Below are 72,089 nucleotides of genomic sequence, written 5' to 3'. Positions count from 1 at the left end.
GTCTTGCTAGCTAGGCATGATGGGAGTTGTAGTCCAAAAAAGCTGGAGACCCAAGTTTGAGAAACCCTGGCGTAGACAATACTGAGATGGATGGGCCAATGATCTGACTCAGCATAAGACAGCACCCCAGGTTCCATATGTATTTGCTCTAAAAATTAAATAAATGTAACGTATAATCTTTGAAACTGCTTTTATTTTAAGTGCAATGTACTATAATATTTAATTATATTATAATTAACAATCTTCCTCATAAATGCTCATGAATTCATATATCCAGTCATGAACATAAGAGGGGATATGATGAAAAAAGACAGGTTCTTTAAGGGCTGTACTGAGGTTAATGCCACTATACCAGCGGAAGTAGTCTGTAAAAAGGAAAAGGAAAAGGAAAAGGAAAGAGAACCAGTGGTTTGCAATATTTCAGAGTACATAATGACTGAATTGTTCTAAGTACCCTGAGGGAAGCGGGTGCCCAAGATCTCATTAACATTTGAAGTGGGCTTCCCAGCTCCCTAAGGACCTTTAGAACAAGCTAGCAGATGTAAAAACAAAACATTGGGGAAATGGAAATAGCAACTTCAACTTCTGAAAGGGGTAAACAACAGACTGGAACATATTGTGTGAGAGAGTGATAATAGTCCATGTCATTTGGCATGATGATGCTTTTGAATTATGGTGCTGGAGGAGACTCTTGAGAGTCCCATGGACTGCAAGAAGATCAAACCTCTCCATTCTTAAGGAAATCAGCCCTGGGTGCTCACTGGAAGGACAGATCGTGAAGCTGAGGCTCCAATACTTTGGCCACCTCATGAGAAGAGAAGACTCCCTGGAAAAGACCCTGATGTTGGGAAAAGACTGAGGGCACAAGGAGAAGGGGACGACAGAGGACGAGATGGCTGGACAGTGTTCTCGAAGCTACCAGCATGCGTTTGACCAAGCTGCGGGAGGCAGTGGAAGACAGGAGTGCCTGGTGTGCTCTGGTCCATGGGGTCACAAAGAGTTGGACACGACTAAATGACTACACAACAACAACAATGGTTTCATTTGTTCTGGAGACCCATGAAGAGCGCACCTTGGAAGCTTGGAAGTTGGCTTTCTTGACGTCATGTCATTAAATGATGTCACCAGAACTCACCTGAGAGACTTGGAACATTTCCTTCGACCTGCAACACACTGACATAACTTGGAGAGTCAAAGAGTTGGCCATTTGGGCAGTTCAGAGGGAAATTCCAAGTTGGAAACGAAGCCAGGTAAGTGGAAGATGGAGCCCGGAGGACATCCATCTGACCACGACCCTGAAGCCAAGCTTGATCAATGGAAAGGCCATGGCAGGTGGACCAGAAGGAGAACTGATTCTGACAGACTCTGCTTTCACAAATGCTTTCGGTATCCTTGCCTGGAAATATTGAACGCTCCTTTCAATTTTTTATTTTTTTTAATGGCCCTACCTGGTTTTCAGATGGTACCAATCAGGAAGAGCAGAAAAAGGAGCTGAAGAAGGCAAACCACAGTCGAAGCCAGCTCAGCAGGAGCTGCTAGCGAATGTTCGATGTTGCTTGATGCTGTGTATGAAAACGACAGGGATGACGTTTAAAATTTTAATCTCTCGGTCGTTTCCCTCTCCCTGCTTTCCACGTCGCCCTCTGCATCTCCTCTCCAAGGAGGTTAAGGGTTGCTATATATTTTAACACACAAGAATATTTTATTCATACGCCAGTGGTTCCAACTGCAAGCTCCTCTGCTGACATGAATATGGAGAGAGTTGCTGAAGAATAGAGGAGAAAACTCAGCAAACTTCACCAACGCTCCTTACCTTGAGAGACTGGATAAAGCAGAATGTGACATAATATTTCATTATTAGAATGCATGCCATATAAAGCAATCCTGCTCCCCCTCAAAATGGTCTTGGGGATATCCATAATCTTCAGAGAAAAACAGCTGCACTGTTAGCGAAGATTTGCAATGAAATGGAATTATATAGTTGACACACAGGGCCAATTCGTGTGTAAGCTTTTTGTTGTTCTTGTTCTTGTCCAAAGGCATATCTTACAATGTATAAGAAGAGAAAACTGCCACGTCGTTCTGAGGAATATTGTTTGCATTGCTCTGCAGTCAGTATGCTTGCCTCAGCTATTTAGATATTCTTATCTGCTATTTGACACGTTGAAATTGAGAAATAAGGCTCAGCCCTTTGCTCACATGCTAAAGATTGAAGGCAGCAATATTTTCTTAATGCTGCTGCTTTTATACCTTCATTGTACGTAGAATCATAGAATTGTAGAGTTGGGAGGGATATCAAGGGTTGTCTAGCCCAACCCCCTGCACTGCAGGGACCCCCTGACAGGTGGCCATCAAACCTTTACATGAAAACCTCCAATGAAGGGGAGTCCATCACCTTCTGAGGTAGTCCATTCCTCTGACCAACTGCTCTTGCCATCAGAAAGTTCTTCCTAATGTTTAGCAGGAATCTCATTCCTTGTAATTTGAAGCCATGGGTTTGGGCCCTATCATCTGGAGCAGCAGGAAAAACCCCCCCATGATTTAGAAAGACGGCAGGTCCCTGTTTTGAGGGGCTTACAATCGCTAGTTCAACACAAGGGAGACAGTGAAAGAAAGAGAATTGAATGGAGACAGGTATAAATGTAAGGAAAGTTGTGCTGAATTCAGATACTTGTGATCACTGGATTGGGCTGCATGGGTTTACGGAAACTTAGATTTTACAGTGTTATACAGTGTTCAGGGAAGTTTTTAATGTGTGAGATTTCAATGTATTTTTAATCTTTGTTGGAAGCCACCCAGAGTGGCTGGGGAAACCCAGCCAAGATGGTGGGGTACAAATAAATTATTATTATTATTATTATTATTATTATTATTATTATTATTATTATTAGGCAGGGAGTTGCTTAGAGCCATCATCATCATCATCATCATCATCAAGTTCACAGAAGGTAGGTTAGCAATAATTTCCAGACATCCTGCAGCAACCAGTAGCCCCAATAAGCTTCTCCAGCTGGTTGGGCTGCTCACTGGAGAAATGTGGGGTTGGGTGCAGAGATCAGCTGAGAAGAAAGACAATTGCCCCAGGTACAGGGAGGCTCACCAATTTTTTTCCTTCCACAGTAACTTCCTGCACCCTAACGTTGTTCGAGAAACTTCACAATCCACATTTTGGGAGCCCAGAGGAAAGGATGGTACTTTTTCCACTCCATAAACTTCCTTTAGTGAGCTAATTTAGGATATAAGAATGTGCTTCAGTGTTTCTCCTGAAATTACATCAGCAGGCAGGACACTGTTGTAATGACACTGGCCTAGGCTGCTCTAGTCACCGTGACAGCCATTCATCAAGATCTAAGTTCCTGTGATGAAAGAGCTGTTCAGTCCTCATTTTATTTCTGGCTTGCATCCATGTACTTGCTCCTTCCTTCCTTCCTTCCTTCCTTCCTTCCTTCCTTCCTTCCTTCCTTCCGTCTGCTGATCTCCTCTTTAATGGATGGGGGACACTAGAATTCATATACAGGGACTTGCTTGATCCCAGAGAATCTCCCTGAGTGCTAAGTGTCCATTCCAGTGCATTTTTCCACTCACTCGCCATGCTAGTTTGTTAGGCAAGATTACTCCTAAGGATGACAATGGATTAGACAGATCACGAGTGCTGCTCCCAAACATTGTCGGGTGAGATCCGGGGTTAGCCATGCCCAGAGCTGACCCACTTGCGTATTTATTCTCTCTTTCCCTTTCTCCCAAAGGAGCCCAGGGAGCAACAAAGCAGTAAGAACAATACAATTAACATAAAAGGTAAAGGTACCCCTGCCCGTACGGGCCAGTCTTGACAGACTCTAGGGTTGTGCGCCCATCTCACTCAAGAGGCCGGGAGCCAGCGCTGTCCGCAGACACTTCCGGGTCATGTGGCCAGCGTGACAAGCTGCATCTGGCGAGCCAGCGCAGCACACGGAACGCCATTTACCTTCCCGCTGGTAAGCGGTCCCTATTTATCTACTTGCACCCGGGGGTGCTTTCGAACTGCTAGGTTGGCAGGCGCTGGGACCGAACGATGGGAGCGCACCCCGCCGCGGGGATTTGAACCGCCGACCTTTCGATCGGCAAGCCCTAGGCGCTGAGGTTTTACCCACAACGCCACCCGCGTCCACAATTAACATAAAAAGATGCAAATAACCCTTCTGGACCAGGCCAGTGGCCCATCTTGTCCAGCATCCTGTTCTCACAGTGGCCACCCAGATGCCCATGGAAAGCCTGCAAGCAGGAACTGAGAGCATCATTACTCTTCCCTCCTGCAGCAACTGGTATTCAAATGCATTATTATTTTATTTCATTTATTATTTTCAGTTTTATACATTTCAATAATTTTACAATCATTTTAACATTTCAAAACTTGACTTCCTTCCCCCTCTGTCTGCGGTTCCTTAAATTTATTTTTTAAATATTTTCTGCATAGCCAAATTAACTAAATTTGCTCATTTATTCATCTACTTTAAATATATACTCTTATCAAACTGCAGGTTATTACAATAATCCTGCCAATGTTCTTATCTGTTTGCAATTTGTCTGTAAATACTCCATAAACAATTTCCATTTTTTAAATAATAATAATAATAATAATAATAATAATAATAATAATAATAATAATAATTTTTATTTATATCCTGCCCTCCCCAGCCAAAGCCGGGCTCAGGGCGGCTAACAACAATAAAATAGTACAACATTCTAAAATCATTTCATTATAAAAATTAATTCAAATCAAATTGATGGCAGCCATTGGGCTAGAGTTCTGTGAAGATTGCCAAAGGAGGGAGTCAGGCTGTGCCCTGACCAAAGGCCTGGTGGAACAGCTCTGTCTTGCAGGCCCTGCAGAAAGAGGTCAAGTCCCCCAGGGCCCTAGTCTCTTGTGACAGAGCGTTCCACCAGATTGGAGCCACAGCCGAAAAAGCCCTGGCTCTAGTTGAGGCCAGCCTAACCTCTCTGTGGCCTGGGACCTTCAAGCTGTTTTTGTTTGAAGACTGTAAGCTCCTCTGTGGGACATACCAGGAGAGGCGGTCCCATAGGTACAAGGGTCCTAGGCCCTAAGTTTGTTATCTTGATTTCTTATTTTTCCGGTAAGTTTCGCCATTAAATGCATATTTATTTAAAATATGTTTTTAAATAAAACAAAATATAAAGAATTAACAGCATTAAAAATCCAACACTTTTCTACAGGTACATATAAAACATACTATATTTTTTTTTTTAAAGTAGGTGTGTATTTGTCAAAAGTAATACATGTAGATGTGACATATGCATGTTTGAAAACATGCATTCTATAAATATGCATGCCATAGTTATGCATTATATTGATAGGTATGTGTACAGGGCAGATATAGATTCGCCATCATGTTGTCTTTAAGTAATGCTGAGAATACTACAGAAGAACATGGGCCACTGCGCTGTGGAAATGGATCTTAACATTATGTTCTTTGTTTATAGGCAAATATGTGTCTATTTTGGGGACATGGGTGGCGTTGTGGGTTAAACCACAGAGCCTAGGACTTGCCGATCAGAAGGTCGGCGGTTCGAATCCCCGCGACGGGGTGAGCTCCCGTTGCTCGGTCCTTGCTCCTGCCAACCTAGCAGTTTGAAAGCATGTCAAAGTGCAAGTAGATAAATAGGTACTGCTCCAGTGGGAAGGTAAACGGCGTTTCCATGCGCTGCTCTGGTTCGCCAGAAAGTGGCTTAGTCATGCTGGCCACATGACCCAGAAGCTGTATGCCGGCTCCCTCGGCCAATAAAGCGAGATGAGCGCCGCAACCCCAGAGTCGGTCACGAGTGGACCTAATGGTCAGGGGTCCCTTTACCTTTACCTTTATATGTCTATTTACACAAGTTTTTGGTTCTTTTTCTCACAGTGGCCACCCAGATCCCTGTGACAGACCTACCAGCAGGACCCGAGCACAAGAATACTCTCTCCTCCTGTGGTTTCCAGCAACTGGGGTTCAGAAGCAATACTGCCTCGAACGGTGGAGGCAAGCATAGCAATTATGGCTAGAAGCTATCCGTAACCCTCACTGCCATACATTTGTCTAATCTTCTTTTAAAGCCATCTACAGTCTCCATTCCATTCCTTATTGCCTACAGCTATTTTCATTCTCAGCCATTTTTAAATAGATACAGTGCTTTTTTTCTTTTAAAAAAATGTTTCGGGGTACTCTCATTTTGACTCAAGAAAATCACCATTTTATATTAAAAATCGGGAAAAATAAATAAAGTAAATGGACAAAAGTACAAAGAACATGCATTACCTCATATTGAAATACTGCCCCTCAATGAGGCCAAACACCACACATGCACATTCCACACTGCTTCACACATTAAACACTTGCTTCCGTCTGAGACTCAGGAAACACTATGACCAGAAATAAGGCCGCCATCAGGGGTAGCAACGGAAGTGATGATTCACTGTGCTAGAGAAGAAACTATTTTTAAAACTTTTTTTAGTTTCGTCTCCCGTTAGATGCACAAAATGTTTAGGGATATGCGTACCCGTGTACCCCCAGAAAAAAGCACTGTGTATGTGTGTGTGTATGTGTGTGTGTGTGTGTGTGTGTCTATCTATCATCTATCTATCATCTATCTATCTATCTATCTATCTATCTATCTATCTATCATCTACCTACCTACCTACCTACCTACCTACCTATACAGGGTGAGTCTTTTAAAAGAGGCCCCATGGAACATATCTACTTTGTATCCATGGGGCCTCTTTCAAAGGACTCACCCTGTATAGATGATAGATAGACAGACAGACAGACAGATAGATAGATAGATAGATACACACACACACACACACACACACACACACACACACACACAAAGTGCTTTTTTCTGGGGGTACACGGGTATACGTTGTTGTTGTTTAGTCATTTAGTCATTTAGTCGTGTCTGACTCTTCATGACCCCATGGACCAGAGCACGCCAGGCACTCCTGTCTTCCACTGCTTCCAGCAGTTTGGTCAAACTCATGCTGGTAGCTTCGAGAACACTGTCCAGCCATCTCGTCCTCTGTCGTCCCCTTCTCCTTGTGCCCTCCATCTTTCCCAACATCAGGGTCTTTTCCAGGGAGTCTTCTCTTCTCATGAGGTGGCCAAAGTATTGGAGCCTCAGCTTCAGGATCTGTCCTTCCAGTGAGCACTCAGGGCTGATTTCCATTAGAATGGATAGGTTTTATCTTCTTGCAGTCCATGGGACTCTCAAGAGTCTCCTCCAGCAGCATAATTCAAAAGCATCAATTGTTCGGCAATCAGCTTTCTTTATGGTCCAGCTCTCACTTCCATACATCCCTACTGGGAAAACCATAGCTTTAACTATACAGACCTTTGTCGGCAAGGTGATGTCTCTGATATCTATATATCTATATAGAAAACTAACACTGCTCTAAGGGTGAAAGCACCAGTCAGAGCGAATGTCTGGCAGTTGGCTACACGCCATCCCCACAGAGCCAGGAGCTTTCAGAGCAAATGGTTCATTGGTTCGATGGACAGCACAGTCAGAGAAAGTATCCAGAACATGCAATGTAAGTATCTCACACTGTATACACAGCTGGTTTTGTAAAACGTCTTTGCCACCCGGTATAAACCAGCTATGACCGTTCTTACCCCTGCCCTACAAGACTGAAACCCTTTGCCCACGGCTCTATATATTGGTGCTGTATTATGCAGTTGTGCTTGCAAAGTGTTGAGGGGTGTGTGTGTGTGTGTGTGTGTGTATGTATGTATGTGTGTGTCGGAATCACATTAGTGCATGGAATACTAGCTAGTGCCCTGATAAATGTTTATTTGGCACCGTGCTCATACTGTTATGCACAAGTGGCTAGAATTAAAATAATAATTTCGAGTTGATTTCATGCTTCTGTAGCTTAATGGTCTCTGATGTTTTTAGCAGATCCATTATACATATTTAAATATAAAAAAGATGTACTGCAGAAAAGCAGCTTCTGAATAAACTAGTGGCCAAATTTACTTCAGGATGAAATTGAAAAGAAAATTGGAAATATGACTTTTAGAAGGCTTTACTACCATATCTTTTTCTGGGTAATTTGACACCAGCATATTCATAATAATCAGTGATGTACTGAGGACAATTTTCTGCTTGTCTCTACACTAACCTGACACCTCCAGCTTCCCTTTTAAGTGCAGTCAAATGTAATTAGAAAACAGCTTGAGGCTTGATTAAAATGTCATATTTTATGAATTTGTGGTATTCTCTGCCCCTTTGTTCCAGTCTTAGCCACTAGCTCCACTTGATCTGTCAAAGTATAATGTTTTTATTAGAAATGTAGGGGGAAATATAGTTTGATTTGTGTGCTTCCCCCTCCCCCCTCCCCCACTTGCTGCTTGGAAGCAACTAAAATGTTTTCGCACAACAAGGGGTGGTGGTGTCGACACTTTTATGCTTATAGCTCTGGATAGGGGGGGGGGGAACCCTGACAAATTTTGAGTGCTGTTCTTAAAAGCATGTTCCTTTCACAAGTGACATGGTGATGTTATGAAGAGGTGACTGGCTGTCAATGACAGGGAGGCAGCCTCGGTGGAAAGGCTTCTGACCAGAACTCAACAGGAACTTCCCTGTTATGGAAAGACAAGCAAGGATGTCTGACAGAAGCAAGCTCGGCTAAGGCTGTCTGTTGCATCGCTGCTGTTTACGACTCCATTTTCATTGCCCTCTGGATTTTATAGAGGTTCTTCTCTAAATGTTTGTTCATTATTTTATTAGGGATTCAGGCTAAGGTTGTAAAGCAAGAAGCTGTGTTTCAGTGGTTTCATCTTCTATTAGAGTCATCCGGGAGCTGCGTGATTGTAAACTTACACAGTTTTGTGGGAATGTAATATCAGTTTCAGGACCTTATCAGCCAAATGTTGGGAAACAACAACTCTGAGTTCTGTCTGTTTCCGGGAAGATGGTGCAGCCATTTTCTCAGTAAAGTGGAATCATTTCTCCCCATAGCCTTACAACTTCATTGACTGGTTGATTTTGTTCCTTTATTTATTTATTCAATTTCCACCCCACCCTCCCTCCCAAAGGAGACCAGAGCGGCAAACAACAAGCGATTAAAACATATTAAAAGCAATTCCATTGCAGAAAGGGAGAGATCTCACCTTAAAAGGCTTGTTGGATGAGGAAGTCGGTGCTGAAAAGGCAATGGACATGACATCTATGTAACAGAATTCCAAGGTGCCACAACCCTAAAGACCTGATTCCTACATAATGCAGAACAGAACTTCTGATAAAATGGTACATTGCAGAGTGCAATGACCGATAGGGTATATAAAGGATGAGATTATCTTTCAGGAATCCTTGTCCCAAGCTGTATAGGGTCTTCATACACCAAAACCAGCAGTTTGAACTTATCTCAGTAGCCAATTGGCAGCCAATGCAATTCTTTCAACAGTGGAGTAATGTGTTGGCAAACTACTTCAGGATCAGATTTAGCGTGGCACATAGGCTCCGTGAGAGTGAGCAGGCATCCCAGAAGGATTAATGGAAATGGGATACTGTGGTGTGTTTTTTTGGAAGTTATGATATCTCTAACCTTGGAGGTTACCATGCACTGCTGGGGTCATTATGATAGATTTTATGCAGTGCTTTCCCCCCTCTAAAAATATGTTTAGGGGTACTCTCACTTTAACTCAAGAAAATCACCATTTTATAGTTCAAATCAGGAAAAATAGATACAGTAAGTGGACAAAAGTACAAAGATTGACAAAATATTTAGGGGTGTGCCTGGCGTCCCCCCCCCGAAAAGAACACTGATTTTATGTATCTCAGTGATGTTGTCTCTGCACTTCTTGGTGTACAAAATTATTCTGCATTCATTTACAGTAATGTGGATGTGTACATACAATAATTCTACATACAGTTACATCTCTTGTTTTATTCTAAAATGAAACTTCCACCCTTTTAACCCTTCCTTTCCTTATCTCAGTTGCTCTTTCCTGTACATTTTCCAGCTCTTTCAGGGAGAAAAATCCTGCATGCGTTCTCAAACAGATGGGCAGCCCCAACCACCTATTTGGTGCCTGGCACTCACTCACCCGCAATATGTGATCAGAGCTATTAAAGTTGAGAGTGCTGACTGTCTGTTTTGTACATGGATTCTCATGAGCAGCAGCAAGTGACCAGCCATTTACTAGACATGAAAACTCCAGGGATAAGAGTTCTCAAGCATCACTCAGATCAAAGCTGAAGCAATTGAGGAAGCTTTAGATTAAAGCTGGTTTGCCTGTTCAGGAGCTGTTTCCTCTGTTGGCTAAAACACAGGTGCAAACAGTGACACCACCAGGCAGGACTATGGGGCAGTGTTGTGGGGCCTCATTCAGTAAAATAAACTAGAGAGCACCCAAACACATCAGGGATGGCTTGCTAGATTTTGAAGTAAGTGATTATAAGTGTCATTCATTGCTGACTGTGGCAGATGGGAGCTAGAAGTCCAAAATATCTGGAGGGCACCAAGTTGGGGAAGCCTGCTCCAGAGGCATATGGATATAGATATGAATTGATATCTAGAGGTATAAATAAAATATTATTGAAGAATAGGTGGGAATTTGCCAAAGTACGATGACCTTCTCTGTGAATGTCGACCTGTGAGGCATTTTTCCTACTTCCATAAGTGGTTCCATCACATTACCATTCCTTCCCCCCCTTTTACCAGTGGGCTTTGAGGTTATTTTTCTGTTCAACTTTCCTTGGTAATTTTGGGCTGGGTTTGCATGAAGCTTTGCAGTCAGTTATGAGTTCAAAAGTTCAACCCTTAAAATCCTGCCCTAAAATACTATTTAGAACAAGCGGCGAAGCATGTTCAGTTATTTTCCAAATGACTTGTCACTCTCCTGTTATCTTCCCTCACGTCACTAAGACATAACTTTCATCCATGTGCAAGGACAGCAGCAACTGGGGAAGCAACACACTTAAATGGATAGTTTTTTTCTTGGCAGATTTTGGTGCTGGTTTTTTTTTTTTTTTTTGCTTTTTATTTAAAAAAATCATTTTTAAGGCACTCATTGCTTGTGCTACATTTTCTTCTCTTGGCAAAGAATCCTCGCTGAACCATCTCCTGCATATTTTGCACAAAAGTATCTGCTCATCTCTTGGGATCATTCTTTTAGTTCTTTAGCTTGGGATTTCTGCACAACCTGTTGATTTGTTTTATGAAGCTAGCATGGGTGTTTCAATGCTTTTTTATATATAAAATATAGTACCACCATTTATTATTTTATTCATTCCTATACCACATATAAAAATACATCTATGCGGTGTGCAAAATCTCAAGTAAAAGCAAAAAAAATGTAATAATGAAATCAAAGCAAAATACATGCATAAAGAAGAAGTAGCAGAATGGGTCATCTGAGAAGAAAGGGCTGTGGGGGATATAAATTTGCTCAAAAGCCAGAGAGTGGGGCCCTCATTCTGTAGAGACAAAATGGAATGTGAACCTTTTGCAAAGACAATTGGTTGCGTAATCTGCTGAATGTCTTCTGTTTGTTCTTTACCTAGGTGTTTGGTTGAGCTGGAAAGTTTAATTTATGTCGTTGTAGCTTTGCTTGTTTCCACGTATGACATAATTGCTAATTTGTTGTTTATTGGGCCTGTTTATACGATCTTGCAATTTTTTTAATATATTGCTGTTTTTCTCTGTTTATTTTTATTACCGTGTTCCTCACTCTGGGACTGAAAATATTCAGCGAGGAGTAAACAAACTAACAAATAAATGCCGTAAATCATTTTCCTCGGAAGCCTTGCTGAAATAACCGTCTTAAGTCATTAGAGATGGTGCCAGCTTGATTTCATTAGGTGGCGAGTTCTGTAACCCAGATGCTACCACACTGAAAACCACATGTTCTATTTGAAGACACTCTGACACTGCTAAGCACCACCAGATTGTAATGAATGGGCAGAGGTATAAGGAATAAACTTATGGGACCAACTCTAAATAATAAAATGGTCTTTCTTTTCTTTGCTTTTTTTCATACTAATGGAATCAACCAACAGAACAGCATTTAGAAATGCCATGCTGGATCTGACCAGAAGTCCATCAAACCCAGCATCCTGTTCTCAAAGTGGCCAACCAGATGTCTAGAGGGAGCCAGTAAGCTAGTAGTTATGGACAGGTTTATTCTCCATTAATTTGTAATGACTTTTAAAGCCATTGGATTTGATGGTCATCATTGAATCTTGCACTGGTGAAGTTCATCACTGTGAACTACGAGGAAGTGCCTCCTTTTGCCTGCCCTGATTCTGCCAGTATTCAGCTTTATTGGATGGCCCCAGATTCTTGTATTATGAGTATTGAATTGATATTTTTTTAAAAAAGAACTGGTCCCCTCTCCATTGCTGCTTTTAAATTGTTACATTTTAGGGTTGTTTTAAATTTGGTATGTTAAGGCAGGCTAGAAATCCATTATTATTAATGATGATGATCATCATCATCTTTGAAATCCCTTAACTGGAGATGCCAGGAATTGAACTGGGGACTTTCTGCATGTAAAGCAGGTACTCTATGATCTCTCCTGTAATGCTACTATTGGCATTGCAAATAGCATCTAACTGCCATTTAGCACTCAGTAAAACTGGAATGACAGATCGTGAAGCTGAGGCTCCAGTACTTTGGCCACCTCATGAGAAGAGAAGACTCCCTGGAAAAGACCCTGATGTTGGGGAAGATGGAGGGCACAAGGAGAAGGAGGCGACAGGGGATGAGATGGTGTTCTCGAAGCTACCAGCATGAGTTTGACCAAACTGCGGGAGGCAGTGGAAGACAGGAGTGCCTGGTGTGCTCTGGTCCATGGGGTCATGAAGAGTCGGACATGACTAAATGACTAAACAACAACAAAACAAAGAACAAAAGGCCATTCCTCTCTGCGGGCCCTGTTCTACAACAATCTACGATGTGTCCATTTCCGAAAACAAAACAAAATGCCTTGGGAATGTGCAGGGATCATGGGTTGGCTGCATCCATGTGGTGTGCCTTTGGTGAGAATCAGCCCTTTCACATTGGGGCTGTAATATACAGCTGCTGAGTATCCCATGATTCCCCATCCAACTCCAGCTGCCATGATGCTGCAGATCTTAGGAGTCATAGTGTGGAAATGTTCAGGAAGGCAGGAGAGGATATATTGCTTAATTATATCCCTCCTAACTTGCGTTAGCAAGTTCTATATCTTAGCAGAGTAACATTCCCCTTTAAACGCACAGCGGTTTGCTTGTTGCAGGCTCCTCTGAACCTCTCAAAATAAGATTCCTGGTAAGATCCCTTCTTGTCCCTCTTAAAAAGGATAGACATGACAGTCTTATTAAAGTCAATGGAAAAGTAGTTTACTCACCATCATTCAGTTCACAGTTGGATCCCTGAAGGCAGACTTCAGTTACAAAACTATAAAGGCATGTGGAACTATCCCATAAAGGAGTTAGTTCCTAAGTGACTGCAGACAGGCAGTCACTTCTCCTCACGCATGGAAAAGCAAAATGGAGAAGAGAACAAAGGAAGGACCTGTGCTCCCTTGCCCAGTTTAAGCCTCTCACACACATGCCTCAAGTAACATGCAGAGGAAGTTTGTCAGAGCTCAGGAGGACTGCATACAAAGTATCCACTAGCATGTCCATTCTAAGAATGTTGTATTTGACTGCTATGTGTTTCACATCCCACACATATGTGCATCTTCCACATGGTGGCAATCATTTATACCATCATGTCAAACCAACGGTGGTCCCGTGCATCCTATACATTGGCACAGGGCAGCCATAGGCAAACTCAGCCCTCCAGATGTTTGGGAACTACAACTTCCATCTTCCCTGACCACTGGTCCTGTTAGCTAGGGATGATGGAAGTTGTAGTCCCAAAACATCTGGAGGGCCGAGTTTGCCTATGCCTGGCATAGGGGTCCTTGGTTGTCAAGTGGGGAAAGGCTCAGGGAGCCGTAAGGAAAGAGAGTCTTGCATACCTTGAAACAGATGCCTTTCTTAACTTGAGGCATTTCTCTTTACATGCAACAAGAAGTCACCGTTTTGATGGGAAGGAAGAAACAGCACTCTGATTTATTTTCTAAATTACTATCTGTATGGGTAATGCAATAATGCAGTGCCTAGAGAGGGAAGACAGACTGTGGTATGCAATCGCATCCTGATCTTTGCAAAGTATTCATAGTTCCAGCACCCAAGAGACTGAGAGTGTGAGGTTTATTTTACTAAATCAAGCAGCGACAGCATCAGAGCCCTCCCACACAGAAGCTGATAGAGTGACAAATTTATGTTGGATTGACGACGGAAGAATACTTCCCAAACAATGAATGCTGTAGCCAAGATAAAAGGAAAGGGCTGCAGTGAAAATACACCCACCTGTGAAAAATACTGATAAGAAAACCCCAGGTCTTGGACGTTTTCAGATGGCCAGGAAAGCTTGTAGTTAAAAAAAACACCACACACATCACAACCCACACATGTAAGAGAAAAACAGAAGGAGTCCACTGAAAGTTAGTCACCATATGGGGCTGTTCAATTGAATAAATAGCGAGAAACCAGCAGGTCTTCCGTTTCAGTTCTGCCGTGGATTTATGGGACATTACCAGTTTGTTCTGCAAGTCATTGGACAGATTGCAGTAAATCTCTCATAATCAATTGCTAGTTAAGGAATAAGAGGAAGTTCAAGGGCAATGGAGAAACTCTTTCTCAAACCAGGAGGAACACAGGAAGAAGCCATTGGCCTATCTAGCTCAGCATTGTCTACATTGACGGGCAGTGGGTCTCCTGGGTTTTAGAAGCCGGGTTCTCTCCCAGCCCTTACCTTTATCTGGTGATGCACAGGGTTGAACCTGGGACCTTCTGCAGGTAGGCAGATGTTCGACCACTGAGCTACAGCTCTCCTCTTAAGAGCATAGGAAGCATGGGACCAAGTCAGTATGGAGCAATTCTGTTTATACTTTGTTTTCTGCAAACCAGCGTGAACCACATTGGTTTTTAAAAATATTTTTCATGAGTAAAATACGTTGATATTTTTCAGTAGCTCTTTCTTTTGGATCTCCTTTCAGCTTGTTGTTCATCTTATGTTCATCTTGTTTACAACTGCATCTTCTATTTAGAAATCGGAGAGGGCAGACTACATGTTTTGCACACAGAAGTATCCCTATTCACTCCAGTTCAATGAGAGAGATCTGGGGAACTACTGCCGGGCAATACTTTTCAAGACAAACAAAGTCTGAAGCCTTTTTGTATGAAGGCAACTGAATTCAACAGGTTTCCTGATATTTTAATTTCCTGTAATCATCTTTAGTTTATGGGGAAAGAATATTACAGAAAGGCAATGTATGGAACATATACCCATGGCATGGAATGCTCCATATAGATCCATGGCTCAGTGGTAGAGTATCTGCTTTGCATGTAAGCAGGTCCTAGGTTCAAATCCTGGCATCTCAAGATAGGGCTGGGAACATGAAGTGACTGAAACCCTGGAAAGCTGCCAGGCAGTATAGAAAATACTGAGCTAGATGGAACAATGGATAGACTCACTATAAGAGGACTTGCTACATTATTTACATTGCACTCCCTACATTTTACTCCTTCCTCTCAAAACAAGATAGGAAAGCTTGGAATCAATACCCCATAATAATTCTGCAGGATCGGCATCTATCATTTTTTGGACAAGAGAGGCAAAGGTGATCCTCTAAGTTAAAACAAAATTGTTTGTTAGTCCATACATGCAGTGACTTATCTGTCTTTGGATTGCAGCAGAGGAAACTGGCAAACAAGTAGTAGAAGAAGAGGAGTTTGGACTTGATATCCCTTTATCATTACCCTAAGGAGTCTCAAAGTGGCTCACAATCTCCTTTCCCTTCCTCCCCCACAACAAACACTCTGTGAGGTGAGTGAGGCTGAGAGACTTCAAAGAAGTGTGACTAGCCCAAGGTCACCCAGCAGCTGCATGTGAGGAGCAGGGAATCAAACCCGGTTCACCAGATTACAAGTCCACTGCTCTTAACCACTACACCACACCGTAGAAGAAACAACAAAACCTCTGAGAGTCTTTCTGGTACCCCAGGTCCAGGCTAACCCAGCTGCCATGAGTAAGTTCCCACTTACGTTGTCTAAGGGACAGTATTTTGAATGCACCTGCTCTGTGCCACAGCTAAGCACCTCTCAGTGTTCTAGATAGGGAAAACAGAATACTAGGTCTCTGTCCTAAAATTGAGAGATTTTTAAAAATTAATTTTTGCAATTGTCAAATGCAGTTTGCCGGTGTTTTTCAGGTTAGTTCATGAACACATGCCCACATATTGATTTGAAACACTGGGCAACTGAAATATTGAGGCAGTCATGTCAGGAATCTTTTCAGAACTTTGTTTTTCAGTGCACACAGTTTCACATATGCAGTGGCTTGTTGGGGGCATCAGAAACCTGGAGGAGGAACAGCAGTTCACTAATTCATCAGAGCTGCCCTGGGAGAAATCCAGATGAGATTTCGTGAATTGTGTAAATTTACTTAGAGAAAACATACACATCTGATGTCTGCACCCCAAGTGCATGACACTCTCATAAACTTGTCACAAACCTATAGCCCATGTTTCCTCTTGGCTTAATGCTTGTGGTTCCGCAAAGACAAACCATAAGTCAGCCTTAAGTTTAGATATTATGCTAAGTCAAACCATTGTGGTGCAGCAGGGCTGGGGGAGGCTGCAATCTTAACTGTGAGCACCTATTTCACTTAGCTATGGATTGGCTCGGTGTTACCTGCAAACTGGTGTGTTTACTTTTCCTATTTCCTTGTCTGGAAAGGGCTGGAGGGGTGCACAGTGCTATGACACCAGACCCCATGCACATTGTGGTCGAATGGGAGGGAAGATGAAATAAACTGTTGACATTTTTGTTCATGTATTTAATAGAGTGTGTTGTTCCAGCCTTATTCTCCCTTGCTATATCCTCCTTTGTTCTATGAGTTAACTATATGCTGGCAAACAATTAAAATTTATTACAGGCCAAGTCTAGCAATCACTAAAATCAGCACCGTTCCTTCAGAGTGGCAGATGGATGGAATACCACCTGTTGTTAAAGAAATAAGTCCCAAGGAGCTTGGAGTTCGGATCTAAGTGACCCCCCCCCCTTTCCAATTCTACAGTTAAAATAAAAGGCACTCTTGCCAATAGCTTTGCTCCTAGAACATATCTAATTAGAAGTGAGTGGGAAACATGAATCCCAGCTTGCTCCTTTTGCATATGGACATTGGAGCGCTGTTCAATTTGATGCCCCCCTTTTGACTTTGGCAGGTAAATTAAGAATATTGGCATAAACAACGGCTGCAATCTGAAACACAGCTACCAGAGAGTTATCCCCATGGAGCACAGTGGACTTATTTCCCAGTAAATATGCCTACAATTTTCCTCTAAGAAAGATGCATGCTGGGTTTCAGAAAATGGTCATTGTTAACAGAGTGAGTCTACAATCTTTGGCACGCTTACCTGGGAGCAGGGATGGAAGGATCTGTCAATTTTGGTTCTCTCAGTTTCTCAATCTGAAATTCAGTTCACATTTGTGCAGCAATCTATGGATTTTTTAAATCCCTATGAAAACTCTTCAGTATTATAGAGTGAATTTCTCATAATAAACAGTTTTTTTGTATGCACTTTTGACTAGTGTACAGTTTTTTTGCAAGTGATATCTCCTAAAGCAATGCATTTTGTATGTTATTTTCACTGTTATATTCATTTTAATGCGTACTTTCCCCTAATATATGCATTTTTGTAAACATTGGTTGGTTGAAGGAGTGAATCATAAAATATGTAACACAAAGCCTAAATGAATATATAACATGTGAGATAAATCACTAATGGTGATTTTCATATTTGTTTATTATTTATTACCTTCTTTTATTTTGCCAATAGAGCTTGGTTATCCTCATCAGAAAAATGAGGACTTTTGTTTTTTTAGAAGCTAAAGTTCACACTTTATGTAGAAGTGAAGCACACTTTTAAAAACCAATCTGTATACTTTATCTCCTGCATATTTCTCCTGCATTAATAGGCTAGATTGTAAGTAGTTGTCATAGAAACCAGAAGTAGACTGTTTTTTTCAGAAAAAGGGACTATGTAATTAATAAATCCTTTAATTGAGTTTATTGCTAGAACATGCATATAGTGCAGGAACTCCAGACCTAATTCAATAACTTCCTCTTAAATAATCTCTTTTTGAAATGTTAATTGGAAGAAGATATTTCAACTTACTCGGGGAAACATACCATAGATTTTTGGGAAGGGGCATTTTCCAACTCTTATTCTTTCTACCCTTTCATACCTTGGGACTCACACCCAAAAGCCAATTATTGAAATACAACACAAGCATATATGTGTGCTAGAAGAGACACTGAGCTTTAGAGAAATGCAGAATGATTCAGTCAGCTCAAAAATGCTTTAATAATAAATGAAAATTTGCTGAATTTAAAATGTAATTTTGCTTTGTCAGTTTGACCCCCATAATCGACTCTTTGGTGGGGCTAGGATGGAGTAGAGATGCCTCTCTGCCAGCAAGGAGGGGGGGCATGTCCAATGCAGAGATACCTGATGTGCCCATGGAGGGCCATTCCCTCCCCAGGAAGCTAACCTGGCTAGTCTAGGAATTGAATCGTGCTGGATCCAGAATTAGAAGTGAGGCTCAGGCATACAGCCAATGGCCTGCTGGCCACAAACTCACATCACTGCTTCCCTCGAAGAACCAGACACGAGTCTCCCGATGTACAAATGAACAACAGAATAACAGCATCCCTGTGGGAAAATACCAGAGAAGTTAATAAAGTCACATCATCAAAAACAGATAGCCAAACATAGTTGCACTTTTAACCCAACACTAGTACAGTAACAGCTTATTCCTTTCAAGCAAGTTTCGAGTCCATAATGATCTTTGTGGTGTCTTTATGATATATGGTTTATTTACACAAATATACAACCTAAGTCTAAGATGCAGTGGTTCTCAGCATGAACATCCCATAACCACAGCTTTTGATTCCAGAAGAAATCAGGCATGGTTCTGTCTCCCAGCTGCCCAGCCTGCAGCCTTGCTACTAGCTTCTAGCTCATGTAACTCAAGTCTCTACTCTGGCCTTTGTCTTTCTAACTACCAACAAGTTGAGGGACAGAGCCCATCCAAGATGGAGCCCACCCATTTGTCATCTGGCACAGAGCCACTTCCCTTAGTGGCCCATATTTACAGGGCCATTTCCTCACCAGGAAGCTAGCCTGACTATTCAAGCAATTTGATCTGTGCTGGAACCAGGAATCAGAAGGGTTTTCAGGCATACAACCTACCCCACCCCCCATAACTCAACAATATGTTTTGTACTTTTCTCTTTGCCTTTAAGATGAGTCTGTATAACCCAACGACAATGAGGAGTGAGTCATGGGAGGAGTGATTTTACCTTTGAAGAAAAGAAGGAGGAAAATCAGAAAAAGTCCTTGGACCACCTCAGCCTACTGTAAACCAGCTAGTGTCCTCTTCAGTTGCCACTCCCCTCTTCCACATCTTTTGGAACAGTTTTTGGGTCTCTTCCCTCATAACCTACCAAATGTTTGGCTTTAGGAACATTAATCTCTGCCCTTTAAGTTGGCCATTACTGATGCAATGCTATTGGGACTGTGCGTATTGAACACTTCTCATCAGTTTTAAAACAGCTGTCATTGTATTCTACTCTGTTTCTGAGATCCACAGCTTAGCACTCGGCCACTTTAAGAACTGCCTTCCATATGAACCTACCTGGTTATTCAGACTGCAATTAGAATACCTTCCTTGGTTTCTCCTGTGTGCTGGAGTAAGGGCCTTTTCAGTCACAGCACCGTGATTCTGGAATGTTCTCCCCAAGAAGGCTCATCTGGTACTGAAACTGATGTCCTTTTATCCTTTTTTTCTTTGCTGCCAGTGAAAACCTTTCTATTTGCCAAGGCTTTCAAATAAGGATTGCTATATTGTTTTAATCTGATGTTGGTGTTTATCACTTGCTCCCTCTGTCTTATGTCTTTTGAAGTTTTCCTTTTCTATTACGCTGGATTGCACTGGTTCTGGTTTGAACTCTGAGCCACCCTGAAAGCACTTACGTGCAGAATATTAAATAAATTAATCACGCCAGTGCTTATTTGCGTAAAGATGGGCCAGGGTTGTGTCATAATAAAATACTGTAAGGAACAGTTTAGAACTGCTAAAAATAAATTAGCAAACTCTTTCCCTCTCTCACCCATCCACTCCATGGAACAGTACTGTCTCCTATATTCATATATTTTTTATTAAAGACTAATTGCAAATGGAACTGCACTATTTTTTCCTTTCCAACTCAGCGTCACATATGGTATTATGAAATATTAAGTTCTTTAGAGCTCCTTCTTACAGTAATACAACCATAAGCACAATTAAGTATTAAACACCCAAAGTCTGCCTTTTCATGTTTGAAGATGCTTGGTTCTCACAAAAAGTGAGAGTAGAAGGTGCTTTTCAGAGAAAGGAGTTGAATGAGCAATGGTCTAAAAACAACAACCTCAAAACCTATAGGCTTGCCCTTCAAAAATTAGAAAATTTTGATGAAATTAGACCATCTGATTAGGGAAGCAGGGAAATAATTAATTCCTAAATAAATAATATTTGCTTTTGATGTGACAGGACCAGTTGAAGGCAAACAGTTGACCTCCTTGGCAGCGTGAACTTTGCTCCTGGTTTTTTTCTTTGACAGGCATTAAAAATTGAGTAACGTGAACTTGAGTGTCTGCAGTGGTATGAAGTATGTTTTCATCATGTGGTCTATATGTCTAAAAATGAATTCAGTCAGGACCAGACCATTTATTAGGCAGGGTGAGGTCGCCACCACAGACAGCAAATACTGAGGGCTCTGAAATGTGTGCGTCATATGACTTGCCCAGCACCTAGACTGCTGCCCTTGGGCGCAATAAAGAATGCTGTCTCATTGAGACTGTTGAAATAAAATTCAACTGCCAGTCATATTGGCTTTATGTGTATGGAATGGGGAAGGTGCCATATTGTCCTTTGCCTCAGCAGCGAAATATTTTGGGACGGCCCTGAAATCCAGTTAGGTTTATATTAAGGATGTATTGAATATTTGTTGTTGTAAATGTTTGATTTGAATTGAATAATCAGGAATTGCCAGAGATTTATCTTAGCTTCAGAGTCAAAAAGAAAATACAGAATTCCTGCCAACACATTAAGAAACATTTCCCCACTTCAGCAGCCATGAACTCCCATCATACCTTGCTCTTGATGTAATGCTTGTCCCATGATAGTTCCATGATATGTAAAAGATTTTGCTTTAATTTTTTGCCACATACCCACTGGGTAGCCCCCAACACGGTTTCTTCCAGTTTTTTGTCCAACTATTGCCATTGCTGGTGGATTTGGTTACCTGCCTCCATCTTTGATTCCTCAATGGACAGAAAATTATAGAGCATGTTCTGCCATCGTTATCTCTATACCCTGGTGTTCATAGTGTGGATGCTATCACTGAACATTAGTGAGCTTCATGTGGCATGTAATTAGAACAGCGCTAAAAAATTCCAAATGAAGAAAAATCAATTCAGTTTCTGGTCTGGAAAGTAATACAGTGGTACCTATAGTTGCAAACGGGATCTGTTCCAGACATGAGCAGAATGCAACCCACGCCTGCACGTCTGCGCATGCATGGGTCATGATTCGTTGCATCTGCGCATGCGCGTTGCATCATTTTGTGCATCTGTGCATGCGCGAGCAGCAAAACCCAGAAGTAACCCTTTCTGGTACTTTCGGGTTGCCGTGGGATGCAACCTGAAAATGTGCAACCTGAAGCAAACGCAACATGAGGTATGACTGTATAAGGGAAACAAAAACACTAGAAATAATTTATTATATGCTTAGTTCAGGATGGTCCATTTGATGTCTCTTTTGTTCTGTGACCAGCTGATGGATTCCAACATATTTTTGGAAAAGGCCATAGCTTAGTGGTGAAGTATTTGGTTTGCATGCAGAAGGTCCCAATTTCAGGCATCTCCAGGTAGAACCCTACCTGAAATCCTGGAGAGCTGCTGTCAATCAACTAGACAATGGTCTGACTCAGTGTAAGGCAGCTTCCTATGCTCCTAGGTTTTGGCATGGATCTAGTCCTCTTTCTGAAATAAATATGATGCCATCATTCCCATCTTGTCCCAATATGTTTTATTGTCAGCATAGACGTGCCTCCTAGGTAGCTCTATGACAAAAAAATCTGGATGTATAATTTTGGATCTTCTACAAGAACAGGAGCACTGGGTTACATTGATTTGCCTGCTTAGAGCTAGCTAAATACTGTCCTAGCTGAAACTAAATCACTACAACCTCAGAGGCTACTGTAATAAAAGTCTGGGCTACTGCTTTACACAAGTTTGAATAATGACATGCTTTGCTGAAATAGCATTGACATTATGTTTTTTTAGAATTTCTCCAGTTAGGCATGGAAACTGGGCTTGGAAAAACAAAAGTCGAAATCAATTGATAGGGTTGTGAGTGTGGCAATGATGCCACCAGGAGCCAATGGAGTCTTGAGTTCTACACCAATACCTAGGATGATCTTCGAATCCAAGAGAAAATACTTCCTTCCCTTTTGTGTGTCTCCCCAATGCTTGATTCTTGCAGGACACATCACATAGCATGATGCTGCAAACTGTGGCACATAAAGGTGGTGGTGGTGTATTTATAGATGTACCAGAAAAGATGCCTTCTCTCCATATACTCCACTCTTGGTTCCACCAGCATGATATACCATGAGAGTGGTGAAACTGGAACTCCTTCCCTGGAAAATACAACCAGTCCCCACAGTGCATAGTTTTAAGGGACACGTAAAAATTTTATTTCATACCCACTTACCCGCCCCCCCCCCCGCACTTTCCTTTTTTGTAAGCCTCCTTATAGTTTCATTCCACCAGAAGTGTGCTTGAATATGCTAAGCACCAGTTCCATCACCTTTGGGCTACTTGGAATGAGAAGGTATTGGATTTTTTTACTGACCTATTGGTAAGCTTTATGTTCATTTATTAATATAATATTAATATAATATAATATTAATATATTAATTGTAAATGAGCTGTTAATTGTTGAATTGCTAGTGTTATGTTGCAGTGACATTATAGTTTTATTATGGTTATTTTACTGTTGTAGTTAGGGCGTTTATTTTGAGCACCAATGCATTTTTGGAAAATGTGGTATATATATAAATTGACTATATGATTAACTTTGATTAAATATTCCATCTGGAATTCCTCAATAGATTCTAAGGACCTGCTTTTTAATCACTATCACAGTGGATCCACCTCTACTGGTAATGTACAGACTGTTCTCCCTTGCCTCGACCTGACATTGCCGTAATTTCTTAAACGAACATCGCTTTGATTTACACCTGAATAAATTAGTTCAGGACTAGGTTGCTTAAGCACATGAGAGTGAATGTAATGATGTTCATTATAACAGTCTGCCATGTTTTATTTAAATGTGTTTAAACTCTTAATGTTTCATCAGGACCTGTGTAGCCGAGACACTAAGAATTATGTTCTTCGGCACCTGAAACTATGCCTGCAAGTGTCCTTGTAACTTGGTTCACCCATGTTCCTGTTATTTTGCTGCAATATTTGCCTTTCGCTTCTATATTCCAACAGCTTAGGCTGACACCAACCACATCTTAAACTTGAGCATGAGAGGGAGCACAGATAACAGAAGAACCAAAGCAAATATGACCAGACACAAGCTAGAACCAATTCTAGGGCCTACTCAGTGGCTCTAAAACTTACTTCACCAACGCTATTACATGTGCACAATGTACTAATGTGACCAGAGCTCTTTCAAGTGGTGAGGGGCACCCAGAAGATCAACTAGTAAAGCCCTCAGGAGCCAATTTCCATTACACTTAGCAGATACAATTGATTGCATATGCTCTGACTTGGAGGCCACAGTTATCAGAAATTGAGAAATACGGTAGATGCAGCCAGAACAGCATCTGGTGGGTGTCTTATGCAGGAAATGGATGACTGAGTGCAACCTTGTTGGCTGATTCTCTTAGATCTCCCACCAACTTTCAGTATCATAGACATAGACTATGGAATCCTCTTGGTCTGGGAGCAGGACACACAGTATTATGGTGACTGTTGTCCTTTTGTGAGGAATGGCCTCAAATAGTGGTTCTAGGGAACTTCTTTTCTGCCTTTTGAATGCCTTGAGATTTCACCTTGTCTTCTTCATGTTTAAATATTTCCATGAAACCCCTGGATGTTCGTTCCAGTGTGTGAGCATTAGGAGGATACACTGCAACATTTAATGGGGGTACCCGCACGGCATAAGAAACCAACTTCAAGACTCAGAATTATGTGACTATAATTGTAATGGCGAGGTTCTCAATTGGGAAAGTCATGCAAGCATGTAAAACAAGAAATGCACAATGGAAAAGCCAATTAACAGTCCATTTCGAATTTGTAAAGTCTTTAGCAAGTTGGTCCAGGCTATCCCAGTGCCAAGGGAATATGCTTTTCAGGTTGATCATTATGAGGATAACATACAGATCAACCTCTCTTTTCCCACCCTGGAAGCCTTTTCGAAATACTGGGCAGTTGTCTGGAAGTCGCTTTGCATGGATGAGGGCAAACAAGCTGAAGCTTAATCCAGATAAAACAGAAGGACTGGTGGTTAGAAAGTGTGCTGATCTGGATAGCGCTTCGCAAATGGTTTTGGACTGAGTAGGCTGGAGTGGCGTTGTGCTGTTGTTTTGAATAGCCCCATCAGGGTTTTTGTGGTGCTGTTTGTGGGATTAGCACACATGTTTGCAGTCATTTCTTTGCTAATGCTGTTAATGAATTCATGAAGCTCCCTGCGCTTTTGAGTCTTGCATCATTTTACTCCCCACGAAATGCAGGGAGAGAAAAGAGAACTGCTAGAACGATGAGCTGGCAAACAAATCAGACTAATTCCTCAGCCAGAGAAAACTACTGCATCTAAATTGTACATTAGCTGAAATACATTGCAGGCAAAGGAACCTGTACTCCAGTTACTTCAGGTGTCTTCCCTTCCCTAACCCCCCAGACAATTGTGTATTTGTCCTTGTCTTACCTTGTCTCTTTCTCTCAGCACTTCCTCATTTTCTTTTGTAAGGAGCCTGTTTAAATGCAGGAGCTAATAAGGAAGGGGTCAATGGGCTATTATGATGGAAAGAGTAAGAAGGACTGTGGGCAATTGCTGTTAATTGGAACACTTAAAATGACACTGTGATGCTTTAGTCCAGCCAAGAATTGGGCCAGTGTTGCTTTGAAATGGCTGTGTGTTTCACTGGCTAAAGTGTGTGTAAGCTACATGTCCAGGAATGATGATTAGATTCTGCTTTTATATATCTCTCCGTCTCCCTCCCTCTTTAACATATCTGCCTATATGGTGTTAATTAATACATTAATAGGACCTAGCAAAAATTTAACCCAAACAAAGGCAAAAGGACCCCTGGGCGGTTAAGTCCAGTCAAATTTGACTATGGGGTGCGGCACTCATCTCGCTTCAGGTCTAGGGAGCTGGCATTTGTCCACAGACAGCTTTCTGGGTCATGTGGCCAGCATGACTAAACTGTTACTGGTGCACGGAGGACTGTGACGAGTGCCATAGTGTATGGAAACGTTGTTTACCTTCCCGCCACAGTGGTACCTATTTTAAGATTACCAGATTTTTTTCAGTGAATCCAGGGACACTTTTCAACTTCCTACTAAATAGATGGATTTTGTCAGGGTACTGATTTGTAAATCTGGGGACTGTCCCTGGGAAATGGGGACGTCTGGTAACCTTAACCTATTTACCTATTCACGCTGGTTAGCTTTTGAACTGCTAGGTTGGCAGGAGCTAGGATAGAGCAACGGAAACTCACCCCATTGCACAGACTTGAATGCCAACCTTCTGGTCTGCAAGCCCAAGAAGCTCGGTTGTTTAAAGCACAGCTCTACCCGCTCCTGACCCAAACAAAACCCTCTGAATGGCAATTATGCTCCCTTCCTCATTGATCAGAGAGAGTGGAAAGGGCATCTTGGTTGTCCTGAAATGCTACATCCTGGTGCTGTCATCAAAATGTAATTTCTGAGTGGATACACTACTGCTGGCTAAGAAATTACATGTTCAGCTCTCTTCCAGCTGTCTCGATCAAAAAACTATGAGTGACAAATCCTGACCACACATAGCTCATAAGTTTTCTGAAAGGATTGTAGTGCAGCTCCCTCACTGGTGGTTCTCCCCCATCAACAAGCTCCTCCAGACAATCTGTTTACTGACCATTCATCCTGACTTACTTCCACAAAGCTTGCACAGAAGTTTCACACCATACATTTAAAGCACCTGACTTCCCCCAAAGAACCCTGGGAACTCTAGTTCCCAACCTGACAGTTCCCAATTTGGAGCACTTGTACATTGCTTTACATTTCCACATGAAAAGAGGATCAGACGTCTGCCACCTGCGCTGCAGCACACCTGGAGAGCCCAGCTCAAAATGGCAGGGTAGATGGGTAGGTGAGTCTCAGATGCTTCTTGCCCTGTGGCACCAGGGAATTTAAAGTCACATATGCACAGTCATGTATTTTCTGAGTTAAAATGCACAGTCGTATGGTGCACCCTAAGAGCCATTTCATGTTATGCTGAACTATTAATATAAAGTTGTCACCTGCTTCCCTTTTCTCTGCCTTTAGCAGCTGCACGACAGACAGAAATTCACCAGGTGTAGATGACTTGTCTCAAAAATGCAGGGATGGGAAAAGGTCAGCTGCTACATTTCTACCTGCCTGTTTGCCTGCAACTATGAGAGGCACAGAACCTGTGTCGGGAAAGAGACAATCTTAATTGGTGATGGTTTCAGCCACACAGCACATCCTATTCTTGGGTGACTTCATTCACTGTGCTGTGTTTGGATTTGTTCCATTAGCTTGCAGCTTGTCCACAGCCAGTGGAGCCTGCCGTTCCTCAAACAATGATGAACACAAAGGCCATAAAGAATATACAGCGGAGCTTGAAAGTTCACAGTGGGCTTAGTGAAAAGCAGATTAGTTGTCACAATAAAATAACCATCTCATTCATATTCTGCAAGGTAAATGCACCTTATTCTCCACTGAACAATAATAGAAATGTCATGGCACATGGACAGAAGGAAAGCCCCTCCTTGTTCCTTTTTCCTTTTGCATAAGATTTTTTTCCCCACCCACCTCCCTTCGTGTCAAGACTGCAAATCTGCAAGCCTAAGAAAATCACCCTCTGTGACTAGGCCTTGGATTCCTGCTCCCAGATGAGCCTAGAGGAGAACGTCCAAGATCTTTGAGGCTGAAAATTGAATAGCAGCAAGGCACTAACGCTTTCCACACTCCTGCGCAGCACTTTGGAATGTTTCACAAAGCTCATGTGTAATTTTGCTTAGCGCCTAAGCCATGAGGATAGGGCTGCTGGCTTCAGTTGACATCTCTCTGCAGCTAGTGGTGCAAAACCCCAGGGAATCAAGCTATCTGCACTTTTAACAATTGCGTTAGACAGAAGTTGCATTGTGTCTTTTCGAAAAGAAAAAAATCTCAAGGTCACATAAAATAACATTTTCAATATGCCAGGGTTAAATAGTTGATAAATCATGCATGTAGGGTGTTCATATATATAGGAGGTGAGGTGATAATAGGGACGTTCTCCCCTTTATTACTTGACATGCTAACTCCCTCTCCTCAACAATGCCAACTGCACAACTAGCCTCTGCGGCTGTACAATGCATTTAAAGCACAAGTCCTCTCCCAAAGAACCCCAGGAACTAGGGGCGCCATCTGTGGGAGGGAAGCCATGTGGCCAGACACCCCCCAATATTTTCAAAATTCTGTGGCAATCCTCTAAAGGATGTGCCTGGACAAAGATACTCGGCCCTGCTGTGTCCCTTTGAGGATCTCCAGCGATCAAGCAGGGCGAAGCGTCTTCGCTCTGTGCATCCCTTTCAAAGAGGTAAAGCGGCTGGTTTGGGTGGGGGATGGTGGGCTGAGTAGGCCTTGTTGGGTTGGGGGGGGGGAGTATGACATCATGTATCAAGCATGCACAACAGGCCCCACCACAACATTGGATGCAGCTCGGTGCCACTGATGGAAACTAGAGTTCACCCCCATCCAATTCCCAGCGCTCTTAACAAACTACAGTTCCCAGGATTATTTGGGAGAAGGATTATGTGCTTTAAAACAACAACAACAGCAGAAGCAACAACAGCAATTTATGGAATAGATGTGACCACTAGTGTGAAAACATGAGTAGGTAATAATATTTATATTGTTTCCACAGTATGAAAAGCTTCGGAGTAGGCTGGGTCAGTTTCTTTTCTTTCTTTCTTTCTTTTTTAAAAAATATTTTATTAAAGTTTTCTTGGTTAACAAAGGTATGCACAAAGTCTCTTTTTTCAAGTTACATTTTCCAAAGGTCAGTTTCATTTGTTGAGACATTAGGGTTACATTAAGAAGAAAAAAGGAGGGAAGAGGTGGAGGCGGCCATGCTGGGGGTCGGGAGGCGATATTTCTATTTTGCTTAATGTATGTGTGGGTTTTTGTGTCAGCGTCCTTTGTGTAGGTTCTCTTTGCTATTCACTTGTGTTCCTTTGGTGGTGAGAGAAATTGCACTTTTGAGTCAGTTGGTAAACTGCTTTCTGCCTCCTTTTGCCCTCCAGGCTCTTCAGGAAAGTCTTTGTCTTGGACCACTGTAGCCTTACAAAACAGAAGGAAAGTGACTAACCACCATTTAACCCTTTCTTACCTCTATCCTGCTTCCTTCATCATCAATCTTTTCGTTCAGTTTTGCTTCGTTTGTATAATTGAGTTCCAATTGTGCAGGGAGAATTTGACATGTCTCTCCCTTATTGGTCTCTGCAGCCACAGCAGGCACTGTAACTCTCTCCAACAGTTTGACATCACCTCTGAAGGCACACTCCTCCATTGGATGCCAATCTTCTCTCTCTGCACCACCTGTGAATGTACAGGTAAATATCCCCTAGCAGGGCTGTATGCCTCTGAATACCAGTTGTTGGGAATTTCAGGTGGGCAGACTGCTGCTACCCTCGGATCCTGCTTTCAGGCTTCCCACAAGCATCTGGTTGTACACCGCGAATACAGGATGCTGGACTAGATGGGCCGTTTTATGTAATCTTTCAGCCCCTATGCAGGTGTCTGCCCTTTTCTCCTCTCCTCTCTGTTTTCTTGTCAATTGCTGCAACATAAAAGTGCCAGCCAGAACCAAGCACCGCTGATATCTGGAACCGGATCATCATCAATTTGGCAGCTACGCCAGGCAACCAGGGAGGTGTGTGCAGATAGTCCATCTCATTGGCAGTGGCCAGGAAGATGAGACTTGCATGTAGGCTTGCAAAAGCCCCCAGGATCACTGCTAGCTAGGCAGAATGCTGTTCCCTAAACCTCTGAAGTGTCCCTATCTATGCCCTGATGTGAAGACCAAATTAGCATCCAAGTTCTAAAACTTTATGAGCCGTCACATTGTGTTTACTGAGCAGAGATCTGTAAAAAGGCACAGCAATAGCCTGTGCGTGGAATTACCGCTGAGTCTGCTCCACCTGATCAGAGTTGCTTGCAGTGGGGGGCTATTCATTTTTCACAGCGGAAGTAAAAAGACCCACAGAAAAACCCAGCTTTGCTATTAGCAAGACATAATCCCAACTTCTGCTCTCATGAATTTTAACAAATGATCTTCGCAATCAGATGTACTTTAGGAGGTAGCTTGAGTAAGGAAGAGAGCACCTCCTGTGACAGTGAAAGGATGGGAAGACATGGAGTTCGCCATCTGGATCTATTCAAGGGTTTTATTCGCCTAAGGCTTGGATTCATCTTCAGATCTATTTTGATGCAAAATGAGCTGCTTCTGAATCACGTCAAGCTAAAGTGTTGAACACCATTTCCTTTTATGCAGAGGCAGTGGAAGTCTGGAAAACATTACATTAGGCTCCTTTTTTTACTGCCCTTGCTACTGTGGTTCACAGAATGTACATCATACAGAGATTTATTTATTTATTTTAAAAAAGATGCTTGCCTGAATACAAAAGCAGCAGTGTGTCAGCTCCAGATTTTAGGAGGCCCTTAGGCAAGATCCCGTCTGTGCTGCTCTCCATGGTACTGTAGATACAGCTTGCAGTCTAGCTCGGCCACTTTCATTTCCTAATCTTCCTCAGTCCTGGCCCTCTAAGAACTGAGATTTCCCTTTCCTCATCTGAAGATCTGTCTTTTCTTTGCATGAGCCAGGATTATGGTGTTTATGCACTGGGTCTGGGCACTAAATACATGTTATATCTAAGGCTGCAAAATGCAAAGTCCAGCTTTATGGCCCGACCAAAGTGATGGAATGCTTTGCTTAAGTGCCATGGTACTTTAGCACTTGCCATCTTCCTCTGGACCCACCCTCTTCCTTTCTTTCAGTAGCTCCAGGAGGGATCAAGGCAGGTAAGGAGCTCCTCCTCCTCCTCCTCCTTGCTCTTCCTGTCACTGCTATACTGTATGCTTGGAGAGGGCAAGCAAATGCTTGGAGCAGGCACCCCCAAACTCGGCCCTCCAGATGTTTTGGTACTACAGTTCCCATCATCCCTGACCACTGGTCCTGTTAGCTAGGGATGATGGGAGTTGCAGTCCCAAAACATCTGGAGGGCTGAGTTTGGGGATGCCTGCCTTGGAGAGTGAAAGCAAGGAGGAGCAGGGCCAGGCAATGCTAGGGGTTACAAGTGGATGAATCATGAATGTATTGCTTGGAGCTGTTGCTGTCCTAATTTGCGACAAGGAAATGAGATACCAGATGAGACACCAAGACTGGGTGAATTTGGGCCACATTTAGTTACTTAACTCAAAACAGATATGGATCAGGGAACCAAGGTGCAGGAGGTACGGTAACTGAAAACCAAACTGTGGGTGAGCAAACCATGCCGAGGGCAAGTCACAGTTTTTCTTCTACTCCTTCCCTTAAGTCCTTTCTGGTGAGCAGGGAGGCCTTCCTGCCCAATCTCCTCCTGTGGCCCCACAACTCCTGGCAGGTGTTCCAGGTTGGTGCTCTCATGCCAGCGAGTTCCACAGCCCAGGACTACACCTTTCACCTTTAAAGATGCCCAAGATTGCTCAACACACTCTAACTACCTCATAATGTTCTACAACAGGGGTCAGCAACCTTTTCCAGCTGTGGGCCGGTCCACCATCCCTCAGACCATGTGGTGGGCCAGACTATATTTTGGGGGGAAAATGAACAAATTCCTATGCCCCACACATAACCCAGAGATGCATTTTAAATAAAAGGACATGTTCTGCTCATGTAAAAACATGCTGATTCCCAGACCATCCACAGGCCAGATTGAGAAGGCGATTGGGCCACACCTGGCCCACGGGCCTTAGGTTGCCTACCCCTGTTCTACAGCTACCTGCCTCTGTTTGGTCATCTTCCCTCACCCAGCGAGAATGATCTCAATATTTCATTACCTAAATTGGAACAGCCTTCTGCCAGTGTAGAAAAATGCCAACTTCCTAGTATAAGAAAGCAAACAAAAACAGGCCTTGATGGAATCTAAGATCAGAATGTGCCTGCATTTGTAAAGAGAAATATTTTGTGATCATACCATGGGTTATGAATATGAATAGATAATAATATAGGCAACAAAAGCAGCTCCTCTTTCACTAATAGGCAAGCTGCACAATAAGCCGGAATAACAAAGCAAAAAAGAAGAAGTGCTCATTATGTCTGGGCATCCTGCAGTAGTAAAAATAAATTACTTAGCAGAGGTAATTTGCGAGATAGAGAGCCACCCATTTAGAGTAATATCCATTCTTCCTTATTAGAAAGCTAATAATATCAAAGAGTTTTGTTTGTGTTTGCCGGATCCAGGCAAATATGTAAGAGATGGTTTTATTTCCCCATTTCCCCCTTAGTATCGCTAATGAAGAAGCAGGACAATTAGGAATTATTAAATATTAAAGCAATAGGAAGACGTGGGGCCTATACATCAGAAGCTACATTCCAAAGGGGATGAGCAACTGTCCTCATTAATGCTGTGTTGTAAGCAATGCGTGTTCTAGGAGAGCGAGATAATTAGCTGCTTTCAATTAATGGGGATGTATTAATTTGATTGGAGCTTTCCTGATTTATGCCACTTAAAGTCTACACAAAAATAAGGGCCTTTAGGTTCAATGGAGCTTATTCTCAAATAAGCAAGTATAGGACTGTAGCCTTAAAGATGTATCAAATGTAAGTTATGCTCAGAGTAGACCCAATGAAATAAAAGAAAACTTAAGTCCGTTATTTTTCTTGGGTTGGATTTAGTTGGCTATCACACCCAGATTAGAATCTTATTTTGTCTGATTCACCAAACTATTTTCTATATGACAGCGTCTTCACCTTTAAAGGGGATTTGGCCTTGGCAAGCCACCAGAGAAGACTCCTGTCCCACAAATTGCAACATTTCAATGTTCTTGAGGGGGAAATATCAAAAAGTGAATTAAGTCCTAATGGGACAAGTTGCACCAATAGATGTTCCTGCTTGTGCGATTTTGTTGCATTCATTTGTGCTCAATGTTTAATCAGTGTCAAAGGAAGGAAACCACGTCTGATTATCATTGAATTTTGATGCCTCATGTCCAGGTATGGCTTCCATTTGCATTCTTATATAGTTTGTTAATAAAAGAGAAAATGAAGAGCAAAGGAAAAGCAAAATGTTTTCTGGAACATTATTTTTAGAACAGATTTCTTTCTCTCTGGTGAGGGAAAAAATGCCTTTATTTCTATTTGAAGGATAATTTGTGTAATATAACAGGAGTTCTACATTCATTGTCTTGAGCTCTGCTTAGCACTAGACAAAACATTCCGATGGATAGCGAGAATAAATTTGCAACCAAATAGAACTGAAAAGAGAGAGAGAGAGAGAGAGAGCTAGCAGCCTTGGCTTTTCATTTTACTTGTTGAAATTATATTGAGCTAAAATGGGGTTGGGCACATTTGCTTGAAGGAAAAATAATATTTCAAGAAAAGTGGGGGATTGAGAGTTTCAAGAGCTTATACATTAAGGAAGAAATAATAATAATAATAATAATAATAATAATAATAATAATAATAATAATTAATTGCTGCCTTTTTTATGAAAAAACCCCCTCTACCTTGACATGTTCAGACTACAAATATTTGTTCCTCTTTTGCTGACACTCAGTCCATTTTATGTGAAAAATCAGACACCGATTCCTCACATGCAAGATAATTCTGGAAATCATTACACAGGGGGCAAAAGGGAAATTGGATTGTGTAAAACACGGATATGTATTTATCCAAAGCATTGTTTTAAGACTGTGGTGACAGAAAAGGCACCAGATTTACAATGCGCTGAAGTACAGCTGGACAGGAAGAACTGAGAACCCATAGCAGCCTAGGATGCAGCCTTTTGCTGAGTCAGAACACGGCTCCTTCTAGTTCAGTAGGCTCAGTAATGTCTCCTGGATTTAAGGCAGGATTCTCTCCAGCCCTCCCTGGAGCTGCCATGGATTGAACCGGGACCTTCTGCATGCAAAGCAGATGCTCTACCAGTGAGTTATAGTCCTTCCTCAAACACACCTGGAGTGCACTTGCCATTGTGACTTGAATTCAAGTTGTGCCTGTGAAGCAAATAATATTAGCAAGGTGATGGGAAAAGGCATTGGATTTGAAAAGCACCAAATTCTACCAGAGGCTGGAAAGAAGAAGAAGAGGAGTTTGGATTTGATATCCCGCTTTATCACTACCCGAAGGAGTCTCAAAGCGGCTAACATTCTCCTTTCCCTTCCTCCCCCACAACAAACACTCTGTGAGGTGAATGGGGCTGAGAGACTTCAAAGAAGTGTGACTAGCCCAAGGTCACCCAGCAGCTGCATGTGGAGGAGCAGGGAAGAGAACCCGGTTCACCAGATTACGAGTCTACTGCTCTTAACCACTACACCACACTGGCACAGGAGCAATCAGGAGCACACTTAGAACATGTTCCCAATTCTTCCTTGTCAGTTTAGCTCCACTGGTTTACCTGTCTTGTGTCTGATGTCATATGACGCCAGGAGACGGACAGGTCGGTGTGAATTGGGTCAAGCCATGCTGTGAGTTAAGTTGGCCTGCTTGGGCTCATGGGATGGAAGGAGGAATAAGCAGTCAAGTTTGAAAACGTATACAAATATTCGTATTTTGCTCACTGTCCTGCGTACCAATTACATAAATAACAATGTAAGGTAGGAGAAGCTTGAAATCACTGCTAAAAGTTGCTTTTGATGACTTGCAGTCATGCCACCGGTAGCTTTCATCAAACTTACACAACTTGAGGGAAGATGCTGATGTTTCATTTCCTTGCATATATTTTTTAATCAGCATAGCAGAAGGCTGAAAATGCTGCTTTTGGATGGTCACTATCTGAATGAGCTATCTTTCATAAGATGTCTCTGATATCATCATGCTTTCTCTTCATGGTTGGCTGGACACTAGCAACTATGTAAAAAGCTGGAGAAGATGCACGTCTTGTACTTTCTGCTTATCTAGAAACTAAGTGAGCCTCAAGCACTTTATTCAAGTTCCCTTAGCTGGAACATACTTTCGGTTAGTCACTGGTCTTTATCTATTCATCACAGTGGCACCTTGGAAAGTGCTGAAGGACAGGACCACTCTTAATACCTCTGGGGGAATACCAGCTAGGGGGAGATGGCCACCCTAGCTGTTGTTTTAGATGTAGAGCAACCAAGTTCTTCTTCTCCTCCTCCTCCTCCTCCTCCTCCTCCTCCTCTCATCATCATAATCATCAACAACGTTAAAGTTTGTATACCACCCTATGCCCACAGGTCTCAAGGCAGTTCACAGGATAAAAATCACAATATAAAAATACAAAATTTGGATTTTTCTCCCTCACTTTTCCAGTCTACTTAGTGAATTAATTGCCCTGAAGTTTCGGCTACACTGCAGACACCGATTCATTAAAAGCCATTGTCCTGACAAAGTGAGTGGGATCATATCTGACCTCTTTTAGGAAACAGAAAGAGAAGCAAGAGGCTCCTACTCCTTGATGGCTGGTAGGACTTCTTGGGCAGAAGAACTGGAGGGAAAGGAAGAGTGAGGGATGAAGTGTTCATGATGACGAATCCATTAGTTAGTTAGTCGCTACTATTCCCAGACTATATAAGACTCTGTTAGCAAGGTATTTGAAACAGAATTAATTTATATTTAATTTAAATTGAATTAAGTTGTAATAGTAGTTGAGCCATGAAATGAGATGCATTAAAAGGTTGTTAAAACCGTTTTAAGGAAAGGTATGTGTAGGGTGGTGTAAAAATATGGCCCATGTGGAACATTTATATGCCAGGAAGGGCTATTGCTGACTGAATGGTTGTCATAAAGCCCCCGTCTTCTTGTAAAATAAAGGTGTATGTTCATGGTTCTAAACATCAATTTGAAAATGTGATAATGAGAGCCAAAAATGAGCAATTACTAAATTAAAGTGCAATCTTCTACATGTCTACTCAGAAACTGAGTAGAGTTGGGCTTACTCCCTGGTAAGTAGGCAATGCCTTATTATAGGGAATAAGAAAAGGTGTGTATTCAGAAGTTTCACCCTTGCACCATTTGCACGCTAATTGTTATTACTTGAGCTATCATACATTTTTTTACTTGAGACATTGGCGATATTGACTGTGAGTCCTGGAAGACCTGCTCCCTGCATTGCAGGTCTTTTCCCACCTGGCCTGGGAGGGCGGGAACCTTATTGACTCTGACTACAAAAGCTGAGGCTGCTGAGGAGGCCAGAGACCATCTTGGCTGTCTCTCAGTGCAGACCCAGGTCACCAAGCCTGAGCTTCCACAGCCGCTGCCTGCCATGAACCACCATTGGCAGGGCTGGCGACAACAGCAGCAGGTATGTGCTATGCTTACGATATTTTATTCTCTTGTTAATTATGCTGTTTTAAATGTGCTTTTTATATTTTACTTCCTTTAGCAATGTTTTCTTTTGAAATGTTTAAGACAATTTCCTTGTTAACTTTGCTGCGTTAAATGTGCATTCTGTAGCTGGCACCCTTTTGTGATGTTTTATTATGAAATCTTTAAGATAATATTTTAGTTTCCTGTTAATTAGCTGGCTTTGAATGTATGCTTCAGATTTGATTTTATTCGGCAATGTTTTATTCTGGGTTGTTTTATTGTGTTTTAAATCACTTTGAGATCCCCCCCCCCAAAAAAAATATAATGTGGTACAGAAATGGAATGAATTATATTAATATTCAAATGGGCTGGCATCTGTCTGTCGGTCTCAGGAGACAATGGAAGAGTGTGCCTTTGGAGGTGAGGTCAAGCTGTTGGACAGTTGCAGTTCCTGCTGTGGCTCTAGAGACCGTTGTGAGAGAGACATGTTTTGTTGCAGCTGGGGCAGATGAAGGCGTCCAGTTGTGCTGCTGCAGATGCACCGTGGCGTTTCTTTTCTTTGCACTCCTCCCAGCGGTCATTTCTTCTCTGGTCACTGCTATGGATACATGACTTGACTGCCTGTCTCCAGGCACTGAGGTCGTCTACAAGGGAACCCTATGCTTATGCTACCTGATGAGCAGTACTCCAACACATGCTTTACTTATTTATGTCAAAGAAGTCACAATTCCATATTAGATCTTGGTTAGTCCAAACTGGAGAGCAGGCTTCTGTGCTGGTTTCAGGCCTCAGGATAGCAACATGAAATTGTGTTCAGGGGAAATGCAGAGAGGATTTCACACAGCATCCCCCCAATGCAGTGGAACATACCTTTTAATATAAAAATCTATCTGACAATCCTGTTAGAATTCCAGTGATTTCCCTCCCCGCTCCCTGTATTTTTTATTTAGTTAGAATATAGAAACTTGGGCACGACCAATCCTAGCATGTTCCTTCTCTGGGAAGCACAGACCTTTTGTGGTTCTTAAGCTTAATATCCTCCTTACATCAAAAGCTTTAGTACCTTGCTAATGAGCACAAGACTTTCTCCATTGCCCCCTGTGGAGTGCTATGAACAAAACTCTCCCTGAGGACAAGCAATTTAGCCTAGATGTTATCTGCCCAGGGATGGAAATATGTGATACTGCGTTTGATGTGAAGGAGGCATTTTGAAGGAAGGGCAATAGAATGAGCAATTAGGACCTTGGCAATCAAAGCCAAGTTTGCAGGGTGGAGGGAAGAAGGACAAATGCAGAATAACTTCTTTTGCAATAAATACATGCAGTTATATTAAAGACTGTTCTTTAAAAAAAAAAGAAAAACCTGCAAAAGTACATGCAATGATGTTCAATCAGCGAAATATCAGAGAGCATTATGAGTTGGACAAAATTGTTTTCCAACCCAGAGAATTAGGCATTTCAGCGATGTTACTAATAAAAATTCACTTAAACCATGCAGCAGCCATGTCAACAAACAGCGTCCCACTAGACATCAGTTTTCCCTTTTTCTTTATTCACTTTAACTTTTTGTTGCCATAGTGGGGCTGTTTGGCAGCCATGACTTTGAGAGAGTCTCTCACTCAGGAGCATTCCCGGATTGGCCAAGGGAGCCGCCATGTTTTTCTCCCAACAATGCACAAGGTTGTTGTAGGGATTAAATGAGTAGGGTGTCCACCTCAAACTCCTTGGAGAAAAGCTGGGAGGTAAACAAACAAATAAACAAACAAAGCAACCAACACGCCTTTGCTTTCTCTGAAACTATTACACTAATTGTGGAATGTTTGATTCAGGACTCAGAGTCTAACCATATGAAATTCAGCCACAGAAAATTGTAGGCATAAAGTTAAAACATTGCAAACAAGAGGGGAGAAAGAGTTTCTTTTTCAAATACAAATGGTGATTCTGTAAGAAACGCTGTAAATGATTTTGGCAATCATAAACATTTTCTATATACAATCATGTTCTGGTAATATATGTATAATGTGTAAAGGCAGAAATAAAAGAAGCCGTTAAAAGTTAATGCAGATTGAGTAGCTGTAATGGACTCTTCTTCCCTCCCTCCATCCTCCCTAGTCCAACTATAATTCTGAATTTTCTCCTTTGGAGACTCTTGAAATAATTTGAATAAAATATGTGAGCAGCCAAAATCTGTATTGTTTGATCACTCATGAATACTTTATATTGAATGCTTAGATGTCCACGTATCTCTTTTAAATTATAGTGAAACATAAAAATGTCTCCGTGGGATATGAGAGAGTAATATTGCTCATACTTTCCGTTCTGTTTTTCTCCTAGCTTCTCCCACAAAAGCTAATGAGACAAGCCTTTTGATTATTCTTCAAGTACCTAGGTACTGTTTCTTCACCTTGCGGTCCACAATAACGAGTATTTCCAAACAGCTCCCCCCCCCTTTCTGGTTGCACTTTTTTCACTGTGAAACTCTAAATAATAATGCACCCCAGCCCAACCCATTGCGGGGCTTAACCCCCCCCCCCCCAAAAAAAATATTCTTCTTTCACAGATCTTTTATTTCATGTCATTTTAGGACAAACAACAACGCTGCCCAAGGCCTTCTGATTTGAATTCTTTTAAAAGTGTGATATTTGGAGATAAGAGGTGAGGTCTCTGTTCAAGTTAATGAGACATGTAGCTAAATGCCCATGTACTGTGCTGACGGTTCACACTTTATTGCGTAGCTTAAAGAAAAGGTCACTTCAGCTACTCTTTCATGACTCTGCTTCTGAGCCGACTTCATATGACAGAGCTATTATGCAATAAAACACGTTCCTTAGGACTATTGCAGTGCTAGGAATTTTTAATTTTCTTTATATTACATTATATTTACTCTTCCTTTACCACAAGGTCCATTTTTTATGCAACATTCTTTTTTTTTTAAAAGTTACAGAAAGAGGTTGCATGCTTTTATTTTATTATCATTTTTTTAATGGATTTGAGGGTGTCAGAGATTATAATCTTTTCATTTAGCATGGCCTGGAACAAAGTTGAAAAGAGGTTGTGGAATCTACTGTTTTGGGGACAAATGTTGGTTAACGAAGCTTAGATGTAGCCATTTTGCATCACCCACCAGTCAGTAGTGAAGTTTGGGAATCTGTTTTTTCCTCTTTGAGGGCCCCGTTTATGTCAAAAAATCTGTGTAGATACTGAAAGCAAAATACCTATCTGCCTTTAAAAACTTCATGGAGTCAAGATGGAACGGTCTGTAGTCTCATCCTATAACAAACCAGTCCCAACATGGTTCCCACTAGGGCCCATCCCTAAATTAAGCTGGTTTCCAAGGGTTGCTTGTTTGAAGGAAATAGAAGGAAGCTTGTTTAGATATGCCTGCTGCATGCACTGACTCAGATGGTGACCATCACTGCATGAAACAAATAGAAATAGAATAGAAATCTGCCAGCCTTCTCTCACCATAGACTCACCATAGACTTCATGGGTGCTGGATATCCAGTGTGGGGATCAATGTGGACCAGGTTGTGGTAACTTTGCTATGTGCTTTCATATTCTCCTTTCCAAAGAGCAGTTGGTGGCAGTTGGCCCTGTGAGGGAGAAGGCTGTCTAGCTGCAGCAGGTTGTGGTGACTTCTATATCCCCCCCCCTCCTCATTCCAGAAAGGTATGTCCTGTAGTGTTGCATTTGCTGAGCCCTACACAATCGCTGTACTTTACCGGACAGGAATTTCTGTAAATTTCTAATATGGCCAAACTTTATGCTCTTGTGCTTTTAATAGCCATGTAAACTTAGGGACTTTTATCACATGCAACTTGACGTGCCATAACTCCGAGTGATTTGAAAAATTCCACCTTGTCAAAATGTCCTTTTCTGACTATCCATAATAGAGCCAATGTATTGGCAATTTCAAAACTATGTGCATAGATGTATCCCTCAGGCTGCTATTGGATGAGTCGTTGTACTTGGCCTTGATTCCTTCCAACCAGGAGGCACATCCACTGGGAACAATATCCCTCTTCAGGCATTACAGTGAGAGTGAAGTCCCATATATACTTGTGTATAAGCCGACCTTTTCAGCACATTTTTTTGCTGAAAAAGCCCCCCTCGGCTCATACTTGAGTGAGGGTCCCACTTACTGTTTGCTGCCGCCACTTGTGCCACCGCCGCTCTGCCAAGTGCAGCTTCTGTGCCTGCCCTTGCGAGCGGCAGAGGCTGTTGTTGGCGGAGGAGGAAGAACGAGCAGCCCGAAAGCCCTTTTGGACTGCTCCGTCCTCCTCCTTTGCTTCTGTCGGCGTTTCCCACCCTAGGTTTATACTCAAGTCAATAAGTTTTCCCAGTTTTTTGTGGTAAAATTAGGTTCCTTGGCTTATATTCGGGTCGGCTTATACTTGAGTCTATAGGGTAAATATGTGAGAGGCAGGCAGTAGAGATAAGCACAGTAGCTCTGCCAATCCCTTTGTCACTATTACCTCCACAAGGGAGGCTCTCAACATGCTTTAGAACCCTGGAAAATCAGGTCTGCTTCCCGCTTCAGGCCTTCATCTTCCATGAGTTGGAAGGTGGTGGGAACAGTGATGGAGGAGAGGCAGAATCATCATCATCATCATCATTATTTATTATTTGTACCCTGTTCATCTGGCTGGGTTTCCCCAGCCACTCTGGGCGGCTTCCAACAAAGATTAAAAATACATTAAAATGTCACACATTAAAAGCTACCCTGAACAGGGCTGCCTTCAGATGTCTTCTAAATGTCAGGTACCCAGTTGTTTATCTCTTTGACATCTGATGGGAGGGCATTCCACAGGGCGGGCACCACTACCGAGAAGGCCCTCTGCCTGGTTCCCTGTAGCTTTGTTTCTCGCAATGAGGGAGCTGCCAGAAGGCCCTCGGCACTGGACCTCAGCGTCCGGGCAGAACGATGGAGGTGGAGACACTCCTTCAGGTATACTAGTGCTATTAGCAGATGGAGGGGAGGGGTGCCACTGTTCACCTGGCGTCTGGTCTGTTGTCTCAGTTCTTATTGGGAAATAGAGAGCAAGGCAGTGGTGAGACCAGTGTGGTACAAACACACAAAATCTGGCATGCCTGACAATGTGTTTGCATTGCACCAACCTCCCCACTATCTCACCCCTCTCCTTCAATCTCCTGGTAAGCAGCAGCAATGTAGCAGGCAGGAGGTCAGGTGGTTAGTGGCAAAACATGCTGTCCCCTTCTGTCTAGTGCTCTGATTCCACCTGCCCCCCCCCATATGTTCGCTTTACCCTAATTGCCTGAAGAAGGCTTATGATTCACAAGGAAACAAAAGGGTGCATTCCTCTGAGGGTAGGTAATTATTATTAGCCTCACATGCTCTAAAGGCGAACCTTATTGAAGGCAAGAGACAACCGTGCCTTCATTTCAATACAGGAAAAGAAACAAGGCTATCAGAAATGTTGGGAGGTGCTGTGAGTGGAGGCTGAAATCTAGAGGTTTGCTGCCTGCTCTTGCTCCTTCAGCAATTCCTGGGCCAAATCCACAGTCTGAATCTGGATGAGCTGACAAAGCAGCGTTTCAGAACCGCTTGTGTGAGATGCAACTGGAAGCCAAGCACCTCCAGATCATGGCAATAACCTTGAATCTGTTTTGCATCAACGCTGCTTTCCCACACTCTGCGCAGATGGATTTAAAACATTACCACTAAGTTTAAATGGGAGACATAAGAGGGGGTGGAGGGGGGAGCCAGTGATTAATTATGCACACCGGCAAATACATATTTTGATGATCGTTCTCAAAAGGGTCACATTACAATAGTAACCTCCAGTCGTCAGACATGCGCTTTCCTAATGGACTGTGGGATACTGCATTAATATTCTCATCAACCAATTCCCCATCAGATAAAAGACTTCCCATCTGAAACACTTTGCCTGTATTGAGGTTCACCCACCCATGATAGGCATTTAATTTTAATGTTTCATTTCTCTACTATGTATTTATCTACCCTTTTCTCACTCTTGCGTTTTTTTTTTATTGAAGTCTCATTTTCATTTTATGCCGGTTATTCAAGGAGCTGAGTTTAACCTTGCTGTACTTCACAAAGTTGCTAATGCCATTTTTCCCCCCACTGAGTCTGAAATAATTTTAAAGTACATTGGAAATGAGCAGGTGATAGGAAAATGGGCTCCAGCCAACTCCATGAATTGTCATTTTAACCGTGGTGGGGCACAGTGAATAGAAACTTCCTCCTTGCAAAGAAAAGCTTGGATTTTTATGAGGTAGGGGAGGGTCCTACCATGTTCTATAATTTAAAAATTATTATTATTATTAATTTGACTTCTTACTCATCCTTTGCCATACGGTTCCAGAGCAGGTTATAGAAATTAAAAATACAATATTAAAAGCGATCTCTGAGATTTTCAGAGAAAGCTTTGTGAGGATTTTTTTTATCTGCTTATTTGTTTATCTTATCTTGGAGGTGTATAGCTTGAAGTAATATCAAATGCAGTTTCAGGCAAATTACTGACACAATAACAAGGTGGGTCCTAAAAATACCAGTATACCTTTCAAGACCCAAAGGCTCAAATAGGTGTATCTTCTCCTCCCACCCCCACCCCCCAAAAAATCCTTTGTAGAATGCATGCTGGAGTCAAAGGGTGCCTCATACCAACTATCCTTCACTACAAGAATACCATCACAACGCAGGAAACATCTGAACTCACCTTAATTCTTGACCACAGTGAGAACAGTTTGAGCCATTGGGCCTTATGACTGATGACTCAGCATTCCAACCTCTCTAAATTTTCACTCCATCTGCATTGCGGCTTTATGAGTAGCTCCCATTTGCACATCATTCTCTTTCCCCACTCCTCCCCCTCCAAATTGCTACAACACAGTGCCGGATTTACGTATAAGCTAAACAAGCTATAGCTTAGGGCCACACTCTCTTGGGGGCCCCCAAAAAATGTAAAGGGGAAAAAAACTGGATGTACATTTCCAAAATATAAGATAAAAAACAAATAAAATAAAACCTACATAGTGTTTTTGTAACACAACAGTGTTTTGTGTTGTATAGGCTCCTATAATGTAAGTAATGGGCCCTGCCCATTACTATTAGGTCCATAAATTACCATATAGCATATATTCAACACAAAAAAACAGCAACAATTTGTTGTTGACAAAGGACAACTGGACATATAAAGGGCTCCATTACCTTCAGTAGCTTAGGGCCTCATCAAACCGAAATCTGGCCCTGCTACAGCATAAAACATGGTATGGGTAGTTAGCAGATATTTCCCACCCCCGAAGAGACAACATATGATCTCCTAGCCATAGTACATCTTGATCACTGGCAGAGGAACGGGGCGGGAAGGGGAAAGCATACCGCCTTCGGCACCATTGGGGAAGGGGGTACCATTGCAGCTGCCCCCGGACACGTGGCACACACCCCCACTGCGCCAGGCGGCACGCCCCTGCGGGCAGTGTGCTACGCCCCAGGATGCATACCATGCCCCCGGGACGCATGCCACACCCTGTGGGGGGCGTGCCACACCCCCAGGATGCCTGCCAAACACGCCCTCGCCTGCTCTCCGCCCCCAGTGCCAGAACATGCAACTTCACCACTGTTCTTGATGACTGCACAGCATTGCCCAGGATGTCCTCCTGAACCAGTTCTGTGAGATGGGCATTAGGGTCACCATGGGATACCTTTGTATTAGATGAATTTTATGTATGTGATGTTGTTGTTTTAAAGTGTGTGTGTGTGTGGTACAAACAGGACTTTTTTCCAGCCGGAACTCCCTGGAACTCAGGTGGGTGCCATTGCCATTATAAGAGAACAAGGGAGGCTTCATAGTCAGCATCACTTTTTCTAGGGAAAAATAGCACTGGAAAGATTGTGAGAGAAACTGTGTTTACATATGCATTACATATACTACTGTTTTAATTGTTTCTACATATTTTTTATTATACTGTAAATTGCTTCAGGATGCCTCATGGGAAGCAAATCATAAATGAAATTAATTAATTAATAGGGAGACTCACTCGATACGAGCAAGCGCCTCCTGACATGAAGTTTCCAATCTAGCCTCCCCCTTGAATGTTCAGCTGCGGCAGCGCTGTCAAATTTAATTTAGGTAACACAAACGTGTGTCTCCCGCACGCAGGTCCCATATATCCTCTGCCTTTAAAAGTTATAGCAGAAACAGCACCTGAATTGGGGGATTTGAAACATTTTAGTTTTCTAAGTGCTATCTTCTGTGGCTGCCCATGAGAGCTCTGTTGTTGTTGCTTTAAATAATCATAATAATAAAAACTATAGTCCTGTAAAGCGACGCTGTTAATCCTGGTGGCGATCTCTGCACATGTCGCATTCTGGAAGCCAAATCCTCTCCTCCTGGGAAGCAGCCTGTCTGTTAGTCTGCCTGGGAAGCTGCCTACCAAATGTGGAGGAACCCTCAGTCGCAGGCAGGGAGCAACGAACCTATCAGTACCAAGTTTACCCTCTGTTTCTTGTTTTTCCAATCTTCAATTCAGGTCACCACACTTCTGCATCAGTTTGCTTTCTATTTAATAAAAAAACAACTTTAGAAAAATCCAGCAGTGCACATTTCTCCTAATACCCGCCCCACGCACATTTAGATGTACATGTCTTCCTAACATGCAAGTTTTTGTGCTCATCTATTTTAACCCACACATTTTTCTTTGCCGTTTTTCCCAATGCACACATTTTGGTGAGCAACTTTATGTTATTTCTACTAACATATGCACTTTTATGTACATATGGATATGTTTAGGTTTGAGGAACTGTACTGCAAAATTCAGGCAGCCAAGTATTTTGAAGGATAGCTGTGTTTCAGTTCTCTCTCTGCTCTGGGAAGTGCAATTTAGTTAGCTTAAAGAATGAAACAAACTGAATTCTTCACCCACCATGCTGAGTAGTACTTCTGTTGTGTCTTGAGGATACACATAATAGCGGGGCGGGGGGGGGGGAGAAGAGGAGATTGGGAGAAACCCTTGTGCTGATGAAATGTTCTCCTGAGCACTTCCTTTGAATACAACCCAATGGGTGTACTGTCTCACCTTATTAGGTTGGCCGGGAATACCCAACTTGGGGCTCTCCAGATGTTGTTTGCCTGCAGCACTTATCAGCAGGGCCAGTGGTCAGGGATGATGGAAGCTGTCACAGAGCAACATCTGAGGAGCCATAGTTTATCTACCCATGCTGTAAGGTTTTAGTCCTACACATTCTTAAAGGTAAAAGGACCCCTGACCATTAGGTCCAGTCGCAGACGACTCTGGGGTTGCAGCGCTCATCTCGCTTTATTGGACGAGGGAGCCGGCGTACAGCTTCCAGGTCATGTGGCCAGCATGACTAAGCTGCTTCTAGCAAACCAGAGCAGCGCACGGAAACGCCGTTTACCTTCCCGCCGGAGTGGTACCTATTTATCCACTTGCACTTTATGCTTTCAAACTGCTAGGTTGGCAGGAGCAGGGACCGAGCAACAGGAGCTCACCCCGTCATGGGGATTCGAACCGCCGACCTTCTGATCGGAAAGCCCTAGGCTCTGTGGTTTAACCCACAGCGCCACCCGCGTCCCTAGGCATGCTTACTTGGGAGCAAGCACCTAACTGAGTGGGACTTCTGAATAAAACAGTACACTGGAGGTAACAGTTAAAGGAGCTAGACTATTGATGTACCCATTCTGTCTTATTCATAGTCTTTTTAAAAAAGAACTTCCTAATGTCACAATTTTGCATATCATCTGGTCTCAAAATCACACTGCAGTCCTTGGTTTCCCCCTCTTCTAAATACTGGAACCTCTTTTTCCTCATTTTCTCTCTATCCCAGAAAGAGGAGAATCGTGCATGGCCAGACAGTTTTAACTCTGCCCACAACATTTTTGTGTGGGGAAAAATGTGGATGATGCTGGGGTTGCAGAAGGGAGAATACAACATAATGAGATCCCGAGTATCTCTTGGTAAGTGCTTGAGCAAAAATTAATGTGGTAGCTTAGGGGGACCACAGAAGGTGTGTTTATTCCCCTTTTGACAAGGTCAAAGTTTGAGCGGGGGGCGTGAATGAGAATGACTAGTAACTTAATTGGGATGTTGAACTCAACATAAATAACACACCTTTGGGGGCAATTTGCACCCAGAAATGTACATGAAGGCTTCCAGCAGATAGACAGAAACAGTGTAGTACTCCATGCCAAGATCTTGCCATGCTCTCTATCCCAATGCATCTGCAGTCTGCTGAGCACTGTTGTGCTTTTCCTGGCAGTAGGAGGTGGGATGAAGTCAATCAGACCATATGGGGTGCTTCTGGCTATCTTATTTCCCCCACAGTGCTGGGCAGGTGGTAAAAAGGCAAACTTCTGTGGATAAAGGACATCCCATTTTTATTGCAGATCTGGAGGCATTCTAAACGAACGCTTTTTAACCTTAAAAGCTCCCTTGAAATCTAACAAAGCGCTTTGATGACACATGTGTAATTGGGCCTTCCACATCAGTTTTCCCATGGTAGCTCTCAATGTTAGACTGCATCTCCCTCTTGGGTTCATAAAACAGCTGGTTAACAGCAGTGGTGCTGGGGAAAATCTTCACAAAGGGACATGTAGAATCCTTGACGCTGCTCTTCCGGATCTGGACGAATGCCTTTTAGGACCACATGCTGACAGCTATCAGGAAATACTGTGTTCCTCTTGACTATTCCCTTAGAAACCAATGGAATTTGTTTATTAGGAATAAACCCACAGCAGCCTGTCTCAGTGGCAGTTAATGCAGGAGGTCATTTGGGACTACCTATTGCACGACTCCTGTTCTCCATTTTCCTTATTCAGCCATTCATTGCACTGCACAAACATCCTCAGAGGAGATTGTTATTTCACGGGGAACTTAAGGAACCAACTGTGGAAGTGTTCCAAGTTTTCTCCAATGCAGAAGGCCATAGAAATAAATGAGAATCCCATAGGCGCAATGGCATGAGCCCTATGAAGGATCAAATGCTAGCCAAGAAGTTTACCTAGTTTTGTTAGAATTGGTAATCAAACAGTTTCTTGTATACTTTATGTACAAACTCATAGTACATGGGAAAATAATCTTTGCACATGCAGCTATTACATAAAGAAATGAGGAATCTGTGCCATTTTCACCCATATACCTGTCTTGCAATGTGTTTTATCTAGTGTCTCAGGCAAAAGAATGGGAATGTGAGTGGGATTTGGAAATGGTTGTAAAGTAGTGGTCTGTTTTTGAAATTTAAGGCCCTTCATTTTTACTAGCAGACAACATGCATGATGACTGCATGTGTGTGATTGTTTAGGTGTATTGGTCAAAAATGTATTGACTAGTATCCTAAGTTGCTCCACTATCCACATAAGGAGGGAGGTGATTTCCATCAAAACTCGTCTTCATCTCCACCCCCCGTACTGTATCCCACACAATTACCAAGAAGAAGAAGAAGAGTTTGGATTTGATATCCCGCCTTTCACTCCCCTTCAGGAGTCTCAAAGTGGCTAACAATCTCCTTTCCCTTCCTCCCCCACAACAAACACTCTGTGAGGTGAGTGGGGCTGAGAGACTTCAAAGAAATGTGACTGGCCCAAGGTCACCCAGCAGCTGCATGTGGAGGAGCGGAGACGCGAACCCGGTTACCCAGATTACGTGACTACCGCTCTTAACCACTACACCACACTAGCTCTCCAAGGGTTCCCCAAGCCCCAGAAATAGGTTTTGAGTGGGAGGATGTGGACAGAATGGCGAAGAGGGAAAGCTGCATTCTGTGAACTTGTTTCCATAGAAGGAAAACCACGATCCAAGCCACTGTTGTTGTGTGAGTTGTTTGGGGTTGGGTTTTTTTTGGGTTTTTTTTGGGGGGGCAGGAGGGGATGATCTTGTGATGGTGAAGATGTGTGAAGAAGTGGCCAAAAAGAAGCATGATGCACATATCACTGTGCACAAGATGATCATAGTTCTTAAACTGGCTCTAGGAAGCCAAGAAGGGGACGGTGAACAGTGACATTTAATGGGATTGTAGCAAAGACCATACCTGCTCCTCATACTGAAAATACCAGTGATGTAACATATGGAGAATGGTTCCAGGCAGGCAAATTAAACCAGGGTGCTCACTGAGCCTCTGGCAGTCCACCATAGATGGTTGACTGACTGTATTTGACTTGGCAGGAGACAAGTTGTGCAAGGCTGGCACAATAAAATTGAAAAGGAATGAAAGCAGCAGCTCTTTGCAGTCATTCAGCATCTGTGGATAATAAGTATGTATTTCTGCATATGGGGATGGCTGAAGCGGGGAGCAATTCATTAGAAACTTCTCTGTAGATGCCCCCCCCCCCCCATATTCAAGGTTATCACTGGACTCATAACAGATATTCTATTAAGTGTGTATTGGTAGCAGAAAGGACCCTGTTGCTTCCCTCATGCATTAGTCATCATCTACACATACTCAATCCCTGAAGAGGGTTACATCACAGTTCAGCTTTTTAAAATCAGAACATTCCAATTTTTAGAAGAACTGAAAATTGGATTTTATGGCAAAAGATGGATTTTCTTGCTGCAGTACCTAAAACCTCAGGTTTTGTAGCAAACACCATTTTAGATGCAGGCAGAAGACTAGGTGTCATGGCGGAATCCTGTGATGTTATCTCCTGTCTCTTTAAAATGTTGCAAAAGGCAGGTGGGGGCAATTTGGAAGGGAACCATAGCACCTGGAAAGGTGAGCTTAACCCTTTTCGCAATGAAAATTGCCCCACTGATTGCTATCTTCTCCAGCACTGGGAGAACTTCGTGTACCCACACAATTGCATCTGGGTGCCAATCTGGTCTATGCCTCTATAGAAATACTTGCAGAAATATGCGCAACTTATTTGCGTTTTGCACAATCCCTGCTAGCTACGGATTGCGTGGCAATTTCCTGCCTCCCCCCAGAGAAATAAAGACACAGGACACAAGAATTCAGGTTAATGGGTCGAATTAGGCCACAACTTTATTGATTACAGGAATTGAGTGGTATTTGCCTTAGGCATTGGTCCTAACTACTAACCGGCTAAAAGCCGGAAGGGTTAATCACCAGGTGGAGGAGTCCTGCTGAGGCATGTCAACTAGGACCTCCCCCGATGTCACCGCATGGGGGCGTGCCGGGGGCCCACACCTCCCTAGGCTTAGGACAAGGCCACGCCCCCCAGAATCCTTTACTGGACTACCCTTGTTTGGGGAAGATGATGGCGCTCCTTCCCCCCTTCATCTGCATAACAATAGGTCTGTACCCTGACCAATGCCTAACCGCCACTCGAGCACAGGCTCGCCGCCAATACCCTCAAACCTGTAACCAATCCTTAATCCCTGCAGAAATATCGCTCAGCCAAACATCATTTCCTGCGTCGGAAAGATGCACGCCATCATCTCTGTAGAGGGCCACCTTGGCATACTGGATCTCGGGGTGATCAATGACTCGTCCCCCCAGAGCCGCCACTCTACGCGCCACAGTACGGTGCAAGATCTTTCGGGCTCTATTCGTGGGGGGGGGGGGGTGAAGCCCGCAACCCCACCTCCTTTGTCGAGCACGGAAGTGGCTTTATGAAAGACACAACAGTCCAGTTTCATAAATAAAGGTGCAGCCTCAAACTGTGTATGCTTGAATGCAGAGAAACAGAGCAGTGGAGAAATAAAGCATTTTTTCTCGCCGAATGCCTGACTGAGCATTAAAAAAAAGGAGAGGATTGAGTGCACAGAAGGAATGGTGTTCGGGGGAACATAAATGCATATCAAGTGCCTCTCAGCAAGCTGCTTTGTTGGAAATAATGCATTTGACATGGAACTCATTTGTGTGACTGGTGCTGTAGGCTCAAGAACACTCCAACACAACTTCACAGCCAGAGCAAAATGGTGTGTGGCCTTTTTCCTAAATATTATTGATAAACAAGTATTTACCATCTTTCGAGTTGCACGGCACAAGCACATTTCAGCACTTCTCGGTTCCTCTCCTGTTGGCAACTGGCAAGTGTGACTACAGCATGTCTCTCCGCATCAAGTGGCTTTTGATACACTCCCAGTTTGGGGAATCTGTTTAGATGTGGAATGCTGAGAAGCTCGCTTCTGCCGCTCACATTATGCATTGCTTTCTTTTCCATTTATTATCTCTTGAGCAGCACCAAACATTGTTTTTTGCCTGGCTTCCAGGCACGCTGAGGGACCCTTAATTAGGCCTGAATCCTTAGACTACACACCGTCAATATTTTTACCACACTGGGACTAATAGCAACAAAACCAGAAACTAAACCTAACTATGTGCAACTGAAACAGTCATATGTTTCTTCGTTGTGTGTTGAGATTTCTTGCATTTTCTGCCTTGTGAAGCAGGAGGGGGGAGCTTTCTTCAGCCTTCCAGACCCACCAAGTGTCCCTAATTTCCAGGGACAGTCATGGAATTACAGAAGCCATCCCAGTTTCTGATTTGATCCCAGAATGTCCTGCTTTTTCTTAGGATAGGATATCCCTGTTTTCATTGGAGAAATGTTGGTAGGGATGTCTCTATTTTCATCAGAGAAATGTTGGAGTGTATTGAGTTATGTGACCCCCGAGCTAAGGAGATAAGTAAGTAACTATACAACCTTTAGAAGACATCTGGAGGCAGCCCTTTATAAGGAGGTTTTAAAATGTTTAATGTTTTATTATTATATTTATATAAGTTGGAAGACACCCAGAGTGGCTGGGGTATACCCCCCAGATGAGTGGGGTATAAATAATAATTTTTTTATATTATTAATACCCTACCCATCTGGCTGGAATAGGACATCCCTATTTTCATTGGGGGGAAATGTAAGAGGGTAAGGCATGCCCTTCTGGGCAACTTTCCATGGGCTGCAGTAGGCTCCTTCCCAGCCATTCGAAAGCCAAAGGGTTGTACACATGCCCATGTATTTCCATCTGCCATCCAGGCGAGCAAAAGGCATGAGAAAGGACCCATTCTAGCTAGGCAAAAGCTCTTGAGGTGGATACACAGCAGGGCTGGTGAAGAGTAAGACCTGAATGGGGGTGGTGGTCTAGGGGTCACAGGCAAGGTCATAGGGACATGTTCTGTACCCAGACCTGAGGTGTCCCCCCCCCCACTGTAATCTATGGAGAAGCTGCTGAGTCTACAACTTCTGTTTGAATTTGAGAGTCAGCAGCCCTGATTTGTAAAACTTTCATTATGTACATTTTACTCTAACATACCAGGGCTTTGGAAACAATTAGAATCCTGCTTACTTTTAAAAATCCCTTTTTATGAACATTTAAAAAAAAGCAAAGGCAGACCTATTCGATAAGGAAATGGCACAAAGTAGTATCTCTCTAAATTTATCTAACTTTTATAAAATGCATATATTTGCAGAAGGGTCAGAAACCATTCAGGCTTAGAGTAAGGCACGATTGCTTATGAGAGCTTGAGTTTTATGCCTCTTGGCTAGAAGGTCTCATTTCTTTTCTCATGAAAATTACATGTCTGATGAGATGGAGAGAATGATCTACTTCGTGATTACGAGGAAGTGATTCTTTAAATCGGATGAGAAGAAAAGCTACTGTAAGAGTGTCTGATCCTCGCAATGATTTTGCTTTATCTTTGGTTTGGAATATGTGACTCCATAATCCTGCTTTCTTAAGCAGATTTCCTTAATAATAGCAAACTAGCCTGGAATAAGCACGGGCAGTTGATTCTGAGGGTGTTTAAATATCAAATTGAAGTTTGACAGACAAGTAGCGTCTAGTGGCTGGGCAGCTGCGGGTGGTGATTGTCTGTCGGAGCACATGGGACCAGAGCCAGGTTCAAAACCTGGCAGAGGTCACATCAGTAATATGATTTGGAACCTCTACGTGGTGCCTGTTCATGTAGCTGCTGTTATTTGCATGATTGAGGTGGCTCAGAAAAGGGACCACCATGATTGAGAAAATCACTCATGGGAATCTCAGTGGTCATAAGTATAGGCCCCATGTGGAGGCATTGATTACTCAATTGAAGTCTCTGTGAGATTTCTGCTATCATTTGTCCCATGCATGGAGGTCATCTGGGACTGTGTCTTTAGTAAAAAATTTCCCTATTACAATGCTGTTAGGACCCTTGTTCTTTCTGTAAACTAATTTAGTTAAACCCAAGTGAGATAAGAATAAGCAATCCCATACTCTCTAACGAAAACAGGGATGTCCTAAGGAAATTAGGGATTTTCTGGGATCAAATCAGAAACCAGGATAGCTTCTGTAAATCCGGGACTGTTCCTGGAAAATAGGGAAACATGGAGATTCTGCAGTCCCCTAGTCTGTGGCCAGCTTAATCAAACTGGAATGCAATTAAAGTCAGAGTTCATATGCTGGAGACGGGAAGAAAAACCCTGAAAGAGTAAAAAGAGATGTTTATTGAGCCAACAAATTTTGGACCCTACTGGTCCTTCTTAGGGGAAATACAGAAGGGCAAAGATTCAACATTTAGATGTGCTGCCTCCTCTTTTCTTCTGCTATTTATTTATTAAATTGCATCATTTTATTAAAACATAGTTTTAAAAACAGCATGCCAAACTGCCAAATAAAGGATATGAAGAACTGCTTAAAAACAATGACTTTGACATGACATGATGTTTAAATTACTGATTGAAGATCAGCAATGTACATTATTTAAACCAGAAGAAGGAAGCTTTATGTTGTTAGCTAAACACACATTTAGTTTTAAAGGAAAAAGTGATGTGATCCCATCCCATCCATTAGATCCGCTTCATAGAGGGAACATGTGTCAATGACAGGGCAATGGTGCTAACTGGAAAAAATTCAGGACACCTGAACTGAAATATTTTATAAGGATGCACAATTTAGTATGTAATCTGAATTGTCTACTGAAGTGTTTGCCTAATGAAGGTTTCCTAATTCAGGTTGCAGGGGACAAGCATCACTACAATATGCACATGCATGTCCAATTGAGCAGCCATTTTGGAATTAGACTTTGGGCCTTTGAAAGTGGAGCCTTACAATCAAACTTAGGTTCACAACACTTAGGGTGATCAAGATGCAATGGGGACAAGAAAAGGCCATCTAACCTTCCAATTTAAATAGTGGGTGGAAAGGAAGAAGAACGAGCGGGGTGTGTGTGTGATGGAATAAGAAATATATTTAGATCATTTGAACTATGTCATCTGCATATACCTGGAGAAAGGTTATATACCTGGCTCGACTGGCTCCTAAATAAAGGAAGAAGAGGAAGAACGCTGATGGAAACAGAAAATGTAGCGGTCTTTCATCTTCACCCCAAAAGTAGAGTCACAATATTGGACTAAGGTTATCAACTGACTTAGTTGTAAGTCAGCAAAGTAGGTTTGTAGAAGTCATATGTTGGTACCTAGCAAATGCATTGAGGGATGCATTCATCTTTAACTTTTGTAACTTTATTCTATCTAGTGCAGTCCTACTTCCTTGCTTTCATAGAATGAAATAATAATGGCATTTAAGTGTTGCCATTCTCCCGGTCCTGCACCCATTCTCCACTTCCTGCCTTCATCTCTCTCATCAAAGAACGCTCATGGTGCAGTAAAAACAGGACCAATACACTGACTTCTGAAGTCACTGCGATGGAGAAACATCAAGGAGTTTTCTTTTCTTTTGTCTTTGCTCCGCTAGTGCAATTTTGCCAGGTGGTTTGGGTCATTAACACTAATAAATTGCAGGGTCTCCATTTTGGATGACACGCCAGAACCAATAAAAACAAAATTTATGATAAGGAGCTGCAAAATTATTCTCCATGAAAAATAATTTCTGCCTCTCACCGCTCATTAGAACAGTCTTAGGAAGTGTCTCCAAAGATTGGGTTTAGTCAGTCTACCTCTTCAGTAGGTTCATCAGCAGAATGAATCATCTTTCTGTTCTGCAAGATATTCATGCATTCTTCCTAACCACTGTATATGTTATGATCAGGCAACACTACTTTGGGAAACTCTGATTTAAGGTATAATGTCATGAACAAGAATTTTATTTTCAGCTCCATTTGCAGAGACTTAATGTCTTACAGGCTACAAACGGAAAAGTCTGCTGAATGGCAGCATCACACAGTGACTTGGATGTGTGAATAAGTCACTACTACAGCAGACATCATACTGCAGACAAAGGACACTGCCTCATAGCAGACTGTTCATTTGTCTAACCTAAAATCACTATAAATTGCTTTGGTGATTTGGAGGTTTAAGCTGAAATTAAGCTCGGCTTCAGCTTGTTGGTGTCTCTGGTATTCTCTCTCTCTAACATTATGGATATCTGCTTATATTATGGGGGATGCACTGTATTATTTTATTAACACTATTACGCTGGTGGTACTGTGGTCTAAACCACTGAGCCTCTTGGGCTTGCTGATCAGAAGTTGGCGGTTTGAATCCACGTGATGGGGTGCGCTCCTGTTGCTCTGTCCCAGCTCCTGCCAACCTAGCACTTCGAAAGCACACCAGTGCAAGTAGATAAATAGGTACCGCTGTGGCGGGGAGGTAAACGGCATGTCCGTGTGTACTGGCACTCATCACAGTGTCCCATTGTACCAGAAGCAGTTTACTCATGCTGGCCACATAACCTGGAAAGCTGTCTGCAGACAAACGCCAGCTCCCTCGGCCTGAAAAGCGAGATGAGCGCCACAACTCCATAGTCGCCTTTGACTGGACTTAACCGTCCAGGGGTCCTTTACCTTTTTACCTTTTACTATTGCTACAAGTTTGTCATGGCCTTTGGCTAGAACAATAAGCTTATGAACTGAACAGAGCATTTATAAAACCCAATGTTGCCCACCCTTACTCTATGCGGACGACATGGTGATACTGTCTTTAACCAAGCAGGGCTTAAACAACATGCTCAGAGGGCTCATGACATACTGTGATACCAACTCCCTCAAAATCAATTTCGCCAAAACCAAAATTCTTACTTTTGGCACGAAAACTCGGAAGCCATTCTGGAATTTTGAGGGCCACTCTATTGAATATTGTTCAGCATTCATGTATTTGGGTATCACTTTTCAGCATGGGCTTAGCTGGTCAGCACACCTAAATACGACCATCCTGGCTGCCCGTAGAACCATCAAAGCCTTGGAGAAATTCTTCTATGCAAAAGGCGGCCAGTTGGTTCCACCAATCAGAAAAGCATTTATCAGCAAAGTCCTCCCGATGTTACTGTATGGGGTTGAAATCTGGGGGTGGAATATAAAAACACTACAACGGCTCGAGATTCTACAAAACTCTTTTGCACGAAAGTTACTGGGTCTCCCCAAGGGCTCGGTTGCTGCACAGTCAAGAACAGAACTGGGCCTCCCTTCCATTGTTGCAAGAGCCCACATTAGAATTATTAGTTTTTATTGTAAATTAATCAAAGCCCCAGGTTCCCTACTAGCCAGGCAAGCCTTTTTAACTTGTTCTCACAGCAACAAATGGTCCAAGGCCATGGAGACTATTACTGCACGCTACTCCCTCCCAGATCTTGACACACTGTCATCTTGGGACCAACATAAAATCCGGGCCTGGATTCTTACAAGAGACAAGGCCATGGACCGGGCACAGTCTACCACAGCTCGCCTCTCCATGTGGCTCCCTAAAGTGAAAGTGGTAAGATCACTTGTCAACTACTTGACAGACCTGACGGAGCCCAATTTGAGAAGAGCGTTTACTATGGCCCGTTTCCATTCTATACCCACGGCCTTCTTGCAGGGGATTTACTCTAAGACCCCTATTAATCAGCCTCTATGTCCATGCGCAATGAATGAAGTAGAGGACTTCATACATTTCTTTTTCTACTGCCCTATTTATGAGCTAATAAGAACTAAGCTCCTCCTCTTGATCTCGTCCACCATCACATCTAAGGAAGACTGTTTGTAATCGCTTCTTGTGGACGCAAATCCCCAAATTTCACGGGGGGTGGCAATCTTTATAGTGCAGGCTTTGAAACTCAGGGCTACTCTGCCTGGGTAGTGTGTCCTAGACCTGGACCTGTTTTAATTCTTTTTATTACCTTTTATTACCTTTTTAACCTATTGTGCCGAGCCTATTTTGGGGCCATTATATGTTTTATATACATCCGCTTTTTAGATTCCCGGCGCCGGCAACTAAATTTTTACATTATTGTCTTAGGGTAATTTAAATGTCATAACGCCAGCAATATCGTTTTGAACTCTGTTTGGTTGCTTGTCTCTAGCATTTTTGTCTTATCCTGCTATGGCTGTATGCTAATGCAATAAAGGTTTTGATTGATACTATCCAGGTCTCAGAGAAAAGTCTTTCACAACAGGTTTTGTATTACTGCTTGTAAATGAGGATGCCAGAAATCTGGCCTGCAACCTTCTTAAGCCACAGAGCTATGGCTCTGACACTTTCCTATCACCTCTAGCACAGCACAGCACTATTCCATAAAGTCAGTTCACACATTCAGATCTTCAGTAATGAAATGATGAAAAATCCTCAAGCAATGTGCCTTTCATTAAAGAGTGGGTTTTCATGGAGCAAAATAAGGATGCTCAGACATGGAGCTTTAAAATGTGGACCGTGCCTGGAAAATATGGAGAAAAGGTAAGTGTGGATAAGCCCTCACAAGTACAACATATTTTGATAGGCAGAAGCCAATACAAATGGAATTTCACCACGAATTGGCATAAATGAAAAGTCTCGTATGGTCATAGATTGTGAGCATATCTGGGATCCAACCAATTCAACATGTCCAAATCTTCTGGGTACAATTGAAAACCTGGCTGTTAACTTTAATCCTATCTTGAAGCTGCACCAAATAGTCATCAAATATAATTGATTCTGGGAAAGAGAACTATTTCCCCTGAGAATAGTCACCATTTCCCAGTCCTGTTCCAATGCTGTTTCTTCCCTGCAGCTGCTTTAGCAACTCCCCACCAGCACTGGTGACAGGATCTCTCCCCTTTCCGTATTAATGATCCCACTCAAAGTCACATCGGTCAGGGATTAGAATGATCCCTCTCTATGCAATGTAGCCAAGCAGATGTGGCTATGTGATGAAGTCACCCGAGGCAAATAAAGGCTTTCTACAGAGTGAAAATGAATGCAGAGGGGTGGTGGCCGTATTATAGCAGCAGGTTCCTTCCGGTGTTACATTGAGCTTGTTTCAGCATCTGAAGTGAGGTCACATGCATAGGTTTCTATGCACATCGGCTCACTTTCGACATACTGAAACAAAGCTGCATAGGTCAGGGTGGAGGAATGTGCTGCTGTGGTGCCAGCCCTCTGCATGTGCATTCATTTTATCCATTTAGAATGGCTCTAAAGGGTGAAAGTTGTTGCCCTTAGTAGAAGAGAGAGAGAGAGACTGTAAAAAGAGAGAGGCGACATTGGTAGAATGGATCCAATTTCGCAGGCATTTGAAAAAATTTTTTTTTGAAAGAGAACAATGTGTTCAGCACTGTCAGAAATGCTTCTCCAAAAGCCCAGTGAGCAGTATACATATGATCCAGCATATATAGAAAATGTTCCTGAGAATCGGCTTTCAGATGCTCTAGGCAGATAGCATTGTGCAGCCAGAAATACTGTGCATTTTGTAATCTCTGAGCACATTATCGGCGCATGGTTCATACAATAAAATGGAATAGCTAAATTAACTTATTTCTGCACCAGCACCATCCTTTTATCTAAGTGCAGCATTGATTCAGAAGGCTACTTGGGGATGGTTATCTAGGCAGGACTCCCATAATAAGTGATGTTTGCTTTGGTTCTTTGCCGATTCCCCCGCCTGCTCTCCCACCAGTTAGATATTATACCACCAGCAGGCTTTAGCACAACTGTGATGCAGAGGTGATGGTAAGTCAAAGAACAGCTTTCCTTTGCAACACAGGGCGAAGGTGAAAATAGCTTCACATTACACAGTGAAGGAAGGAGGAGTACTAATGCACAGAGGACATAATTACGTTGTTTCCGTCAGTGGTCAGATTCATCTTCTCTTGGCTGCCTCCCTCCAGGGAGACATTGGTTAGCTGTTTTAGGCTGCAAGATCAGGACAGTGAGCAGAAAGATTCCGACAGCTTCCCCTGGCACTGCAGCTCCTGCTTGGACCTTGTTAGAAAGATTCGCTTCCTGCCCTTCACAAAACTTTCTCCCCTACTGTCCTATACAAAAGGAAAAACCATGAATGTGATCCTGGTCTCTCTCTCTGCCTTGCCCTCATCCCCATTTCTCAAACAAACAGGCAGAGCATTATCCAAACTTTCCTATACACTGCTCAGTGATTTAAGTTGATGACAAAAAACCCAGATCACTAAAGCAGCAGAAATATAAATTAGCAAGATGCGCACAAGTTACTCAGGCTATCCAAGCAAACCCTCTGAAATATACTTGGAGTCGAGTGTGCATTTCATGCTCTTTATTCAGCTCATAGTAGTGAGGAATGTCAGTTCCACCGAAATGTCTGCTTTATATACATTATTTACACAATGGGCCCCACGTGATTGGTTAATTCCGGGATTCTCCTGTAGGCCAATCAGGTTGCGGATTCACTTCCACCTGGAGCTGGATTGGGTGGCTCCTGCGGACCAATCAGACTGCTGCATTCTGAGTCCTATTGTTCTAGGACCAACCAGACTGCTGCATTTTGGATCCTATTCAACTCAGTACATAACACCCTCATTGCTGGGACCATAAGTTTAAACAGTTTCTGTAACAGAGACAGAGAAATACATAGGTGAAGGGTTTACCTTGATCACCTTTAGTGGTTCATTAGTCCCTGGAAAAATCAGGTGCCTCTTTTATATGTGTTTGATGCCATTTCTAGAAGTGCTCCCTACTATTTCCTCAGCACTAAGGCCTCCTCACAGTGGTCTCACACCAGACCGAGAAGAAGTACATTTGCTGAGGTAAGCAGATGGTCAGTGGAGCTTTCCTCCCAGCACTGTGCTAAGAGAAGAGGTCCACTTCCTCCTAACTCAGCACTGTGATGGGAATGAAACCTGTGCCTTCTCCTGCATTTTCCTTCCTGTCCCAGCACTGTGCTAGAAAATGAAACTCACCTCCCAGCATAGTGTTGCAATGGGGGAAGAACACCTCTACTCCTCTGCTGTTCATCAGAAGGGGTGGGGTGGGGGTGGAATCCTTGAGTGTGTGTGGTTTGTTTGCTAGTCAGAATGTGTGTGAAGGTATGTGTGTGCACACATGAGATGGCTATGTCTAACACTGTGGTCCTCTCAGTGATGGCTGACTGTCAGTGGGGCCCTCCAGTTTGAAGAAGGCCTGCATCACTGGGTCAGAGCCTGCTTGGAAAAGAAAGGTCTGGCTTGAGTGCCAGAGTTATGTGCTAGCAATACTCTGCCCCTGTCAACCGTCTAGCTGCAGCATTTCACACCAGCTGGAACCTCCTGACCAGGTCCATTATTGCACTCCAATAATAGAGTCTTGCATGAATTGTAATGACCAGACCATCCCTGTCCAAGAATGACTGTAGCTGACATACCAGCTGTTGATGGCAAAGGGCACTGCCAGGCACTGAAGCTATCTGAGCCAGGAACAACCCCCAATGTTGAGCCTGTTTCTTTCAGAGGCAATGGGCCAATTTCCCAGACATGGAGCCACCAGCCCACAGTGTCTCCATCTTCCCAGGTTATGGGAACGCCATCCAGTGCAACAGAAAGTTTGGAAATTCCGGAGACACAGCACACAATTACCGTATTTTTCGCTCCACAGGGCGCACCGGACCATAGGGCGCACCTAGTTTTTAGGGGGGAAATAAAGGGAAAAAAAACCATCCCGCTGGCTGTCTTGGCTTCCTCTTTAGCCACGCACAACCTCTCCAGCCGGGAGAGGCTGCACATGGCTTCGTTTTTAGCCACGGGGCTGGGTTGGGGGAACCCCAAGCTTCCCCTGACCCCAGCCCCCAGAACAGGTTCGGGAGCAGAGGCAAGGTTGCGCAGACTTGCCGCCGCTCCCGGAGCTTGCGAGCTGGGGGAGCACTCCGAAGGTTTGTGGATAGCTGTCTGAAGCCCGGAGAGTGCAGTGGGAGTTGGCACTGTGCTCCCCGGGCTTCAGGCTGCTATCCACAAGCCTTCGGAGCCCGGCGGGAACTCCCGCCGCACTCCAAAGGCTTGCGGATAGCTTCCTGAAGCCTGGAGAGAAAGAGGGGTTGGTGCGCACCGACCCCTCTCACTCTCCAGGCTTCAGCGAAAGCCTGCATTTGCTCCATAGGATGCACACACATTTCCCCTTCATTTTTGGAGGGGAAAAAGTGTGTCCTATAGAGCAAAAAATACGGTAAATGATGGAATTCACGACCACAGTTTGGACAGCTTTAAAATGGGGTTGGACAGCAGCTACCAGCCACCACTATGTTCTACTTCCACAGCCAGAGGCAGCATGATGCTGAATAGCAGTTAATGGAAATCATTACTGGGTAGAGTGCTCTTGTGCTCAGATCCCGCTTGACAGTATCACACGGGCATCTGGTTGGCCACTGTGAGAAGAGGTTGCTGGACTAGATGGACTTTGGCCTGATTTAGCAGGGCTCTTCTTACAATCTTATGGTGTTTTTGTTTGTTTTCTTGTTCTGTTTCTGCATAAACTGATGCAGAAATAGGATAAACTGAACTCAGGACTGGCAAATGGAGAGAAACGGAATCCATCCATCTCTAGTTGCTTCCATATATGAGAAAGTTCTTAGCACATTACCACTAGGCTATCTTGCCCAGTTTGCCATCTTCCCTTTTGGCTGCCTTCGATGAATCAGAGAATGGAGAGGAAATAACTAAGTTTACTAAACACAACCATCTGCTTGGCACCCTGAAAATCTGGGCAAAGACCATCTGCACGGGAGGAAGAGATATTACTTTAGCACCAGCTGAGTAATAAGACTTCCTGAACCTGCAGTGCTTAGAACATAGTAATGGAATATTTATATTCATTCCTTATTTCTGCAGCTCACTTCCAGCCATTTGACAATGTGTGATAGTTTCATTTCGACAAGCCAAAATATTTTCAGAAGGCTGCTGAAATGGCCAGACGTCTGGAGAATGGAACTGATGGGAAATGCAAAACAGGGTTGCACTGACCAAAATAAGAACAGCAAGGCCAAAAAGAATAAAAGAATCCCATGTGCTCTTTGTTAAATTCACATTTAAAGGTGAAGCTAACTAATTTGCGTTTTCTGAAACAAAATGCAGACCAAAATTCTTTGAAATTCATGCTTCTCTGAATATTTCAGCAAAGTGCTCCAGCCAGGTTCTCTCTCTCTCTCTCTCTCTCTCTCTCTCTCTCTCTCTCTCTGTGTGTGTGTGTGTGTGTGAGAGAGAGAGAGAGAGAGAGAGAGACAAAGTGTGAAAATAACAGAAAAATGCATTCTATTAGGAGAAATTTGTTTCCAGTGCATATTAGGCAAAACTGCATACAAACATGATTATATGAGGAGAAATGTGCATTACAATGCTGATGAAATGTCTTAATAAAATCTCAAACTGATGTGGAAATGTGGAAGACTGAATATGTGATTAGCAGTATTTTAATCGGGGAAAATGAGAAACCAAAATTGACAGATTGTCCCTTCTTACCTGCAAGGCCAGAGAGTGGTCCACTGGTTAAGAAGGACCATCATTATATAATATTATATTATTATATAATAAATAAACAATGCTAGGGATGGCATAGATGAATCATTTCCAGCCTCTGGGTCACTCTTTCCCCATGCACTTCTGTAGCACAATGTCAACTGGGTTTACAGCAGAGGGGGAATGGCTTCCACTAATTTAAGCTTCCTTTGTAGATATGCCCTTTAATATATGCAAGAAGAAGGTACATACACAGGGCACCTTCAGAGAAAGCTTGTTCATACCCATCCTGTTGCTCCCTCTCATGAGGGAAAGAGTCTCACCTCGGGCAAGTTGGTAGCAGGTGGAGGAGGGCTCCAGCAATTTTGGGAGAAACCTGAAGGGCTTCACTTCCAGCAGAGAATGATACTCTTATAGTCTAGTCTCACCCTTCTTGGCTTCATTTCCCACAAGAAGAGAGCGTCCTCTCACCTTCTGCCCCTTCTCCAAGTTTAGGCTTTCCACCCTTTGGTAGTATACATAAGATGACTTGCATTGCAATCTTTGAGCACTGAAAGCAAATATTTTCAGAGCCCCCTTGAGAGTTCTGCCATTAATTCCTGAGGGATGCAAGCAGTTTTCAGGGAGAGCCCTTTGGTGCTTACCCAACTCTATACAGAGTTATAAAATATATGTTAGGAGCAGGTGCCAGGAGCTGGCCAGCAACAACTCATACGGTGAAGCTTCGGTGAAGTTGACTCTTTATTCAAAGAAATAAGACAGCTCAACAGGCCAGGCCTAGCAACTCTTCCTGGTAGTTGTGAGGACTGAAGGTCCCCACCCACTGACAGCTCCCTAAGCCTCCTCCTTCCATGGTTCCATCCCTAGCAATCCGAGGCTCCATTGTCTTGCCTGCCTTTTCTCTGCTCTCTTCATATCTCTTTGGGTTCTGGGAGACCAGGGGGAGAGGAGCTGTCCATCGCAGGAGGGGGGGACCCCCTGGCTTCTTCAGCAGCTTGCCTCATCTCTGTCTCTTGGTCCTGCTCTCTTCAGCCTCTGATTCTGGACTACTCTCTTCCACATATTCTCCTTGCTCACTAAACCCTGTTACCTCTTCAGCTTCTGACACCTCCTCCTCCCAGTCTGCTCCCTCTTCTCCCTCTGACCACTCATTGTTGTGCTGCCACCAATCCCCTGGCTCTGAGTCTTCTTCCCTTGGAGGCTGGTGCCTTCTCTGCATCCAGCCAGTCGATGACAATATATGAATGTATTCTTGAACATCCACGTCCTGAAAGCAATGGGAACTTTTTGTATTCCATCCTACTGGATATTAATGTGGCTTAGAAATGATCAGTTCTGTTCCAGTTATTTATTAGCAAAGATGCCGTGGCCCAAACATGTGGTAGAAAAGGCTGAGAGATTTCTGCATAATTAAGCTTAAGTACACATAGTCTTCCAAAATGCCCAGACTTTTTATCTACCATCAGTAAATAACATTGATTTCTTTTCGCGATTAAAATAGTGGGTGATTTGTAAATATGGTAGTTTCGTTTCTTTCTTTTTGAAAATAGTTATAGCAGTGTGTGCGTGTGTGTGTTTTCCTGAACCTTGTCTGTTTTTCATTGGGGTGTTGTAAGGACAAATCAATGAGACAAGGGGAGGCAATGAATCAGCAGGAGCTTTCAAATGCCTAAAGATATATGAACTCAGAATGAATTATATCGGATGATACGCATTCTGCTAAATATCTGTCAACATGAAAACTGGATAATGGTAAATTATAGAACCTATCCTCTCCTTGGGGATACATGATTTATAAGGCCTAGCTCAGGTTAATCATAAATATTGCACATTGCTCTGATAATTATGCCATCATAAATTAGTATCTTACAAATATGATGAATGAGTTACACCTTTTTAGGAAAAGGCTACATGACATACCCAATACTTAAATAACCCAGAAAAGCCTGTTTTGCCTAATTCCCACTGGGGAAAAAACACCTGGGTATCAGTACAAATCCAATGCATAGCTACCTAGAAGTAGATCCCATTGGGTCTGGTGGGACATACTCCAAGGAAAGTGTCTATATAGGATTGCCTCCTAAAGTGCTAAATCATATGCTTTTATTTCTTGACTTTTACCATCAAACCTAATTTGCCCATTCCCTTTACAGAAGTGAGAACAATGGGAGAGATAAACACTAAACTACCTCTTCTATTGAACAGAATTGGTAACTCTATTTATGCAGAAGCTCTGTGTGAGCATCAGAGCACATGCCAGGTTTTGGAGGAGACTGCTATTGAAATGTACATTGGTGCAGATTGCAAAAACATAGCTGACGCTGTGATTAGCTGTGACAGTATGTGATGGCTTTAAAAGATTGCTAGATTTTTTTAAAAAAAATGTTTTAAATCTATTCTTATTTTTAATCGTGTTTTAAAATTTCAATTGTATTCCTATTTTAACTTTTGCTGTTTGCTACCCTGTTCTCCTTTGGAAGGAAAGGCAAAACCGGAGCATGCTGGTATAGAAGAACCGCAACAGCTGATAATACTGTTCAGGCAAGCACAAAGGTTAGAATTGGCTTAGGAGTGTGGAAAAGTGTTCAAAGTCATGTGCTGCAGTTCCTGACAGACTGCCTTGCTTCATACTCAAGGAAGGCAATGATCTGTTGAAGGCTTCCCCCAGATCAAACAGCATTCTTGTTGTGCACAGGGAAAAAAAGCATTTCAGAGAATACAGTCTATCACTGCTCCCGACAACTGCCAGAGGGAGTACAGCTACCTTCAGCACTCCTTGAAATCTTCAAATTGAATGCAAGGGCAGCCTTACTTATAAGCACATGGTAGTAGTCCAGCCTGGAAGTCATGGAAACATCAATGCCATCAAAAGGTCCAGCCTTTTTGAAAGAGGACTTTGTGCAGATGGTAAAAGATGCCCCTAGTAATAACTTTCACCTGAGTGTCAGGTAACTGGGTTCAAGAGCGCTGTAGGCTTTTAGCCTGCTCAGGAGCCCTAGTACAATGAGAGCAATCCTTTTCAGAATACAGGCTTTTCCTATTAGGATTACCGCCATCTTGTCTGGATACAACTTCAGTCTGTTCATTCTCAAAAGCTTAACCACAGCTTCTAAGGACCAGGGAAGGGCAGAAAAAGTAGTGTACTAGTGTATAACAGATTTTTAAAAGGGGGGGGACAACCCCCCTGCAAAATTCATTTCCCATTTTGGATACTTTTTGCACCCATACTGTGTTCAGTTCTGGGCACCACAATTTAAGAAGGATATTGACAAGCTGGAATGTGTCCAAGATGATCAAAGGTCTGGAAACCAAGCCTTATGAAAAACAGCTGAAGGAGTTGGATATGTTTAGCCTGGAAAAGAGGAGACTGAGAGGAGATATGATAGCCATCTTCAAATATCTCAAAGACTGTCACATGGAAGATGGAGCAAGATCATTTTTTCCTGCTCTGAAGGGTAGAACCAGAACCAATGGCTTCAAGTTACAAGAAAGGGTGAGGGAGTTTCCAACCAAACACCAGGAAGAACATTCTGACGGAAAGAGTAGAACAGTAGAACAGACTCCCTCGGGAGGTTGTGGACTCTCCTTCGTTGGAATTTTTTAAAGCAGAGTTAGGATTACTATCTGTCATGGATGCTTTAGTAGAGATTCATGCATTGCAGGGGGTTAGACTAAATAACCATCAGGATCCCTTCCAATTCTACAATTCTATGACCCTATGACTTCTAAGAAAACTCCCTCACCTTGATGCAGTTGCATGTATTTGACGAGTTGGGTCAGAATGTGAATGGGAATCAGTGGTGGAGGAAGGGGGTGCGGTTCAACCCAGGTGTCATCGCTGATGGCTGTGTGTGACAAAATGACAAAAATATGAGTTGCTGTTGTTTTTTAAAATGGGCTCACAAAACTTTTTAGTTCAGTCAACAAATGTAACAAAACATGGCTGGCCCCAGGCGCCACACCGCAGGGGCGGCACTTACCCTGGGGCCTGCAGCATGCCCGAGCCACACGTCTATCCTGGGAGTGTTGTGGTGGCTTGAGCGCTTGTAGGCTCCGCGTGGGGCTTGTGTCTGCCCTCCGCCTCTCCCTCAGCGGCCCTACAGCTGAGGGGCGGGTACAGTGGAGAGGCTCCACGCAGTGCACCCCGTCCCCATGGGTGGCTCACCCCGCCCCCGGCCGCAAGAAGGAAAGACCAAGTTACTATGTGTGATTAGAGATTAATTACCACACAGTCCTGGTGAGCAATGAAATTATCAGTTCAGTGTGAAAACATCAGGTACATCAACCTGGTTGCCTTGACAATGAGGATGAGGATATTTGGACCCTCTTCCAGGATAAGGGTATGGGACTGATGGATGCACGGGGAAGTTTTATCCCCCAGTGTCTACACCTGTAGAGACAAAACAGACACCTCACTTGGAAGAGGATCCAGACATGGAGACATCCAGGAAAAAAATCAAAGACATTGCATTTTTTCTATTAAAACAATAATAGTTAAAAGATTACTTAATATGTCTTGAGCTTAAGCAAATATTGACAACTCTTCAGTATGAAATAGATTTTCCAGTTATCTCAGTGGTTTGAAAGTCAAATGTTACCCTTCGAAAAAATTGTTCTGCTTCCTTTCAATTTATAGATGAAGGATTTTTTTTCTCCCTCTCTTTAAAATATTCCATCTTCCCAGCAGCAGTCTATAAATCTTATGCAAAGGGATCAAAATCCTTTTTTTCCTGAAAATGTAAGAAATATTAGCTTTTCAAATATCAATCTGTTCTCTTTCATTTTCCAAATGAGTGACTCATAGTTTCATATAGTTTTTTCTCTTTCAGCAGCCTTTGAGATTTTATTACAAAGTCTTTACTATAAAGTCCTACATTTAAGCATTAAGAATAAAGGTCAGTTTCTCCCCATAAATGTGAAATAATATTAGTCTTTAAAAATTTGTTCCGCTTCCCTCCTCCGTTTTGATGAAGGTATCTCTGCTGTGCAGTCAGCAAGTGTTTGCCCCCCTAAATTCATCTAATGAAGAAGCAGGCATCAGAACGCTCTGACTGCAAGGGTATTAAGCTTTAAACAAATCTCTTTATCACTGCATTACAGTCACTGTTCAAATAAATGTAGGATATTTGATCAAATATCAAATTACAAATTATTTGGTGAGTACTTGAGAGGAACAATGTAATGAATTGCCTTTCTTTCAGCCTCTCATGTCAGATGTGTGGGAAAATATGTACCAGAACCAGATTTTAAACACAGAGCCTTGCAGTAAAGTTTATGAAATGAAAAAAACAAACAAACCCCACCACTGCCTTTATTTTAGACAATGAAATGCTGTCTTATAGTGCAGAATGTTCACAATCCAGGTTGGGCTTGAGATCTCCTGAAAAGAAAACTCATAGCATAAATGTGTGTGCTAGATTTCCACCTTTAAAGGAAACACACACAAAAAGGTTGCAACCCTACACACATACATTCAACACTAGCTGAATGTGATAGTGTCTACCTCTGAGTAAACTAACATAGTATTTGGATGCTTATGTACAGTTCAGAACATACGTTCATAAGAAGAGTCTGCTGGAACAGCCCAATGGCTCATTTAGTCCCATATCCTGTTTTCACATTGGCCAACCAAATGCCTGTGGAAGACCCACAAGCAAGACCTGAGTACAAGAGCACTTTCCTTCCCTGTGGTTTGCAGCAACTAGTAGCCAGAAGGATACTTCCTCTGACTGTGCTGAGCCTACTCTGTTCTTAGAGTATTGATGTCCTATGTACCAGAGGAAGTATAATTTCTCAGCAAGAAGCAGGATGCTAGATCAGATAGGCCTTTGGTCAGATCCAGCAGGGGTCTTCTTATGTTCCTGATGCATCTCATATCCTGATGCTGCGATAAAATGAAGAGAAGGAAGTGATTTTGTATATGTAGATGGTGGGGTTGTTATGGCTATAGTGGTGTAGAGAGGCGGTGAGAGAAGAGACTAGAAATTCGTGCAGAATGAAACAAGGGGTCCATAGAACCTCAATAAAATTCACAGAGTAGCTAAACAGCAAATCCCTCTTCTCAGAGACCTCTGGGAAATGAAGCTCCTAATTTTCAGCACACTTAACAAGCTACAGTACCCAGGATTTTTTTTTTGGGGGGGAGGGGAGTCATGGCTATTGATAGTATGGTGCTGCTTTAAATGTGCAGTGCAGATGGAGCCTGAGCAATGAGGCTGTTTGTGTGATGCGCTACATTTCAACGTTTAAAATAAAACACTATCTTTAGCAAAAACATCAGGCAGGGCGACAACAGAGCGCATTTCAAGAAATGTTCAAGTACTCTAGAAGTCCTCTCACTTTCTCTCTTCTTTCTCTTGAATGAAAATCTGGCATGATGAGCATTACTGTCAAATAAAGTGCAACGGACCCCTTTGGTATTAAAGGATCTAACAGAGAGATTTCCATTCCTGGTTTTCTTATTGCTTATCACAGCTTGAAGTGTTTTCTCAGCCGTCTGAGGGATGTAATCCCGTTGGGAACAGCGACTTGTTAAAATGTTAATCTGCTGACTACGACTGTGAATGTGACTTCTCCAAGACATTATTAGGCATCCATATGTCATGTACCTTATTTTCCTCACTGTTGAATGCATAGTTGTATGACACAGTTGTTAAGTGTGCAGTTCCTATAGTATATAATCCCGCAGTGGTGATTCCATTTACCGGTACTTCAAATTCTTCTCCCCCGGCCACCTTGAGAACAAAAGAGGCACTGGATGTTGTGGAACACATCTTTGAGACTATATCTATGATGCGACCACCTTGTACACAGAAATTAGGTTAGGGCGAAGCTCAAACTTCTCAGGTTTGGGGAAAACATTTCCAGCAGCTCTGAGAAACAATGCCCTTTATTGAAAATATGGAACAGACTCTAGAAGGCCCCACAGTACCCAGAAAACCTCTGCTGGATGCAACTGAGGCAGCAAAAAATGCCTTCTTCGCTGTCTTCACTGCCACTAGGTAGGCTTGATGATCAGCCTTCACCAATGTTCGACTGCATTCGACTAGAGTTTTTCACCACTCATGTTTGAACCCTCTCCCAGCTTGTTTCATTGCCCTAAGCTCTGGAGTATACCAGGGAGCCAAACAGGGTCCATGAAGCAGGACAGCGTGCTCAAGAGCAATCATGGCATTGGCCCAAGCCAATTTGGTGTTGGAGGCGAATTTTCCCTGGCAGCAGATGACAGAACCATGAGACTGATGTAAAATACTCAAACAAGAGTTTTATTACGACTATACAAACACAAAGCATGTGGGTGTTCCCCATCTGCAGGCAAATTCAAACAGCAACTTCTTCTCTCTTTAAACACATCACCAGCTGTGCCTAATTAGCTGGGAAAACCCCACCCAGAACTCATAGAAAATGTCCTTAAAGTTATCTGCACCCTTTTCCTGTTTCGTGACGAATGATACCTAACATTTGGGTGTTCCAGAGGGGCACCTTTGCCACCCACCGCTGGCAAGCACCCATTTCCAGTTCCTTGGAAACAGTTCTCCCCAGCCACAGATGTGGCAAGCTCCAATATGGGCAGAAGAGATCTGATTGGCCAGAACTCTTCAGATGAACATCAGGCAGAGAAGCATGGCAAGAGTGTGTGACAATTGTGGTGGGTGGGGCTCTTCTCTCCTGCCCCACCCAGTCCTCTCTGTGTTCATTCAAGGTGTGGTGTTGTCTACAAACATGAAATGAAAGCTGTCAGTGTTAACCATGCCATGTGGGAATTCCTTGCACATAACTGCAGCATCTGGAAACAGGTCGTATACCCACAGCAGTGACCAGATGAGTAATGACCACTGGGAGGAAAAAAACACCATGGTACACCTGTATCAAAACAACTAGATGCTTTCATTTGCCCCAGCTGCAACAAAACATGTCTCTCCTGTATTGGTTTCTACAGCCCATACAGGTGTGGTAATTCTCTAATGATTTGACTTCACCCCTGAAGGATCACTCCTTTATTGTCTCCTGAAATAGACGAATGCTAACCAACAGCAACCCAGGTAATTTTTTAAAAATGGCATATTTACTCTCTTCTGCACACGAATTGTTCTGTTCTGATGTTCATCAAAATAAACTTGAAAGGCATCCATGTGTTTTCTAACATTTTATTTCCCCCCATAAATGATTTTAGAAGAAAAAGAAAAACCCCTCACTATTTCTCTGAAGGTACTTTCGGGCCTGATGTTGGCCCCTTAACAGAATCAAAAGAGTGCTCATAATCTAAAGGTTAGCATTGGTTGGTTTTGTAACATCTTCAGTTCCCATATTGCAGTGGGAGATTCACAAAAAGGTCTAGACTGTTATGGAGAGACTGGGCACAGAACAAGTCCTTTCTGTCATGTCACCACCATTAGCTGCCGGTGCCAGCAATAACCCTCCACTTGAATTCCTGATAGCATGGAGGTCTGATTCCCTTGCCCCCCCCCCCTCCAAAAATAGAAATCTCTCTCTTATCAGGTATGGATGGGGACAGACAGATCTAAAGAAGAAATAGGGATGACTTTACTTTCAGTATTTCAAGTCTGACTTCAGCGGCAGTGTGGAAAGGCAAAGCTATTTTGTGTTTCTGATAAACAATCTCCAAGCTGTTTGATTGTGTATTTTGAAAGATACATTTATCTCAATGTAGGAGTTCGAAGTCCCTTGAGTGAAGAGCTGCCAGCCTACTTTCATGTGATAAGGATGGCAAATGGTCCCTTTGTGGGAGAAGGTATAGCTGGCCATTTTGTTATCAGCTGGTTTTTTTTAGCTTGGCTGACAAATTAAAATGAAGAAGCATTTATATAAAATAACTACAGGAATTTAATATTATTCCTATCTGGGATGCCAAAACTTAGCATTGTAGCATTATTCCTTTCTCTGGAACCTCTTAAATACCACTGGGTGGGGCAGGGAGTTGTATTTGGAAGTTGCTTGCAGTTATGATTTGTAACTTTACAGAATTAATGTAATGAGAGAAATGAGAGACAATTACCTTTTCAAAGGCATAATCAGAAAGGATATAAGCAATTCTAAGTAGCAAATTAGCAAAGCAAAACACTAATAGCTACACACCAGCTACACAGGAATACCTTACCATGAACTTTTTGTAGTTTCCAGTGGTAATAATAATAATAATAATAATAATAATAATAATAATAATAATAATTTATTATTTATACCCCACCCATCTGGCTGGGTCTCCCCAGCCACTCTGGGTGGCTTCCAACAGAATATTAAAATACAATAGTCTATTAAACATTAAAAGCTTCCCTAAACAGGGCTGCCTTCAGATGTCTTCTAAAAGCCCGGTAGTTGTTGACATCTGGTGGGAGAGCATTCTACAGGGCGGGTGCCACTACCGAGAAGGCCCTCTGCCTGGTTCCCTGTAACTTGGCTTATCGCAGGGAGGGAACCACCAGAAGACCCTTGGCACTGGACCTCAGTGTCCGGGCAGAACGATGGGGGTGGAGACGCTCCTTCAGGTATACTGGACCGAGGCCATTTAGGGCTTAGTGTAGTGGTATATTGGGTCTCAGACCTTGGTGAGTTGGGGACTTTCCCTGCATGTAAAAAAAGGCTCTGGTGGATCGAGTGAATGAGACCAATAGCGGGTCCAACGGTCAAGAAGGTGGTTTCTGCACATGCTGTAGAATGAAGTGACAGTCAGATGGGATTCGTCAACCTGGGATGGTGGCCCTTCTAGGAGAAGGAAAACTCTGATCCTAAACCTTACAGGATATCTTCAGGAACAGAAAAGGCTAAGAAGGAAATGCTACACAAATCTAGAGTGGAGTCCCTAAGATGGTTGGATGGTGTCTTGTATACCTCCTTCTGGCAACTGCTGCAACTAAGTGGTACCAAAAGCATTGCACCACTTTGGTGCTGTTCCCATTGTGGATGGATGGCAACAACTTCAAGAAGATTCTACAGTCATGTTCCCACTGGGTTCCAAAAAATGCACTATTAATCCACTATGACCCCCCACACCCAAAGAGCAGCACAGCAATGCATAGAATTGTGCCCAATTAATTAGGACCAGAATCACTGCAAATATGTATTGTTTCCTGGGATTAAGCTTTGTTTTTTTAATGTTTTTCAAAGCTAGTACTGAAAGTGTTAAGTAAATTGCTATATAGGTAGTTCCAAACAGGTCCATTTGTTAAGAGCATGCAGCATTCTGGCCAGGTTTCCTCAGGGGTGAACTGTTCAGTCAACAGTGCAAAGCCACACATTTCCCCCCACGTCTCTGGAGTTTTCACTTCTCTACAGTCATTACTCCTAGAAAAAACAACGGTTAGTCTCCTGGAGGAGTGGTACTGCTGGGGGCATCTGCATACAGATATGTGCCCTTTAAGTTGGTCATGGTCTGTGAAGAATAAAGTGTTCTCCACACTGAGACTCATTTAAAAGTAGCACCTTGCAACTGTATATAAAGTAATTGTTATGAAGTCAGTGGCACCGAGTCTGATTTCTCAGTACTGTATTGCCAAAAGCTTTTGACTATAGCTTTTGGGAATATCTGATGAGAAAGAAATGTTGTAGAGCTCTAAGACGTACAATCTGACGTCCCAAATTCCTTTTTCTCAGCAAATCTTGTGTGCCAACAGCTCTGCACACCAAGTTAA

Source organism: Podarcis muralis, chromosome 2, assembly GCF_964188315.1.
Source record: "Podarcis muralis chromosome 2, rPodMur119.hap1.1, whole genome shotgun sequence".
NCBI lineage: Eukaryota > Metazoa > Chordata > Lepidosauria > Squamata > Lacertidae > Podarcis > Podarcis muralis.
This window is presented reverse-complemented; position numbering follows the sequence as displayed.